We start from the raw sequence: 72089 nt of genomic DNA on the forward strand, positions 1-72089 counted from the left end.
TAATAATAAGAAATATATTATATTATATTATATATATATATATAAATATATATATATATATATAACTGAAAACTCACACCCCAGAAGTGACTCGAACCCATACTCCCAGATGCCACGCAACTGGTATGTACAAGACGCCTTAATCCACTTGACCATCACGACCGGACAAAATGAGGTGATAGCCGAGGCTATTTGAACCACCCCACCGCCGGCACTCGGATAGTAATCTTGGGCATAGCATTTTACCAAATCACCTCATTCTTTGGGGCACACGTGAGGAACACAAATGCGAACAAGCCTGAATGGTCCCCAGGACAATATGCAACTGAAAACTCACACCCCAGAAGTGACTCGAACCCATACTCCCAGATGCCACGCAACTGGTATGTACAAGACGCCTTAATCCACTTGACCATCACGACCGGACAAAATGAGGTGATAGCCGAGGCTATTTGAACCACCCCACCGCCGGCACCCGGATAGTAATCTTGGGCATAGCATTTTACCAAATCACCTCATTCTTTGGGGCACACGTGAGGAACACAAATGCGAACAAGCCTGAATGGTCCCCAGGACAATATGCAACTGAAAACTCACACCCCAGAAGTGACTCGAACCCATACTCCCAGATGCCACGCAACTGGTATGTACAAGACGTGATGGTCAAGTGGATTAAGGCGTCTTGTACATACCAGTTGCGTGGCATCTGGGAGTATGGGTTCGAGTCACTTCTGGGGTGTGAGTTTTCAGTTGCATATTGTCCTGGGGACCATTCAGGCTTGTTCGCATTTGTGTTCCTCACGTGTGCCCCAAAGAATGAGGTGATATGGTAAAATGCTATGCCCAAGATTACTATCCGAGTGCCGGCGGTGGGGTGGTTCAAATAGCCTCGGCTATCACCTCATTTTGTCCGGTCGTGATGGTCAAGTGGATTAAGGCGTCTTGTACATACCAGTTGCGTGGCATCTGGGAGTATGGGTTCGAGTCACTTCTGGGGTGTGAGTTTTCAGTTGCATATTGTCCTGGGGACCATTCAGGCTTGTTCGCATTTGTGTTCCTCACGTGTGCCCCAAAGAATGAGGTGATTTGGTAAAATGCTATGCCCAAGATTACTATCCGAGTGCCGGCGGTGGGGTGGTTCATATAGCCTCGGCTATCACCTCATTTTGTCCGGTCGTGATGGTCAAGTGGATTAAGGCGTCTTGTACATACCAGTTGCGTGGCATCTGGGAGTATGGGTTCGAGTCACTTCTGGGGTGTGAGTTTTCAGTTGCATATTGTCCTGGGGACCATTCAGGCTTGTTCGCATTTGTGTTCCTCACGTGTGCCCCAAAGAATGAGGTGATTTGGTAAAATGCTATGCCCAAGATTACTATCCGAGTGCCGGCGGTGGGGTGGTTCAAATAGCCTCGGCTATCACCTCATTTTGTCCGGTCGTGATGGTCAAGTGGATTAAGGCGTCTTGTACATACCAGTTGCGTGGCATCTGGGAGTATGGGTTCGAGTCACTTCTGGGGTGTGAGTTTTCAGTTGCATATTGTCCTGGGGACCATTCAGGCTTGTTCGCATATATATATATATATATATATATATATATATATATATATATATATATATATATATATATATATACATATATATATATATATATATATATATATATATATATATATATATATATATATATATATATATATATATATATTTCAGTCCACCCAATGATTTTCATCTCCACTTTTACATCATTTCTATCTCAGCCCAAACATATTTTAATTAAATTTTAATTTCGCCCCGAAGGGCGAATTTATAGAGAAGCGTGACATATTCCGCGAGATAAAATCCCGCTTAACAACTTACACAACATTTTAGAAAATTGAGAAACCCATCCATAGTCCTCCCGTCACTACTCCTACAGCCTCTCACCTTCAGTGCGCGCGCACACACACACACACACACACACATATTGTGTGTGCATGCGGCCCCAGCATGGAGCCCGTACCTTGTCAAGCACAAGACGAAGCTGGAAAAAGTCCAAAGGTATGCTACTAGACTAGTCCCAGAACTAAGAGGCATGAGTTATGAGGAAAGGCTGCGGGAAATGCACCTCACGACACTGGAAGACAGAAGAGTAAGGGGGGACATGATCACAACCTACAAAATCCTCAGGGGAATCGACCGGGTAAACAAGGACGAACTTTTCAACACTGGTGGGACGCGAACAAGGGGACACAGGTGGAAGCTGAGTACCCAAATGAGCCACAGAGACGTTAGAAAGAACTTTTTCAGTGTCAGAGTAGTTAGCAAATGGAATGCATTAGGAAGTGATGTGGTGGAGGCTGACTCCATTCACAGTTTCAAATGTAGATATGATAGAGCCCAATAGGCTCAGGAATCTGTACACCAGTTGATTGACGGTTGAGAGGCGGGACCAAAGAGCCAGAGCTCAACCCCCGCAAGCACAATTAGGTGAGTACAATTAGGTGAGTACACACACACACACACACACACACACACACACACACACACACACACACACACACACACACACACACACACACACACACACTCACCTGTTTCTTCAACTACCCTCCTCTCTGAACTCCTTAAGTGGCCTCCTCCATACTTTATCTGTACGCGTCTTTTCGCATTTTTGGCTCCTTCTCTCAGTCCCCTTCAGTGCCCTCTTCTCGTCTTCACAATCCACCTGCAGACTCCGCACCCAAAACAGTACTATACTTTCACTTTTCCAGCCACTGCTGCCCTGCTTTGAAATTATTCTACTCCTCCACATATTCAGTACCTGCCACATCATTTCTCCAGCACCCATACTTACTCAGCACCCATTCCACTTCCTCAGCACCCATCCCACTTCCCAAATACCCATCCTACTTCACCATCATTCACTTCATTTCCTGAGCATCCCAAACTCCCTCCCTCTAGTTTCCAACAGTCGTTCTCGCACTTGCTTATAGTCAATATCTTGCTTATGAATAAGTGCATATGTGACATACTAATTTATTGTGAATATTTGAGTTTACCTTGAAAAGCTAAATAGAAAACCCCAACCTAACCTAACTTTCTTAGTATGTTAAGATATTACAATTAGTGCTGAACCTATACCTATATTGGTATTACAGTTTTATAAAAATAATAAAAAACTAAAATATTTAAATAAATTGTAAAGTAACTCAGGATTTTGTCAAGTAAGTTAGTGTCTTGAAAAAAAGTATGACTTGGAATATGTCACATATGTACTTATTTATTAGTGAAATAGTGACTATAATCAATAAGTCATATAGGTACTGTCTTGTGCGAGAACAGGTTGCCTCGTACCCACCTCCGTCAACACTTCACCAACCCCCTTGCCAATTTCTGCAACCCACCCCTTTCCCAATCGACCTGTCTCACTCGCCCTGATCTCTTCTCTATCCCTATTACTGTCCGACGTATTTCTTCCTATTTCTTATCTCACATTTAAATTCTCCTCCTGCGCTTTAACTTTTACTCTAGACGTGTTCAGTCTGCACCGCCAGCTCGCACTCTCGTATCTGCTGTCTCGCCCACTTCCCTATCTACTCGCTCGCCTACTCCTCCACCCACTGTGGCTCCCTCTTCCACACTCGTCGACGCCCCTGCTTCTCCCGACCTGCCTATCATCCGGGTAGCCCACCCACCTTTTTACCCTCCATTTACCCATCTGCCCCTGCAACTATTTTCACCCACCTGTCCACTGTCTACTCACTGCTCTCTGTCGTCTACGTCGTCCAACTCTCCTTCTCTCGTCAATTAACATTATTAGCCCACTCAGCGCACCTCCTTCGTTCCCATTCAGTTGTACCATCTCCGCTGCCCGCCTACTCCCTCCCTCGTACCATCTCCGCTGCCCGCCCACTCTCTCCCTGGTACCATCTCCGCTGCCCGCCCACTCCCTCCCTCTTACCATCTTCGCTGCCCGCCCACTCCCTCCCTCGTACCATCTTCGCTGCCCGCCCACCGTCCTCTGCGTGCAGCCTGAGAATTATGGGATGAAAATGTGCCCGGTGTCTGTGAGGCAGGGCCGGGAGGGCCGGGTGGCAGAGATGCGCTCAACTCAGGCGGAACACCTCTACCCCCCTACTGGTAACTGGGGGGGGGGGAAGAGGCGATGGGAGGGGGGAGGTTATAGTAGTGTGTACTGGCGCCGTGTGATCGTGGGAGGGGGGTGAAGGGGGGTATGGAGATGGTGAGTAGGGAAAATACCTGGAGAGGAGAGTAAGAGTAGTTTATGGCTTGATTAAGTTTGGGCGCATGATGTCTAGATGTGATTTGAGTTAGGAGGGAAGGAGGTTGGATGATATATATGAAATATGCTTTAGGGGATGTTAAGGGTGTAGGTAGGGGATGGGTTAGTCAATGAGGGGTTTATGGGGTGTGGAAGTTAGGGGGGGGGGAAGGGGGGAGAGAGGTTTGTAGTTGTTTCAGATTTAGCTACTCAGAACGAACTGTCCATGTAGTATGGGCTATGGTGAACCCGTAGTGGGAGAGAGTTAATATTATTATATTTTTGCCCCACGAGGCGAGTTTATTGGGCATCGCCACTCATCCTATGAGTGGACATATTGCCATAGTAGCATGTACAACACCGCCCCAATAGGAAGAACACCCGCTGGGTTGTTCATCCTGTCACTATTATTGTTATTGTTCAGGTGATTTACTACTACAGATGTGATCACTCACTTACAATGTTATTCAGCATATGTGCATTTTCTTCTGTCTTACGTGGGTAGGATCAGAGATCTGTTCCACTGCGGATAGTAAAGTGGGTTATTAAGCCATCAACTTCCATGATTAAAATGCTTTTAAAATGCATTTAAACAATAATTCTGAACAGAATATATACATTTTCGTGTGTCCTACATGGACAGGACACGAGAGGTACTTCTGTATATAGCGAGGTACTGATCATTCAAACACACAAGGCAATTAATGGGATATTTAAAGCTTAAGTTATAATTACATTACATTTATTACATAATTGTTGCACAAAGATTTTCAATTATCTAATTTATATAATCCCGAACTTACATTAACATTATCTAATTCACTACTTTTTTCAAAATGAAGATTTAATAATATATCTTTCAGTAACTGATTTGCCCTCCACAATTTTGCATGAATTAGTCCAGTTAATTTCAACAACTTCAGTAAAATTTCAAAATTACTAAAACAATTAGTTTTAGTAAAGCAATTATATCAGTGTAGCTCTCTAATTAAAAATATCGCTGGTAGTTGCATTGGGCGTGTGTATAAAATTCCATGTAAATATTGCAATAAGTTCCATGTTGGCCAAACAGGCAAACATCTTGACCAGAGAATAAAAGACCACAAATATAGTATAAGGACAGGTTAAGAGTCCAATACATTGTTCGATCACCTAAGAGATTGAAATAATTCAATTGACTGGAGTAATTCATGCAAAATTGTATTAATGAGAAAACCTAATCGTGACAATAAGATATTGGACACAGTAACAAGATATATACACACACACACACTCTGAGTCGTCTCACATTTCATATCCAGGCAGGAGGAATAAAACACCACCACTCGCTACACCATAATACCATCCTGAATAGTCAAGATATCACAATACTTACTTTAATTTGTTCCCTTACATAACAAGTCTCGCGGTTAATTAATCTGGGTACCTCTACATAATACGATCTACAACATTATCCTTCATACAACACCTGTTCCTACTTGACATATTAAACCCACCATAAAGAGAACACAATGCTCCTCCTCGGGGTGTAATTACTAAATGTCTACAGACGGTTGTTAAGGGAAAGTATGGTTGTAACACACACATGGTCCGAGTGGAGGGAGGAGTGATTACTGGTTTCAGTCACTGATGAAGGGATCTAGTTCCGAGAAATGGGGATACGTCTACCGAAAGGAATAATCCTTTTTTAATCCTACAAAAAGTAAGACAACAGAGAATGGGACATTACAGGAACTCTTGAAAGGGGCGTGGAATATTAAACTTGCCTTGGAAGGCTTAACTGAATACTTGGTATGGCAAGCACATACAATTGCAAGCCCATCACCTTGGCTCTTGGTACTTGAGTTGTACCTCAATCTCCAGTGCCTTCTCTCTCTCTCTCTCTCTCAGTACCTTAGTGTCTAAACATAAACACAATTCAAGAACAGGCCAGGAGCGTTTGTAGCCAGTAAGAATAATCACAGCTAACATTCTTTCTGTTTTAAGTTCATTTCGATCATCAGGTTCATGGCCACAGGGTAATGCACTCTGAGCTTCACCTCACCTCTTCCTACTCTTGATAGAACTGGATTATCGTGAGAACGTGTTCCGTTCCTGACCTTCTGACCACAGGCGACAGTAGGACTCTGTATCACATGACTTGGTCTCCCTTCTCTTCAAATATCCCCTCTCTGCCGTGTTACTGATAGTCTCAACTTCGTCATTGTCTTCCCTTGCGGTTGTCAGTCTTCTAAGTATACCTTCTTTCCTTGTCTATTTTGTCTCAGATCCTCTGAATACATTTTGGTCCTTGTGACTCGATTACATACACCTATTTACAATGAGCAAATAACCTCACGGAACTAAATAATGGGAAATTAACAGGAAGAGATAGGAATGATAAATGAAAGGTAGATGAGAAAGAAAGTCAAGGAAAATGAACAGATGAGCATGAACAGATAGAGATTGGAGAAGGGGGGGGGGAAGAAACTCGAAGAAGCGGTAGGAGGAAAGCGAAATAATTCTGTGTCAATGCGCAATAAAAATAGAAGTGGAAAGCGAAGGAAAGGCAAAATAAAAATACGAGGATGAGGAGGAGAAGGAAGAATATAAGAAGGAGAAGGAGATGGCCTTTGGGGGAAAATAGGAGAAAGAAAAGGAACGAGAAAAGGGGATGTGAAAGGAAGCAGAGGAAGAGAAATAGTAGGAAGAGGAGTAATACGTGGCAGAGGATGAAGAGAAAGACGAATTAGATCCAGAAGAAGAGAGATTAAAATTGTAGGAGTAGGAGAGAAGGGAATAAAAGTACAATGAGCGAAGAGAATAGAAGGAGAAGGCAAGGAGGGAAGAGCTGGGAGTCAGGATTACCTCATGAGGATTTAAGAGACTAGATATGTCGGTCGGTTGGTGAAAAAAATAGGAAGGAAGGTTTGGGGGATTTAAGAAGGTAGAGATAAGTGCGGCCGGTAGGGATTTATTGGTCGGGAGGGAACGGTGGTCGGGATTTATGCGAAGACAAGAGATAGCAGTGTGAAGGAGAAGGCAAGAGCTAATGGGGAAGATGCGCATGGGAAGAAGTAGAAAGAAGGAAATGAAAAGACAAAAGAATGCTCATATATGAAGAGGGTTTAGAAGGAATGATAGAAGTTGCAGCAGTTGGTCAACCAGGAAATTATCCTCTACTCTTATCATCCGTTCCTTCAGTCTTTCCATTATATTTTGTTATTCCTTGTTCTCTGACTTAGTCACGACTGTACACATGCTCTCCAGAGAGTCAATGGAAAGAATTATATAAAAAAATATATAAATGTAATAATTTCCCTTGTAAATTAATGTAAATATAATCTCCAATACTGTAAATCATTTAAAGAAAAATAAGTATAACATTTAGGGGTTTAAAGTTCATATTCTATGGTAATGAAACACCTGTTTACTGAGAATTATACTACTGTATATGTAATGTAGTATTGCCTTGTAAACTTATGTATACATGATTTATATTGTATTTTATTAAATAAAGATAAAAAAAAATTCTACCGTTCCATCACTTGAAGCCACAAGAACCTTTCAGGTTACGGCTATACAAAAGCCGAATAAATTATACGGTAATAGAATTGAAATTCTCTATTATGAATTATTATCTATAGATGTAGGCTGCGAATCACTAAGTATGGCGTTGATAATAGTAACGTAGGTGGAAAAATTACGAGATAATTTGCTAATTGCGGTGTTGGCGTGGTCTATGAGGAGGGAGATGAACTTTATTAACCAGCCACGATTATTACGACCCCAGCACACTCTTAAGAGATGGAGAAGGAGGAGGAGGAAGAGGAGGAGAATCATAATTACAGATTCTTCTTCTTGGAAGGAGGATAATAGTGCCTTGCGAAGCCTGGCAGCGACACCTTGAAGCACACACACACACACAGGGATCACCGCAGGACCTGGTCCTTGGAGTATTTTCGGGGCTTAGCGTCCCCGCGGCCCGGTCGTCGACCAGACTTCCTAGCAGTGTTGAACCAGCAACAAGCCGGCCAGCATTAAATCCAGCGAGGAAGGGTATGGAAGCTGTTGGTTATGGTGGAAGGCTTTCTCTCCTCCCTCTCCCTTTATCTCCGGGGTCAGACTTAAGGCCGGAAATTAAAGTTATTTGTTATTAATAATTATAATGGTACTGTTATGATCGATGCTGTTAGTATTATCAGGGTGGGGGTGTGGGGTTGGGGGGAGGGGGGAGGTAACTGTAACCACTGATACAACAATCAATACCTCTGCTACAACAATCTCTACCTCTACTCCAACACTCTCTACTACGACTACATCTTTGACTTTAATTTAAGGTAGTAAACGCAGGATTTAGAGAGAGAGAGAGAGAGAGAGAGAGAGAGAGAGAGAGAGAGAGAGAGAGAGAGAGAGAGAGAGAGAGAGAGAGAGAGAGAGAGAGAGAGAGAGAGAGAGAGGGGGGGGGGGACAGGTGGAGTCAAGTGGTGCACCTCCTTGACAAGAGAGAGCACACTTCGTGTCAGCAAGGCGGACAGCCCACCTGCACTCATAACTCATAATCTATTTCCCACCACTTTCGGCTGGATAGTAGAGCGACGGTCTCGCTTCATGGAGGTTGGCGTTCAATCCCAAACCGACCAAGTGGCTGGGCACCATTCCTTTCCCCCTGTCCCATACCCAAATCGTTATCCTGATCCCCTCCAAGTGCTACACAGTCGTAATAATTCCATTCCATTCTATGTCCCATTTTTAACTTTTACCTTCACCTGTATCAATAAAGTAAGGGAAGGAAGAAGGGTAGCAAGTACGGTCGAAAGAATAGGAGGAAGAGAAGAAAGTTGGGAAAGAGAAGGAATAGGGAAAGTGATTGGAGGAAGGAAGGAAGGCAGGAAGAAAGGAAGGAAGGAAGGGAAGAGGGTATATGGCGAAGAGGAGAAGCGAAGGGTTTATCCAGAGAGCGCCAGAGACTAGGGTGAAGAGATGGCCTTCAGGGCACTGACGTGGCAGTTTGAAGGGGAGGAGGAGGAGAAGGAGAAGAAAGAAGAGGAGGAGAATGAGGAGGCGGTGTAAAAGAAGGGTGAAAAGAAGGAGCAAGAGGAGGAGGAGGAGGAGGAAGAGAAGGAGGAAGAGGAGGAGAAACAAAAGGATGAAGGAGGAAGAGGAGGAGAAACAAAAGGATGAAGGAGGAAGAGGAGGAGAAACAAAAGGATGAAGGTAGACTTATCGATATCAACTGTGCCAAGTATAGAGAATATATCCCATCGTGTAGAGTTCACACCTCCAGCCCCCACATGCGAGTCGTTCTGTGACCACCATAGACAGCCAAGGCACACTTGGCTCCCAATCACTGGTTTACAAATTCTTGCAACCAATCGAAGCATTTTTCAAGTCGTTACCAAGGATGCGGGTTGGGAAAAGGTTGTTCCTCTGCTGGATATGCTGACCGCGTCAAGTACGTAGCTTCATGTACACGACAAATCCAAATCCAGCTCTGTTTTTGTACTAGACATTATAAGTGTTCTTGATCGGGATTGGTTCCATGGAGTGTTGGCAAGACTACAAACACTGCACATAATTAGTGTCTCCTCTCAAGAACGGATTCCCATTTCAGAGACGGATTTCTCTCAGAGAGAGAGAGAGAGAGAGAGAGAGAGAGAGAGAGAGAGAGAGAGAGAGAGAGAGAGAGAGAGAGAGAGAGAGAGAGAGAGAGAGAGAGAGAGAGATAGGCCAGGTGTGGTCTAGGTGAGGGCAGGCCAGGTGTGGTCCAAGTGAGGGCAGGCCAGGTGTGTAGTCTAGGTGAGGGCAGGCCAGGTGTGGTCTAAGTGAGGGCAGGCCAGGTGTGTAGTCTAGGTGAGGGCAGGCCAGGTGTGGTCTAGGTGAGGGCAGGCCAGGTGTGTGGTCTAGGTGAGGGCAGGCCAGGTGTGTAGTCTAGGTTAGGGCAGGCCAGGTGTGTAGTCTAGGTGAGGGCAGGCCAGGTGTTGTCTAGGTGAGGGCAGGCCAGGTGTGGTCTAGGTGAGGGCAGGCCAGGTGTGGTCTAGGTGAGGGCAGGCCAGGTGTGGTCTAGGTGAGGGCAGGCCAGGTGTGGTCTAGGTGAGGGCAGGGGTAGAGGTGAAGAGGCAGAGGCGCGGCAGGAATCATTAATATATGCTAATGGTCCACTGCGACGCTCAGTGGGCAAGAGGCATGCTAGTGGTGGTGGGCAGAAGGCATGGTGGTGGTGGCAGTAGGTAGAGGTAGGTAGTGGTGGTTGGCAAGAGGCATGCTAGTGGTAGTGGTAGAGGCCGGAGGCATGCTGATGGTGGTGGTAGGTAGTGGTGGTGGGCAAGAGGCATGCTAGTGGTGGTGGGGGAGATGGTGGTTGTTATAGTATTGATGGGTTGAAGAGGGTGGTGGTGGTGGTGGTGGTGATGATTAGTGTTGTTAAGGAGACGGTGGTTGGTAGTGTTGATGGGTTGTGGTGATGGAAGGTGTAGATGAATTGGGAAGCAGTGGGAAGGGACGTGGTATTGGAAGGGAAAGATGATGGTGGCAGTTGATGATGGTGGTAAAGGCAGCTAATAGGAATGATAACGATGTAGAGATGTGAGTAGTTGATGTGGTTTTAAGTGAAGGACGTACCCCCCCCACCCCCCCCCCCACCTTACTAACCATAAACCATAATTATCGTAAAGAAGTTTAATAATTACCTGAAATAGGCTGCCACTAATGAGGGGAGTCAGAGAGGGAGATATGATACTTTACCCCTTCCATTTGCTCTTCATAGGATAAGACACTAATCGTTTCTTTTACAGTGATGTTCTCTAAATCATCTTCATCCTCACTTCCTAACCTTCATTAGGAACGTGGTCTTGATCAAGAGAGCACTATGATTTGAGGTTTAAGTTTTGCACTTCGTCTCTCCCTCCCTCTCTTTCTCTGTTTCTCCCTCTTCCTACATTTGCAAAGATAAGATTAAATCCAGCATCTTAAGACACGATAATATACTGTTGTTCTATAGTCTAGACTGCTCGATCACCGATGCGAAACGCGTCGTTGAGGTCAACCAGACCTCCATAACTAACCTCGTGGACACACGTACTACCAAGCAGACAGTTAGGCAAAAGTATTTACCAAAAACATAAAATTTATTCGTATGTATTTCAATACACTGTCAGAGTTTTGACTGGGCTAGAGAGGTGTAAAGCTGTGAACAATTTATTATTAGACATAGAATTAATAATTATAAATACTTAGATTAGAGTCTGAAAATAATTAGAGTCAAAATTCTAAATTACTTTTCACTATATAGGAGCACAAATATCACAGAAACACAAGTATAAAGGAACAGCAACTCTTGTAATTCTTGTAACTCTCCAGTCATCAACTGGAGAGTGCCCAGACCCCCCAGTCATCAGCAGGAAAGTGCCCAGATCAACAGTCATTAACAGGAGAGCACCCAGACCACCAGTACCAAACAGCAGAGTACCAAGGACCCCTCATACGTTGTAAAGTACCCAGCCAGGCAGACAACCACCAACATGGATGTATCCAGTCATCACCAGGAGAGTACCCAGTCATCCAGCAAGGATTCATCTTACCTTCCACCCACACAGGTTCTTCGAATTCATTTCTACTGCAGCTTGCCTCTGGGGAGGGCGTAGAGGCTTGACGGAGCTCGGGGGGGATTGGAGGGGTGAGGAGAAGGGCTGACTATAAAAGGACTGGGATGTAGTACTTCTCTGTATAGAGAAGCCTGTATAGTCAGCCTGGCTACCCACACATCCTAATTGGGTAAAAGGTAATTACTTAGCCGAGGCTTATCTGGAAGAGCCAATAGCAACAAACGCTTCAGAGGGAGTTTTGATATATGAGGAAGCGGTGTTACGTTATATCCGGATTGTATAAAGGTAGAGGAGGCCGGGTTATATAGTGGACATAGCGAGGCGGAATAGGAAGTAGAGAATTGAATTCACAACTTGAGCGTCTGGTGAATCTTAAACCAGATATAAAGCATTGGAAAGTCTATGACAGTGTCTAGTCGCAAGGAGTGTAAGGTAATGAAGATGAGGAAGGGAGACCAGGAGTTATCGACACCATAAGGGGTAGGCAACTTCAAGAATCAAAGAGCGAAACATATTTGGGCGTGGACATAATTTTAACACGATTTCCAGATGCACATTCTTAAAAGAGTAACAGTGGCAGCACACGGAACGATTAGGACGCTAAATTGAGTTTTTCAAGGCAATCTATACAGACTTTGCTAGACCAATACTGGATTATGCAATACCGGTTTGGAACCCGTACTATGAGGTTTCCACACACACACACACACACACACACACACACACACACACACACACACACACACACACACACACACACACACACACACACACACACACACACACACACACACATCTCCCTTCCTCTCCCTGCCAGAACAGGTTCGAGCCAGCAAGGACCAACCGCAGGTCAAGGGGAAGATGTTGTGGCAGGGATGGACCGAACAACATCATCCTAGGTAGGACGTCGTCTCCCTACTACGATGAGTCAAAGGAGGGAGATGAGAGGAGTTGTAGGTGGAGATGGATGACGAGAAATTGTGATGAATAAGACTTGGGATATTATGATGGTGCTTGATGGAGGAAGATGAGGGATTATGAGAAGCTGGGTGGATATGATGATAAGCATAGAGTTGAGAGCATAGAGGTGTAAGTTGAAAAATTTAATTGATGACGGGGAATATTGATATTTCATGCTGTAATGCAGATGGGGACGTGGGAGCTGAAATTATGTAGGAAATAGGGATAAAAACTATTTTTGTTGATTTTTTTAATTAATGAAGAGGGTATAAATAATGATGGGAAAATTATGATGAAAATCATGGATAGGAAAGAAGATACCTCTTTAAGAAATTTATATGTGAATGTTATATTATAATGATATCAACAAGAGCTCACGAGTGAATAAGGAAGTCCCCATCTCGCAAGGATGGCAAATTTTGGGTGCAATATGAGGATATCCTCAAGAACACGAGGGAATAAATTGGGCATTCGGTGATTTTTTTTAGGGATATTCCTGCGCGGGCCCTAAGCCTCTGGCTGGCCTACTAAGTGTTGCTTGTTTCTATTTTACTTGGGCGGAGTATGAGTATTTATTACTCGTATGGTCGCTTCAGTAAGATTTTGCCATGTGTGTTTAATGTGTTTAACAACTTCTTTTGCTCTATGGAATCTAAGTTGAAATCTTAATGGGTTTGTAACTGTGCACTGTGTTAGAGAATGTTCCAGTGGATTCGGTGATGTAGTGTGGGAGATCCTGCCACAGTTGCTGCTCACAGAGTTTGCACCTGGGGTGCTCAGGATTGGGAGATCCGTCACCTGTAGCCACCTGCCACAGGTAACGGTAACCCAACCTGATCCTGGCAACCACTGTGTCGCACAGTCTTGTGGTAGTTTTGTGCTGACCATAAACATATATATTTTTTTTTATTAACATATTAGGTACATCTGCATTAGTGCAGCTACCCTAGACTATATGAAGTGGAGTACAGTGTGTCAAAAAAAGCTAACTAGGTGATGCTAAAAATTCCCCATCACACAGGATGGTTAGTCATACAGAGGCATGTGATAAGCGGTCTGCACTGGCAGACTCCGGATGCATTTTGAGAATATCAACACCACAAGATTGAATAAGGTAGCAGTGGTAATACAAGTCCCCATCTCGCAGGATGGTTAGTCATACAGAGCCATGTGTTTAATAGCCTGCACTGGCAAATTTTGGGTATACTGTGAGGATATCTTCAAGAATACGAGAGTGAATAAAGTAATTGCAAAGCTCCAGGTACCTCATGCCAACTGGTCTGAAAGGTCTAATAACTGGCATTCAGTGATGTAGTGCGGGAGATCATGCCGTAGTTCCTGCTCACAGAGTTTGCAACTGGAGTGCTCAGGATTGGGAGACCCGTCACCTGCAGCCACCTGCCACAGGTAACGGTAACCCAACCTGATCCTTGCAACCACTGTGTCGCACAGTCTAGTGGACGTTTTGTGCTGTCCATAGATGTAGGTTTCAGATCTGAACAAATCATTGCTTTTTGTAATAGTACTTTCAGGTCGTTGGGAGTCAGTAAGTTCTTTCCTATCAGATCTGAATGTTTGGACCAATACAGTTTTGACAGCAGAGATGGGGATACCTAGATCTAATTCAACTTCAAACTTGTTACACGCTAATTTGGCTGCAATGTTTGTCTCATTATGATGGCATAAACATAGTTTTTTTTTTTTTTTATTAAGTTATGAGGTACATCTGCATTAGTGCAGCTACCCTAGACATAGGTTTCGGAGTAAATGTACTCAAGCCTGCGGAATTGACACAGAACATTTGACAATATAACATTCTGTTAACATTTTCTATTGGTGACGCTGAGTACGCCCAGAATAAAAAGCGTATATTGTGTACGCAATAACAAATATTATTTTATATATAATTAAACAAGCGACAGCTTGTTTAATGTCGAATTTATTCTCAAACAACTTCGGAATTATGTTTTCTGCTATAATCAAGTATCAACCCCCCCCCCAATAGTGTAGAACGTATACAAGGAAAATTATTAACTTTTTTCACCACAATCAATATAAATAGCCTATGTGTGAAGAGAGAGAAGTCAATGCCCGCCTGTAACGCCAGCTCCTGAATGTAACATAACGCATACAACGCATACTTTAATATTTTAAACCTTAGCTGGAACTTTGACGGCAAGTACGCACGTATATATGCTCCAAGTGAGTTTGACAATCCTAGACGCTCGCGTTATGCGTACTAAAGGTTTGTGGTATGCGTACGTTGCTACTTGGGGCTCACGTTATGTGTACGTAGCTACTAGGAGCTCACGTTATATGTACGTAGCTACTAGGAGCTCACGTTATGTGTACGTAGCTACTAGGAGCTCACGTTATGTGTACGTAGCTACTAGGAGCTCACGTTATGTGTACGTAGCTACTAGGAGCTCACGTTATGTGTACGTAGCTACTAGGAGCTCACGTTATGTGTACGTAGCTACTAGGAGCTCACGTTATGTGTACGTAGCTACTAGGGGCACGCATTATGCATACCTAACTACCAGGGGCTAGCAGACAAACAAAACACTTATAAAAATAAAGTTCTGAAACAAATCAGAACTTTACATCAACTAATGGTCGAATTTACAACCCCCTCATCTACCACACAACCTCTCATCTACCACACATAAACCCCTCATCTACCACACACAAACCCCCTCATCTACCACACACACAAACCCCTCATCTCCCACACAGAAACCCCTCATCTACCACACAGAAACCCCTCATCTACCACACACAAACCCCTCATCTCCCACACAGAAATCCCTCATCTACCACACAGAAACCCCCTCATCTACCACACACAAACCCCTCATCTACCACACACAAACCCATCATTTACTACACACAAACCCCTCATATACCACACAGAAACCCTCATCTACCACACAAAACCCATCATCTACCACACACAAACCATCATCTACCACACACAAACCCCTCATCTACCACACACACAAACCCCCATCTACCACACACACATCCCTCATCTACCACACACAAACCATCATCTACCACACACACAAACCCCTCACCTCCCACACAGAAACCCCCTCATCTACCACACACAAAACCCTCATCTACCACACACAAACCTCTCATCTACCACACAGAAACCCTCATCTACCACACAGAAACCCTCATCTACCACACACACAAACACCTCATCTACCACACACACAACCCCCTAATCTACCACACACAAACCATCATCTACCACACACAAACACCTCATCTACCACACAGAAACCCCTCATCTACCACACACAAACCCCTCATCTACCACACACAAACCCCTCATCTCCCACACAGAAATCCCTCATCTACCACACAGAAATCCCTCATCTACCACACAGAAACCCCTCATCTACCACACACAAAACCCTCATCTACCACACATAAACCTCTCATCTACCACACAGAAACCCCTCATCTACCACACACAAACCCTCATCTACCACACACAAACACCTCATCTACCACACACAACCCCCTAATCTACCACACAGAAACCCTCATCTACCACACACAAACCCTCATCTACCACACACAAACACCTCATCTACCACACACACAAACTTTTATCTACCACACACACAAACACCTCATCTACCACACACAAGCCCTCATCTACCACACACAAACCCTCATCTACCACACAAAAACCCTCATCTACCACACACACAAACACCTCATCTACCACACACACAAACCCCCTAATCTACCACACACAAACCCTCATCTACCACACACAGAAACCCCCTCATCTACTACACACAACCCTTCATCTACCACACACAAACCCCTCATCTTCCACACACAAACCCCTCATCTACCACACAGAAACCCCTCATTTACCACACACAAACCCTCATCTACCACACACACAAACACCTCATCTACCACACACAAACCCCTCATCTACCACACACAAACCCCTCATCTACCACACACAAACCCATCATCTACCACACACACAAACCCCCTCATCTACCACACGCAAAACCATCATATACCACACACAAGCCCATTATCTACCACACACACACAAACCCCCTCATCTACCACACACAAACCTCTCATCTACCACACACAAAACCATCATCTACCACACAGAAACCCCTCATCTACCACACACAAACCCCTCATCTTCTACACACAAGCCCATCATCTACCACACACAAGCCCATCATCTACCACACGCACAAATCCCCTCATCTACCACACACAAAACCATCATCTACCACACAGAAATCCCTCATCTACCACACACAAACCCCTCATCTACCGCACACAAAAACATCATCTACCACACAGAAATCCCTAATCTACCACAGACAAACCCCTCATCTACCACACACAAGCCCATCATCTACCACACACAAGCCCATCATCTACCACACACACAAACCCTCATCTACCACACACAAACCCCTCATCTACCACACACAAACCCTTCATCTACCTCTCCACCTCCACACCCCCCTCCATCACCACCCCCTCAGTCCCACCTCAACTCCTTCCAAGTGTATTATCAGTTCGTTACGGATACGGGGCCGTGAGGAAAGGGTTAAGAAGCGGCCAGAACTGAAGGGTTGACGTGTATGGATGGTGTGGAGTGGGTGGGGGATGGTGGTGGTAGGGCAGGTGGTGGTAGGACAGGTGGTGGTAGGACAGGTGGTGGCAGGGCAGGTGGTTGTAGGAGAGGAGGTGGAAGGACAGGTGGTGGCAGGGCAGGTGGTTGTAGGAGAGGAGGTGGTAGGACAGGTGGTGGTTGGGGAGGTGGTGGCAGGACAGGTGGTGGTTACCTTGAGGTTGCCTTGAGGTGCTTCCGGGGTTTAGCGTCCCCGCGGCCCGGTCGTCGACCAGGCCTCCTGGTTGCCGGACTGATCAACCAGGCTGTTGGACGCGGCTGCTCGCAGCCTGACGTATGAGAACCTGACGTATGTGGTAGGGCAGGTGGTGGCAGGACAGGTGGTGGCAGGGCAGGAGGTGGCAGGACAGGTGGTGGCAGGACAGGTGGTGGTAGGGCAGGTGTCAGCCCATTCTCGCGAGCGTTCTCGCGGTCCCAACGTCAAGAAACTGTTGTATTAAAGAGCCCTATTCTAACCAACCAGAGGACCCACGAACAGAAAATAGAACATTAGGTAATTTCGCGAGCCGCTACCATTTTCTAGTACGACAGTTTAGGCCTTAGTAAGTTAATTATACGTCAATTATAAGGTAAATTATAGGTAAATTATAATTTTATAGGTAGGTAAAACATAGGTAAATTATACGTCAAAATGCGACGTGCTATAAAATGAACAAGTTGGCCTGGAAAGTGTGTTAATTGCTTATGGTGGTGATGGTGGTGGTGGAGTAATAGTTCTGGTTCTGGTAGTTCTGGAAAAGGTGGTACTGGTCATACTGGTATATATATGGTATTGTGATCATTACAACAGTGCGAGTATTGACGATGGTATGATGGTGGAGGTGGAGAGTCCTGAGAATATATGAACTCAATATAAAAAACAATGAAATATTTGGCACGGTTTGAATGTAAGAGACTCTGGCCCTGTAATTATGCCATGTCTTCTCTTACCAATGACTTCTTGTTATAAAACAGAAGTGAACAGCACAGGGATTCAGCTCAGTCTTTCAGAGACCAAGGGAATAACTAGTCTGGTCCCATAGCTTCTATGGGCTCAGATCTAGACAGTATACTGCCTTACACACTGCTAAATAGTCTCTCCGGCTTGGTCCCGACTTTCCATAATTGCTTATTTTACACACATTTTCTGTTAATATGCTGCTCATTTGATTCCATTGTAAATACTTATTGGAATTATATATTGAGTGTGTACAAAGCTAGTTGTGCTTGCAGAGGGTTGGGCTTCGGCTCTTTGGTCCCGCCTCTTAACAGTCAATTAACTGCTGTATAGATTCCTTTTCCTAGTGGGCTCTACAATATCTACATTTGGAACTGAGTGTGGAGTTTGTATCCACCACATCACTTCCCAGTGCAATTGGGGCTCTGGGGCTCATTAGAGTACTAAGTTTCTACATGTGTCCCCTTGTGCGAGCACCGCTGGTCCTAAATAATCTGTCCTTATCGACCCTACCAATTCCCCTAAGATTTTGTTATGTGGTGTTTTTCTCCTCTAACATTTTTGTCTTCAAGCGACTGGTCTGGTGGCATACCTTTGAACCATCTCCAACTTAGTCTTGTGTTTGTGTGTGTGTGTGGGGGGGGGGGGGGAGGTGGGGGGGGGAGTTGATGATAACAACAAACGTGGCAAGAGGAGAGGAGAGGAGAAGCATCCCAGTACACAGTGGGAGGTGAAAGCAGTCATTACACGAGGTTTACGGTAATGTGCTGGCTCCTTCTACAACCACTGCACCCCTCTCCTGCTCTCTCCTTCTCTCCTTCTCTCCTCTCTCTCTCTCTCTCTCTCTCTCTCTCTCTCTCTCTCTCTCTCTCTCTCTCTCTCTCTCTCTCTCTCTCTCTCTCTCTCTCTCTCTCTCTTTCTTTCTTCCTTCTCTCTGCAACATTTGAACCCTTCTCCCTGCCTTCCGTCTTCACCCCTCGATCCTAGCATGCACCATCTGGCTTCTCTATCTCCCCTCTGCGCCACCTGGCTCTTCTCTCTGGCTCTATTACTGCCTTCCTCTTCACTTTCTCGTCCCTCTTACTGCCATTACCAAGCCTTCTCAACTCCCTGACCCTTCTCAGGACACTTTCCTCACTCCTGTCCAAACCCTAGATCACTTTCCCACTCCTACCCCATCACTGGACCCCTTCCTCACTCCTCACCCCAGGCCTGGACCCCCTCCCTTCCCCCTCACTCCTCTGCCCAAGCCAGGACCCCTCCCTTCTCCTCACTCTTACCGACCTCACACTTCCATTTGCTCCTGTCTGGAGAACTTTTCCTTCCGTCTGTATGTCTGCCTCAGGGAGCTATACCATTAGCTGGTGAGGTGACTTTTTATACACAGCGCCAGTATCCGCTGACACCAACAATTTAAAGATCGCTCCAAAAGAACTCTTCCTTCTCTCGTTTTATTTATCCAGTTCCTGTCTCTGTCAGCCTCTTTGTCTGTATATATATTTGGTCTCGCTGGATGTCTCTTTCTATATTTGTCTGTTGCTTTTGTATTTCTCTTGTCTCAGAGATTGTCTGTCTGGGTCACTGAAAACATGATACATGTATATTATGAAAACTATGTGAAAGTAGGTTTTAAAGATAGAATAAAGAACCTTTAAGCCCTAATTACTCGTTGTGTTCATTTGATCACCGTCATTATCTGTGTTATTCTTAGCATTTTTGGGTATATTTCAAGTGCCATTTATGTGATAAAGAGTTACAAAGAGGTCTGAAAAGCCGAATGAGACTGAAAAAAAAATGGAACTACACAAATTTAAAAGAATGTTAACCTAAAAATGCTAAGAAATGAAGGACAGAAAATATATTGGAACATGAAGACGAAGAAGATATTAATGAATGGAGGCAGAAGAAAATAATCACTCAAGACTAGAAGTACAAGACTGAATTATTAACCGGAGTCAATTTATGGTAATTTAGATTGTGTGTGAACGAAGGTTGTTAGGATTTTGGCCTTAAAGCAATTACTAGTGACGGTTATATTACTCAGCGCCAGATTTTCCCACGAACGCGATCATCCAATCGTTTTACAACCAGGTTCCCAACCGCTGCTTGGTTCTCATCGACGATTTTTGCAAACGGTGACAAGCTCTCCGACCCTTCTCAGGGTTCGAACTCAGAACATTCTTTCATGTGAGGAGAACAGGTGAACGCTCTAACTACTGCACATTAACACTAAATCATTGATAGACCTCTTTAAAGCGACCGCATTATGGGAGAACTTTCCTCATAGCTGCTGAAAGAAAAGTACTGGCAAATAGTTTAGTTAAAAACTTAAAAATACAACTAGCAAATTGTTGGTAGAGAGAAAACTGTGCTTGCGTGACGAAATTAATCTCGTTGGCTCTATGTTAGGTAAATGGAAATTATGTATAAATAAATATGTTGGAATATCTTTATATCATTACATTAGCAATTATTTCCTCAGAAAAATTTGCTTGCTCTGAGGAGGAATCAGTTTTCCTTGGCCAGATGCAGATTATTGCATAACACGCACAAGTCAGTGAATCTGTACGCTTGTGCAACATGGTTGCAGCTGGCAATCCCAATCATTATGGACAAAGAGGAGATCCCCGCGGGAGAGAATCAGTAATAGCGAGAATCCGTCTTGGATACAAATATCCATAGAGATTCGGAATGGAAAAAACAGTTGAGCAGCGGAGTTGCAGAATGTGTGGTGAGAGTGATGGACACCGCCTTGACCACTATCTACGTGAATACGAACACCTGAGAGATGTTTGCCAAATACTGATACTGTTCTTAAAAGATTCCCCCATTTTGCACCCGCAAGATAACGTAAGATTTGAAGGGTTTACAGATGTTAATCTTCCTGTCTGAGGAGCTGTTCACTTGAGACAGTTAAGCAAGTCCCTGCTGTGTCTAAGTACAAGTGACAGGATGAACAACCCAGCGGGTTTTCTTCCTGTTGGGGAGTGTTGTACATGTTGCTAAGGCGGTATGTCCTCTCATAGGATAAGTGGCGCTGCTCAATAAACTCGCCCCTCGGGGAAAAATTAAAAAGATGTAAGTCTCTGGTAACAATTTAAGATGATTTTCGAATTCATAACAATTTTGTTATAACTAAAATCCTGATGAAACTCTTGGGAGAACAGAAAAAGCAGCATCAGCACTCAGTGAAGGTCACTTTGGAGTCAGGTCACTGTGGAGATCCGTCCGTCCTCTCGAATTGTCACAACTTCTCAAAAATGATGTACAAAACTGCCCGAATCTAACTAAACCTAACCTACAAAACGTAACAACAGCCCGTCAATAAACAGCGAACCTTTTCTTAGTCCGTCAATTTTGCGAACCGCAATGATTTATGGTGCATCATATTTTGACATTGGGGGGATTTTTATATTAAAATACATCGTATAATGATGTCAAAAATGGATTATTCGAGAGGACAGGTTGAATTTTATATCCCAGGAAGAATCTACGAAAAATTAGCATGCGATAACCCCCATTTCCAGTAGAACGATGCTGACCAAACTAGCAACACCTCTCTGAACGAGAGAGAGGGAACTATAAAAGCCCCATGTAAGTGAAACACAATCTCCGAAAGCAGCATACCTAAAGTAGTAACAAAAGTCAAGTACTCGTAAATTTCAAGTGACTGATTTATGAGTAACTTGATAAATCTTCAGCTTGGTTCACTCACACATTGTATCTTGCGTTCTAATATTCTCTCTCTCTCTCTCTCTCTCGCTCTCTCTCTCTCTCTCTCTCTCTCTCTCTCCCTCTCTCTCTCTCTCTCTCTCTCTCTCTCTCTCTCTCTCTCTCTCTCTCTCTCTCTCTCTCTCTCTCTCTCTCTCTCTCTCTCTCTCTCTCTCTCTCTCTCTCTCTCTCTCTCTCTCTCTCTCTCTCTCTCTCTCTCTCTCTCTCTCTCTCTCTCTTTTCAGCAAGTAGGGTAGCAATGGCATTTTTTTTTTATTCTGGTTGAAAGCGTTTCAGTGCTTAATGAATGCAGATTTTATACATTGTCTTATAATGTTTTCTTTGATGCTGAGCTTAGCATTCTTAAAGTTTATTCATTCTTAAAGCTAGTTTGTTCATGTGTCTGATGCAAGCTTTGCTGGTGTTATCACATTAAGGACACAATTAAGCTTGTAAATCCTTGCACTCAAGCTCCTGCATGATATACTAAAGCACACTTTGCCACCAGTACTCCAATGGTACAATGTAAACCTTGCCATGGCGTTCTCGATGGTAACTCTGCTTTTCTTTTAAGGTGTACAGTGTGGATGCTGTAGGGTGCTGAGCCACTCTATGGCCTTCATTATAGGTGTATGTGATGATATTTGTTGTGTGTCAGGTTTGCTCTCTCTGCATCCCATAAAAATCTCGAGAATGAATTCATACGTCATGCTTTTTTTCCTCTGTTTACGGTGAGAGTATTTTTTTTCCAGTAGTATGTTGTAAACTAGAACGTCACCGTTTAAAAGTAAATTGCGTTTACTGTCCTAACAAGTCAATGAGAAACATGTTGGGATGGGAGGGACTAGTCGGAAATCTCATTGATATGTCAAATATCTGACGAGAGAATGAAGAGCTGAAGCAGAAATGATTGCATTGTATACACGCAAATCTGACGAAAGAGTACAATGCCGTGAGGTAACTAGACAAAATACGGCATTACTATTCATCCACGAATGCAATTCATCTACCAGTGGCAACCAAACTGCCCCAACCAACCCAATGAGCACCGCCAATTCCAACAACCGTCACTACCAAATCAACCAGACACCTCTAGAGACTGGCCAAACCTACCAGTACATACACACGTTGGATAAGGTAACTATCTTCCATCCCTTCCTCTATCTGCGTTGTTCCTAGCTCCGCTATAATCTACTTTCCTGGACGTGCGTGCGATTACTCTAAGTAAAGGGTGGGCGCGAAGACCGGGAGAGCTATTACCGGGTGAAGACAACTGGAAAGCTGGTCCATTAGAATGCATACACGCCGAGGTGCACATATCATTATCAGCCGGTACAGGGTGGTGCTTGTGCTGGGAATGGGGCCGCTAGTGCGGAAGTATCATGTCAATTTGCTGAATATCAATCTTCCAACGATTTCCACCTCCCCCCCCCCCTTATCCATCACCCTCGACTCCTCTCATCATCACCATCAATCCTCCCCCCTTCCCCTTCCCTAACTCATCTCACCCCATGAACAATGATGATCAATAAATGGAGGATAAGTGAGGATAACGTGGCTTAAACACTTATATGAACCCACTTATATGAAACGTCGTCACATATATTTCATTTGACATGCGCGAGTCTAGTTATATAATGAGAATGCTTATACGATCCTTAGGCTATATGACATGCAGGAAACTCTGCTTTATCAGCGCTCTTCTTTTTCTAGCTGGATTACGTCCCTGAAATTTGTGGTTAAAAAAGAGAAGTGAATGTTAATTGAAATTCAGGACGCAAATGAGAGAGACAGACACTGGGGGTGAAAATATTCTGACGCGAGGCGTAACTCATTCGGAACATTACTGCTCATTACTTGCTCATCACATGGGAATTTGGAAGCATAATCCTTGGATAATTAACAATTCAGATTCAGGTAAGGGAGCGAGTGAGGGGCTTGGGAATTCCGTTGTACAGATAAAGCTCTGATAAAGCTGTTTATAACACTTTCCTCCAAATGCTGATTATTGCATAAAAAAATTCAATTCAAACTGTGGGAGAGACGTATGCGCACGCATGCACGCATGCACATAAACACAAGCATGAAAATGTTGCATAAATTGTCATGAAGGTTCGCAGTTTAATACCGATGTCAGTAGCTACTCTCTGGCGTCAGAAGTTAGTAGATACTTTCCAGTTAAAGAAGTTCGTAGCTACTCTCCTGCTACCGAAGTCAGTAGCTACTTTCGTGCTACTGAAGTAGCATGAAATTCTCTCTTTCAAATTCAGATGCTTCAGGAGCTACGTTTACTAGCGATTTAAAAAACTATTACAGTTGTGAAATTCGCGATCATAAACAATCTTCGAAACACGTTATACAAATCGCTACAATAATGCTGAACCAAACAGGTGCACAGCAGTTTAAATCAACCTCACATTTTTGACATAAGTTGAGTGACATTTAGTTTACAATTTGAAAGGTGACATTGAAAAACAAATTGCTTAATTTACTATTAGAGCAGTATGACTCATTTTTAATTTTTTTTAAGTCATGATGTCAAGTACTCGTAATGTTCGGGTAATTGATGAGGAATTAAAATATAGATTTTTTGGCACACTTTACATCACAAAATCAGGATGATAAGACAATTTAAAGAACAAATATAAACTAACCATTCCATGAAAGTATTTAAATAATTTTCACACCCCCTTAACATTCTCTATAATTCTCCATTATGTGGTATTCTAACCATTTATTTTTCCAACAGGCTTCAACTGGGATTAATTAGAAACCTCTGCTTGGCTTTCATGATTACCCTTTTAAGAAAACCCTTTCAATAAGACCCTCTCATTAAGAATACCCATTCAAGAAGACCTATTCAAGTAGATACCTTCAAACTACTGACAGGGGTGGCCGACCCTTCACGTGGAGCTAGAATCGCCTTTAAAAAAAAAAGGGCTCCGAAATATCCTAGAGCCGTATAGACTAATTGAGGGTAAGTGGACGAGGAGGGTCGTTAGTAAGTAAAATTGGCAAAGTTTGTTCGCTTCTGTGGCTGGTTGGTGGCGTTACTTCACCTGTTTGGTTATCGGGTGAGTTCATCTTATCGGTCGGGTTGAGTGGGTTCACCTTATCGCTCCGGTTGGGGGGGGGGGGGGGGGTGTTTCTCCTCGGTGGACCTATGAGCCCTCGTAAGATGGGGTTCATAGGTTAGTTAGCACCGTGGATTCTCATTTGTTTTATTTATATGTGTTATCCCGTACTCTGGGACAGGTAGTTTGCTAGCTGGGATAGGTCTATCTCGGGCTTAGGCCAACTACCGTTAAGCGAATGGTTGGTAAGGTGTGCTCTCCTAGAGGATTGGTTGGGTGGGATAAAGTGGTTTGCTGATTGGTTGTGTGGGCTGAACAGATTAGTTGGTATGTTGAGATGAACTGTATTAAGAGAGTTGAACTAATTAACTGCGTTTGCTTAAATGGTTGGTTACTGGTTAGTTGGATTATCTAATTACTCTGTTTTTCGAGTGTGTCTGTCTGTAATGTGGATTGTACTGTTCCCTATGATATATTTCTCGTCAGGAGCCAAGAATAGCCAATGTATAAGACTATAAGACTCATGTTGTATAAAACTACTCCCACTGTCTCATCCACGTGTTGTATAAGCCTACGTTGTTGTTGTTTTAGATCTAGCTACTCAGAACGAAGTGTCCATGTAGCACGGGTTATGGTGAGCCCGTAATATAAGCCTACTTCCACTGGTTTACCAAGCTTACCTTCCGTTTTACACCCAAGTATTTTAGAGGACTGTTCCTTTTATCACACTCATGTGTTTCACAAGCCTTCTCCCATTGTCTTACCCAAGTGTTGACTAAACCTGCCCACACTGCCTCACCTAAGTGTTTCATCTTACACAAGGGATTTAGGAATGTGGTTAAAATGTTTTGCATGACAAATTACAATTCAAAACAGTATGTATATTTTTTGAGTGTTGAATATGGGCAGGGCTGGAGGGATACTCTATCATATAGAGAGTTAATGAGCACTCAACGACAGGTGAATTAAGTCCTTTTACAAGTTCAAGTTATACTTCACATATATTACACAATTGTGTGTGTCTGTGTCAACACACACACACACACACACACACACACACACACACACACACACACACACACACACACACACTTACCCTTTGGAGGGGCCTCGTAGCCTGGTGGATAGCGCGCAGGTCTCGTAATTCTGTGGCGCGGGTTCGATTCCCGCACGAGGCAGAAACAAATGGGCAAAGTTTCTTTCACCCTAAGTGCCCCTGTTACCTAGCAGTAAATAGGTACCTGGGAGTTAGTCAGCTGTCACGGGCTGCTTCCTGGTGTGTGTGTGTGTGTGTGTGTGTGTGTGGTGTGGGGGAAAAAAAAAGTAGTTAGTAAACAGTTGATTGACAGTTGAGAGGCGGGCCGAAAGAGCAAAGCTCAACCCCCGTATAAACACAACTAGTAAACACACAACTAGTAAACACACACACACACACACACACACACACACACACACACACATACACACACACACACACACACACACACACACACACACACACACACACACACACACACACACACACACACACACACACACACACACACATACACGCGCACACACACACACACACACACACATCAAGGCTCCTGTGGACTTGTTTTATGAGAGACAAAGTCTGTCTCTCCTAAAATAGATAGTCTTGCATAGTCTATCTACATAGACTATCTACATAGTCATGCTTTGAAAGCAGCTGCATTTAGATGTCTTAATTTATTTCAACTCCATGTCCTTAGATGTGTTCTTCTTCCCAAGGCCATTTAACATCCAGGAGTCGAGGGCGGTTCCTTTCTTATTTGAGGATTTATATTTTGCCTGAGGTGATGCGAAGATTGATTGCAGCGTTTAACCTTCCTCTGGTGTGGCGCCTGGCGAAGCTCTCCTTGCAAAGTCAGAAGTTAAGGTATGCGAGGAAGAGGCCGGGATGGATAGGGGCGTAGTGGGCATAAAAGGTGGATAGAGTGAGTGTACAGATTGATGGAGAGGATTAGGGTGAATGGGGATTAAGGGGGGTGTGGAGGAGAAGGTCAGGGGTGAGCAGGAATCATTGGGAGACCGTTTGGAGTTGTGAAGATGGTCAGGCTCATTGGCTCAGTGTGGGGTGAAGTAGATCATGGTCTTGAGTGTGGAGTGAAGTAGATCATGGCCTTGAGTGTGGGGAGTGAAGTAGATCATGGTCTTGAGAGTGGGGTTAGGTAGGTCATGGTCTATAGTGTGAGAGTGAAGATAGTCAGGGTGGGATAGAATCAGTCAGTGTGGGGTGGACTGGGGCAGAGTCGTGTGAAGTCAGGCTGGGTCGTCGTTCTCTGCGATGGGTCAGAGTGGGTGAAGGGTATCAGAGGGAAGGGGTTGAGAAGACTCTGGGTGAGGCATTTAGGGTGGAGAGGAAAGGATGAATGTTGGCAGGGAAGTTGGTGGAATAGGAGGAAAACATTTCCATACCTCTGGGGGGAAGGGGAGGGGATTTCAATGCACCGCTCCACACGACCCAGCACCAACCGAGTACATATCTATGTGTGCATCTTGTTTGAAACGACCTTATTGTAGAGGCATGTATGTGCGTATGAATATTTAACTGTGTACGTTTCCTTATATGTGCACTTATATGCTTGTTTATATGTACTGGTCGGGCTTAAGGTTCAGATATTGTCTTACGGCACTCTACTATCGTTATTTCTTTGGGTTCTGGTATGTTTACTTCGTAAACTGTATACAAACTTTACCTTCGATATTGTTCTCACAAATTCATTTTCATGACTTCGAACTCGTCATTCTGAAGATATTTGTTAATTGCTGAATGTTAAACGTAAATAACTAGTTTGCATCTATGTTCCCTCTGTGATCCCCTGTGTAAGTTCAGTTGTCTTGTAGTCTGTTCTTAGAACAGACTGTATTGGGGACATGACAACGACATGCAGGATTCTAAGAGGAAATTATGATTTTGAAATGATACATTGCGCAAAGCTAGAAACAATAGAACAAGGTGGGGGGAAACTAGATAGGTGGAAACTAGAAACATAATATGTTACAGAAATAGGCGAAATAACTTCTTCGGTGTTAAATTTTTAAATACACAAACATGAAGTTGAAAAGAGCAAAATTAAATATTTTAAGGGCAAAGAGAAACGTGGGAACTCAGTTATTGCATTTAACTATGTATAGAAATCCGAGCATGGAGCTGGAACACACACACACACACACACACACACACACACACACACACACACACACACACACACACACACACACACACACACACACACACACACACACACTTGGAATGGCTCAGGATAAAGATTTATCCTGAGCCGTTCAAAGGGAGGGGGGGGGGGGAATGGTGCCAAACCACTAAGATGGTCGGGGATTGAACGCCGACCTGCACGAAGCGAGACCGTTGCTCTACCATCCAGCCCAAGTGGTTGAAGGGGTGAAAGAGATACAGACAGACAAACACACAGACAAAAAAATATATGAGGTAGATATAATAGGAAATTAGGTTGGGAGTCTGTACATTAGACAACCAACGGTTAGAAAGGCGGGGTCCAAGAACTAACAGCTCGATCCTGCAGGCACAAATAGTAAATACACACACACACACGTGTGTGTGTGTGTGTGTGTGTGTGTGTGTGTGTGTGTGTGTGTGTGTGTGTGTGTGTGTGTGTGTGTGTGTGTGTGTGTGTGTGTGTGTGTGTGTGTGTGATTGTGTGTGTGTGTGTGTGAGAAATTTTTAAGTAAAATGCTAAACACTCTATACTTATGCTACATAACACTACCAATTTTCTTATACAACAAATACAAAAATAATGATTTAAAACACCAGATAAGTGTACCTATATAAAAGACAACAATAAAAACTTTGCCCAATAAAAATTAAAGAATTACAACCTTAAAAGACAAACGTTAAATGAGAGAGCGAGCGAACAGAAACGTGTAGTCAACAAAGAAGAACGTAGATATGGCAAGAGTAAGAGAAGATCCTGTTTGGTACAGAAACTGACTCCATCTACCTTCATTTTTAGTCAGAATTTTTGCAATTGGAGCTTCTGTCTCCTGTTTGTTGTGTTGTATTATCATACAACACTTCATATTTCAGTTATCTTTTATTGTTTCAAGGAAATATAATTTTTTTTTTGGGTGAGTAACGATGAATGATAAGATAGTGATGTTAGCTTAAAAATAAATAGATTTGGCATCATCAGAGGAAGTGGAAGCCCTAGTCATGCTAAGAAAACCGGACACGGACCCGAGCAGGTGAGGAGTGGAAGGGGGGGGGGGGAAGAGGGAAGTCAGGCCAGTGTTGTCAATAAAGCTCTGCTTTACCAACTCAGTGCATGCAGAAAAATAAAGATATCCTCAACCTAATCTCATTAGGGCAGCGTGTCTTGTTTCACAATGTTTATATCGTATTGGACTGTTATCATATGCTGCGAACAGACTTAATCAGGTCAGGACCAATTCAATGGTGCTGATGGGGTGATAGAGACCAATATGTTGTGTACAACGAGAGACAATCAGATTACTTCGTTTTGCTTGCGTTATCTCCTAGCTCCTTCACAGCCAGTTCTCCTTCTGCCGAAATAAATTTTCCACCTTGATACTCTGTGCATACAAAGGCCGATAAGAACTACGTGCCCGGAATAATATATATATATATATATATATATATATATATATATATATATATATATATATATATATATATATATATATATATATATATATATATATATATATATATATATATATATATATATATATATATATATATATATATATGATATGTAATACTATGTTGTACCTAATAGCCAGAACGCACTACCTTGCCTACTATGCAAAGCCAGGTTTGCCTAATAAGCCGAGTTTTCCTAAAGTTATATATATTTTAAAAAGTTATCTTATGAAATGATAAAGCTTTCCATTATATTATATATGATTCATTTTGTTTTATTTCGAGTTAAAACTAACAGAAATATGACCAAACCAACCTAACCTAACTTAACCTTTCATAACCTAACATAACTAAGTCAGTAATTCAAGTTCTTAATATATTATGAAGGTATTAATTCAAATAAACCAACTGGAAAACTTATTTAAATAACGAAAATCAATCAGCCTATTAAGCAAATCGGGTCTTGCATACTAAGCCAAGCAGCGAGTTCTGGCTATTAGGTACGACATATTGTTGTATACACATATATATTATATTAATATACACACACATATATATTAAGATTAAAAATACATTAAAATTGTAATTTGACTTTAATTATACTTAAACTCAAACTACATTTGCTACACCATTTCAGACACAGAACAAAGAGGCACATTACATTTGGTTTAAAAATTCAGAAATCTTAAATTCCCAAGCAAGTGGAGAACGAGTGATTATTTGAGGCCAAGCACTCAGTGAGCTGGCGGCAGACCAGACACTCAGTATAAACACAGACACTAGCAACAGGGAGCTACACCGGTGTTGGGTGGGGGTGGGGGTGGTGGTGATAAAATATATTAGCTACCCCCCAAACAAGCCTTCGCTTCCACATCCTCTCACCACCCCAAGAATACATGACTTGTACATCCGTGAGTATATTAAGCATTAAAAATGCATGGTTTCCTCTCGAAGAGGAGTTACTACAGAATTTATGGAACATGTTTGTGTTTTTAAGGAACTTCATTTGGACGGAATGTGATTATTTGTGTGCGTGTTAGCGAGGCTTGGTGGGTGGTGTCTCTACATCCGGTCTCAGGTAACTTGGTGGGAATCGTTCGTGGGGTCCACCCACCTGGGGTTCACCCGCCTGGGGTCCACCCGCCTGGAGTCCACCCGCCTGGGGTTCACGCGCCTGGGGTCCACCCCCGTGGGGTCTGTGTATGTCTTTGTTTTCATACTGGTAGATAATACATATTTTAAATTTAACTTGGGCCCCTTCAAGCGCACTATAAAATGATTCCACTCAAAACTGATGCTATATAAAGTATGATAACTTCAGTTACACTATTTGTTTTGTTTTGCCAAAAACTTTAATAGTTATAAACATACAAAAATATCACTACTTAGATAAAAATAAAGAAGAAATCCTAAGAAGCATTAACAAATCTTTAACAATGTAAAACGCAGGACCCTGATCGTGAGAACCTGAGAGACAATAAACCACATGCCTTCGCTTTCAGTAGCACGTAATACTGGTAGATTTATTTGCAAGAAGGAAAAACGCCATTTCATATCAAGAGGAATGTTTGAACATGAAAAAAACGAGGAGCTCTAAACATTAAAAATAAGGGCCTTTAAACATTATAATGAGGTTCTAAACATAAAATAAGGGCTCAAAACATATAATAAGAGCTCTAAACATATATAATGGGGGGCTCTGGATATTATGTGATAGTCAACTGTGGATGAAGTCGCGTGGCTTGAATGGAGGATAATGATGGAGTATCCGTCACCAGGTTCAATGGATCGTGAGAGTTGAACTCCTGGCGGGCAGACCTGCTGCTTCAGCACCTGGTGCTGCAGGTAACATTTGCCAGCCCCTGGCATCACTCTCCCCACACCACATGGGTAGTTGTAGGAGTGTGAGTAGAGATGGGCGTTTGTAGCTATGAGATTGAATAGTTGTGGGCGTGAGTAGTTAACCCCCACCCCACCTCTTCCACGGATATATATTGTTCATGGGTTTAACTGCGTTCCGGTGTATTTGGGTGTTGGCCTCGGTAGGCAGGGGTTGTTGAGTACGTGGTAGTTAGGTGTGCGTGTATTCACCTAGTTGTATTCACTTGGTTGTGCTTGAGGGGATTGAGCTCTGCTCTTTCGGCCCGCCTCTCAACTGTCAATCAACTGGTACTAACTACTATTATTTTTTCCCTCACACCACACACACACACACACACACACACACACACACACACACACACACACACACACACACACACACACACACACACACACACACACACACACACACACCAGGAAGCAGCCCGTGCCAGCTGACTAACTCCCAGGTAGCTATTTACTGCTAGGTAACAGGGGCATAAGGGTGAAAGAAACTCTTCCCATCGTTTCTCGTCGGCGCCCGGGATCGAACCCGGGACCACAGGATCACGTGTACATTGTGCTGTCCGCTCGGCCGCCAGCTCTCTCTCTCTATGTGTGTGTGTGTGTGTGTGTGTGTGTGTGTGTGTGTGTGTGTGTGTGTGTGTGTGTGTGTGTGTGTGTGTGTGTGTGTGTGTGTGTGTGTGTGTGTGTGTGTGTGTGTGTGTGTGAAGTTCGTTCTTGCATTTATACGTGCAGGCGTAAGTGTTTATATGTGTTAATGCTTTCTTCTATGTTTGCACGTGTGGGCGTTTGGTCATGCATGCAAACACCTAAAGTAGCCACTAATACAACAGCAGCATTAGTCTTCGACAGAACACAAACATGTGGGTCACTAGTAAACAAACCACTATTGATGTGAGGCCCCGACAGAACCATTCATTATTATGTCACGTTCAGAGAGAGACCAGTTTGGAAGAGTTCAGTGTGGTTGTAAGCCCAGCTAGAACATGTCAGAACTGGAAAGGAGAGAGAGAGAGAAAGAGAGAGAGAGAGAGAGAGAGAGAGAGAGAGAGAGAGAGAGAGAGAGAGAGAGAGAGAGAGAGAGAGAGAGAGAGAGAGAGAGAGAGAGAGAGACAGGCAGACAGACAGACAGGCAGACAGACAGACAGACAACAAATATCAGACTAGACAGAGTTACAGGTAGACACAAATAGTTAAATATATAGTCAAAGAGAAAAAGCCACAAAGTAAAGAGAGAGCTGACAAAAGCACTACCACAAAGAGGTGTATATATTAATTAGCGCTGGCCTGTGTTCCTGCTTAATTGTTGGTTGCTACCGGCCAGATTAATTATGGTCGTTGGCAGGTGTTTAGTGCCATCATAAAGCAGTCACCTGCCTCATCCTCCTCTCGCAGTTATCGGGATTTACTTCACAGTTTTAAGCAACAAGAACTGATCCTATATACACAGTTTATTTCACAGTTTTAAGCAACGTTTTATCCACTTTTTTTTTATCTGCTTTAATTTTCCTAGGTGATGAAATATTGCTCTCGATTGCTAGCTCATGCATTTTTGTTTTCTTTTAAAACTTGATGGAATTTATTAGCAATGAAGATTAAAAAAATGCATTCTCATGATTTTAAATTGAGTCTAGTGATTATTTCCTTCTACTCACTGTTTTATATTATTATCTCTCTCTCTCTCTCTCTCTCTCTCTCTCTCTCTCTCTCTCTCTCTCTCTCTCTCTCTCTCTCTCTCTCTCTCTCTCTCTCTCTCTCTCTCTCTCTCTCTCTCTCTCCCTCTCCCTCTCTCTCTCTCTCTCTCTCTCTCTCTCTCTCTCTCTCTCTCTCTCTCTCTCTCTCTCTCTCTCTCTCTCTCTCTCTCTCTCTCTCTCTCTCTCTCTCTCTCTCTCTCTCTCTCTCTCTCTCTCTCTCTCTCTCTCTCTCTCTCTCTCTCTGTAATAGTCGTGACTCAGCTAGAAAAATGAACTTCAGTTAAAGAGCACGGTAAAATAATTCAATCATGAAACATATAGGTAAATTCTGTGATTTTTTTAAGGTCAAAAGATGAGTTGAATGATGTTACATGGTAATAGATTTGATGCGACCGTGAGTGAAAGGTTGCAATGCTTACGTAGATTATATTATAGATTGTTCTGTCGAAAATTTGAAGTACATAGTTCCTAGATATACAGACGTATTATGCTGTAGGGCCACAGTAAAAGGATGTTTGCCCACTCCTATTGCAGAAAATAATATGAGGTTTTCAATCTCGTCCATTTATAAAATTTAAAGTAATTATGATAGACAGAGGGAGATGTGAACATATAAGATGACCAAACCACACACCTGAAGATGTGGATACGACAACTTTTCGGTCCGTCCTGGACAATTCTCAAGTCGAGTATCACAATCGACTTATCATCGAGTATCACAACCGAAACGTCGTCGTCTCCTCATCTTCGTGTGTGTGGTTTGATCATCACATCTTCAGCAACGTTATTGTGACTCATTGTCCACACATGAATATATGTGACCCAGTACCAATATGCTTTTCAATCTCACACAACAAGTAGTCGCATCCTGTTGTTATTCAACATACTGGAGTGTAGAATGATCTTATCTAATTATCCTCTTCAATGTAGTTTGGCATCTTTAGTGTTAACTGCTGCACGACTGTTTCAAGTCGCCAGGTAATGAGACACAGTGTTAAGCACTTAATTGAACCACTCTAATAAAATAAATCAACTTCCAGGAGTCAAAAGCACATGGTGAGGTTTGATAGAGTATTTAATTCTGAGTCTAATGGTGTTCTGTGCCCTTCGACAAATAATTGTGTTCTCAAATTAATGTTTAGTTGTCTGTGCTCACTGCTAAACTTGGTTATTTATAAACAAGTACGGGTCAGGTCGTGACCTCATTCATCACTGCTAAAGACAAGCAGTAAATGAAAAAAGCAGAAAATTGTAGCTCTATAAAATCCCATATATCAATTATTACTTTTATTCATCCGTTCAATAATACAATTTCAAAAGCAATGCAACTTTATCAGCACAGAGAACAAGCATAAATGATTGATTTTGTTTAATTGAGAGATGTCAAAAAGCAATGTTAATGCAAAATCCTCTGTGGTATATTGGTATATATATATATATATATTTGGTTACGATTTATGCTCTGATTTAGCGTCATGTCTCTGGATTATATAATTTTTATGTAATCACTGGAAATGTTTACTAATATCATGGTAAATAAATATAACACTCGCCACTTGACACAGCTAACGTTAAAAATAACTGTAATTGGCGACACCCACAGAAACATTAATCATGAATTCATCAACGAATATTCATAGTCTTGGTTTCAAATTACACTATATATCCCTATCATCAGCTACATATCCCTATCATCAGCTACATATCCCTATCATCAGCTACATATCCCTATCATCAGCTACACATCCCTATCATCAGCTACATATCCCTATCATCAGCTACACATCCCTATCATCAGCTACATATCCCTATCATCAGCTACACATCCCTATCATCAGCTACATATCCCTATCATCAGCTACATATCCCTATCATCAGATGAACATTAATAAAGTGACTAGTGACTTGTGCATTTCAACAACACCTCCATTAAAGTGGAAATAATACTGCGAAACTTTTGCTGGCAGTATTAGTTATACTTGCTAAAAGCTTTCTTTCTTAATATAATGTTAGTAAAGACACACCAAAGCATGAAATATAAATCTTATTATTAAGCAAAACCGTGTCAAAACGGTTTTATCATCATTAGACGATGATAAACACGAGTGAAGTTCAGCTAGTAATGTTCTTCACAGATATCTGGAAGGTTACAGATATCTGTAACCTTCCAGATATTTGTTTATCTGGAAGATAAACAAACCTGGAAGGTTTGTTTATCGTGTTTTGACTTCAGTAAAGATAATGGGTTGTCTCTGTACCTCATTCTTCTTAAGACGACACTTTTTAGTTGTGTTCTTCAATTTCACACATGACCCAGCCATGAAAATATCCATTCACTCCCGATTATTCACTTGTCACCGGCCATGATGTAACTTCTGGTTCACGTATGAGTGAATTTTGCTTCTCATTCATATGTGGCGTATGAGGCAGACTTTCTCAGTTACATCCTATTAATTAAGTCAAAGTCACAGTTCCATGTGGGCCAATTGTCTTCAAGGACATCATTGCTCTCTTATGAACAGCTCGAGAAACTGGCTAACGTTTCTCTTTCAAGCTCTGGTCACTATACCATCAACAATTAGAAATGTTTAGATTTATCACTGAAAGCGCCATATAGCATGGCTGTTCCTCTCGAAGGTTGGATGTAAAGTGAGTTAATAAGAGCCAATAAGATGCACTTGTTTTCACATTAGTTTATCGAGCTCTTCGATGATTGGGTGACTTTATAGTTCACCTTAATATAATTTCTTGCTAATGGTGTAGACAACACGTTATGTGATGCAACACCATGAGTGTCGTCAGATTACTGATGAGTGACATGTTCTCTTGCTCTATAAATATATATATTTTTTATGAATAGAAAAAGTAACACTCAATTAAAATACCAACCACATCATAGACTAAGAAACGTTTGCCCAAGCAGTTATTTATTGCTATACGACAAGTCAGGAGGCGGGGGCATGAAGAGCTAGAGACCTTATAATCAGTAGTCACTGACTGGTAATTACTCAGAGGTAAACATTCGTCGTACTGCAAATTGCTCTCATTCTAACAGACAATTGTCTTGAAGATAATTGTCTGTTAGAATGAGACAGAATTCGAACATAACAAATTTCACTATATATCGATCTAATATCTATACGTTATACTTTCATACATTAGCACTAACATCATTTGCTTTTAACTTATTCATGCAGACATGGATGGACTACATGTCACTAACACAGAGCCATAAAGGAGCTCACAAGCTGTTCTCACATAATATCATATCAACATATCAATGGATACGTTTAAATAAGAAATATTGGGAGCAGTAAAAAAGCCCTTACTGTAATTCGTTAATTATACCTTAGTTGTGTTGTGGCTTTGAATTATAATTAGTCGAAGTACAGGACTAAAATGGAAAAATAGTTTGAAGAATGAAGTAATTATAGGCTCTTTGTTGGATGTTGTGACCACTTGTCAACATATTAGATCTACTTTATTTATTATCCTGGCAAAGCCCTAACATGATTCACCTGGGCCTTGATTATTTATTTATTGCTTAAAGTCCCCTTATTTATTTGGGCCTTTAATAATTCTCGCCTAAAGTTTCTTATTCACTTAGAGCTTGATTATTTTCTGCCTAAAATCCTCTTATTCACTTGGACCTTGATTATTTTTCATGAACTCCCCTTATTCCCCTGGGCCTTTATTTCTTGCCCGTAGTTCCCCTATTTATCTGGGCCTTGATTATTTCTTGTGTGAAGTCTCCCTATTCTTTTGAGACTTGATTATTTTCTACTTAAAGTTTTCATGATGCTGCAAGTTTGACTTCCTGGGATGTTAAAATCAATCAACATAAGTCGCTCCAAGATCCTTGAAACTTACGGGTATTGGCTTGCAAGACACAATGATCAAACGAAACCTTTGTAAATCGAAACTAAAAAAAAAAAAATCCATTTAAAACACGAAATCTTTGAAATGGAGAAATTCGAGCAAAACAGAAAGTCTCTGTTAGATGATGAAACTTCATCTGATACTGAGTTACATAAAAAAAATAATATATAAACAATATATCATATAAAAAATATTAAGTTCTGTGCTAATTACAGGAGAAAACAGCTACAGCAAAAAGTGCCATCACATATAAGTTTGCTACCCAGAAGAACACCATCTGCCGGAGTAAGGCCGTGAGTGTACACCTTCAGGGGCAGCACCGAGGAGATGAACCATGTAAGATTATTATAATCGACATGGCAACGAAAAAAGTCGAACATAATATCAGAAGAAATGAAGCATAATTATCCCGAGGAAATACATAAAGATGCCGGAAATTAATTAGATCAAATCTACGCTGATGGTTCTTCTAATCCTACTAATGGCAGAGCTGGACTAGCATTCACTGTAATTAGTAATAATACCTATCAGCGTAAGAAGAACTAACAACCATTGTAATGATATTAAAGTTCCAAGAGCATAAAAGAAGCAGTGATTTCTGCTGATTCGAAAGCCATATTGCAAAGCCTTAGGAAGAAACAGACAGAAAACCGAAGGACAGTGGCTGAAATCAAGAGAGCTGTGAAAATGCTAACAAATGAAGGAAATGTGATCACGTTTCTGTGGATCCCTTCCCACGTTGGAATCTATGTAAATGAGCTAGCAGATGTGTCGGTTGCGTAGGGTGCTCTAGGATACCATATTGAATACTTCATACCCAAGACTCTTTTACAAGTTATCATCAGACAAGAGCATGGCATCAAGGTAACTAAAGAAAGGAAGAGAGAAGAACAAATAAGTGAGTTTGTAGGAGCTGCTGGCACTCCCAATCATTATGGGCGATAGGTAGGTGGCTGAGAGAGAGAGAGAGAGAGAGAGAGAGAGAGAGAGAGAGAGAGAGAGAGAGAGAGAGAGAGAGAGAGAGAGAGAGAGAGAGAGAGAGAGAGAGAGAGAGAGAGAGAGAGAGAGAGAGAGAGAGAGAGAGAGAGAGAGAGAGAGAGAGAGAGAGAGAGAGAGAGAGAGAGAGAGAGAGAGAGAGAGAGAGAGAGAGAGAGAGAGAGAGAGAGAGAGAGAGAGAGAGAGAGAGAGAGAGAGAGAGAGAGAGAGAGAGAGAGAGAGAGAGAGAGAGAGAGAGAGAGAGAGAGAGAGAGAGAGAGAGAGAGAGAGAGAGAGAGAGAGAGAGAGAGAGAGAGAGAGCGTAATATCAAGAATTCGTCTTGAATACAAATACCAGTGGAGATTCGGGATGGAAACAACAGCTGAGTAGCGGAGCTGCAGAATCTGTGGTGAGAGTGAGTTGCCTGACCACTGCCTGAGAGATTGGGCTACCCGAAGAGATATTAGAAATATGAGTTGAAAAATAACTCAAACATTGTTGTAATTAGAAAAACACAACTTGTCAAATAAAGATACTGTTTTTAAAAGATTCCTGCACTTTGCTCCCCCGTAAGATAACGTAAATTTAAGGGTTGGTAAATATTAATATTTTCCTTTGATAAACTAACTGTTCAGACGAGACAGTTAAATGCACAAAGAAATCATATTAATGAGATGTATCAATGAGAAAATCTTGGGAGTAACCATAGCACAGGTTCGAATCCTCCTCATGGCTCCTACTAATCTTTTCAGTTAAGTAAATCCTAACTGCGTCCGGGTACAAGCGACAGTATGAATAACCCAGCGGGTTTTCTTCATATTGGGGGGTGTTGAACTTGCTCCTATGGCGGTGTAATCGCTCACCGGATGAGTGACTCCACTTTGACGGTATGTTCATTCACAGGTTGAGTGACACTGCCCAATAAATGTGTCCTTAGGGGCAAAATAATTTTTGTTTAACATGCTGTGGTTGAGTGGTCAACATGCTGTAGTTGAGTGGTCAATAATTCACAACGCTACATGTTTTCTAGAAGATCTCTAACCATGTCCATGGAGTTAGTTAGTCATATATTATACACCTATTCATCCCGTGGGCTGTGTTGGAAGAGGTTACATAAGTACTTTTGAGTTCAGGAACTGTACCCCATAGTTCATTTGGCTAAACAAGTAGCAATCTTTCGAGGATAGTTACACAATTTTTTGTGTAAATTGAATTGGTATATATATATATAATCACTTTAATGCATATACCAATTTCAATTACTTTTTTTTATTATGCATCCCATACCCATCCCGTGAACGGTGTATATACCTAAAGGAGTTAGATTAATAATTCTGGCACGAATCTCTTGGATATCTCATATTTGTCTTCACGCTGAAAGGAAGTTAAAAAAAATTAATTAAACAAATTTAATTTTAAAGATTTATTGGTCTTGCTGCATGTCGCTAAACACAAGTCTGTATACAGTATAATTAACATCTGTTTTGTAATTCGCTGCGTCACCTTGGAGTCCATATATGATTTAAAGCACAAAACGAAGCTAGAGAAATTCCTCATTCATCTCACCAGTCGTAACCTAGATATGAGAATCATGAATTCTGAGTAAAGAACTAAATCTTATTAGAATAGAAGAGAGGAGAAAGATCGAAGACATGTTCACGACATTAAAATTTAACAGGAAAATTTAGTGTTGTTATGGTAAAGCTGTATAAAACGAGTGGAGTCCGAAAACGAGGGAATACAGTTGGAAACTAAATTTCCGAATGAGCCATAGGAGTATTAGAAAGACATGCTCTCATGGCAGACCAGTAGAGAATTAGAATGCCTTTGATTACTGAGCAATTGAGGCGCACTGATTCATATGTCTGCGACAGAGCTGGAAAGAGTCACTGTACTCCGTGGGAGTCAGAATTGAGAAGCAGCTATATAGAGCTTCTCTCCCCATTGACTCATCTAGGTGAGTACGCCCACACTCACACGCGTGAACATGAAAGAGTTTTCTCCTCGCCCAGAAGCACATATCCACTATAATAACGGGTCCGAGTGACAGCTTGACCTGAGTCTCCGTAAGAACACTTATCTACCTGAAGGAGTGAATTCTCTTTTGTGTCTTCCTGTCTCTGTATGCTGGTTAGTATAGCCTTTGTGTAACCTTTAATTCCGACTTGTTTTTTGTTGAAGTATTATTTTAATGTGGATTATTTTTATGATTTCTCTCTCTCTCTCTCTCTCTCTCTCTCTCTCTCTCTCTCTCTCTCTCTCTCTCTCTCTCTCGTCCACCATTCTCACGTGAAACAGTGTCAACTGCCCTCTTGCTGAACTTCATAATTATATTCCTTTTTATCAACCACTTATTTTCCTCCCATCGCGCCTTTCCTGTGGTAATCTCCTTAATGATCACCCATTAGAGCCTCTTCGGGGGGTTTAATGCGACTAAGATTATTTGTAAAGAGATCAGATTGATTTTTTGGAGTCCTTGAGTAAATAAATCGGATTTAGATTAAATAATATTTTATTTGCTTAAAAAAAGGATTTCAGTGTTCTGAATGATGATTTTAGGCTTCTGAATTAAGATTTTAAGGTTTTGAATAATGATTTTATTGTCCTAAATTAAGATATAATGGTTCTAAATTATGATGTAAAAGATTTGGAACAGTTTTAAAAGTGTCTGAGAGGTAAGTTCTGAGTTTATGGAAAGTAATATTTAGAATAAATGTTTTACTGTTATTTTTTGTGTGTTCTAACCAGATAATATTTTGATACTTGTGTATCAAAATTAATACTTGTGTTTTACATCATCTGTTCAATTATTTCGTCTTAATTTAAATCTTGGTATTGGTACCAGGAGCTGGTACCAGCAGCTCCTGTTTCAGCTCCAGGTAACCCCCTTGAGTCTATCATAATCACATACGGTTAGTTCACATTATCAGAAAGATTATGGATCTATCAAGTGGATTGTAAACCTCATAGTTTTTAAATATATCACGCCCTATTAATTATTTAGAATTTATATTAATACGTTACATGGCTGGGAATGAGAACATCGAGGAATGAGTCCACAAGAGTCCTTGCTGGCGCCGCGGTGAAACATTCGCCTCGCGCCTCGCCAGCCATTTCGTCTGGGTTCGAGTCCTAACCAGAGAGGATTGACTAGTTGCTCAATCCTTAACTAGTCACTTCCGTGGACCCATCAGTGATTGGGTACCTGGTTGTTAAACTGATTTTCGCATCGTGTTCTAGGGTAAAAACAAGTGGGGGTAAGGTTTTCCATGAGCTATGGGAAGGGAAAGTTCTCTGCCAGCTAATAGGAGTCAGAAGTCGCCTGTTCCTGTACACAACTGTGTAAAAAAGAGAAAGTTCACGTGAAGAAGGGTCAAATCCCCCAAACACACACCGAAACTACGACGTTGTTACAACGTTCGAACAAGTTTTAACACCACCTAACCAGTTATAACAACCAATATAGCAAGTTGTAACAACGTTCTAATACGTCATAAACACGTTAAGCCAAGATGTAACAACTTTATTACAAGTTGTAACAAGCGGAAAATAGAGACAGTTTCGGTTTGTGTTTCCAGGAAACGCCCAAGAATAGGGAGGATGTGAGGAGAGTTCACAGAGGTAGATTCAACCTGGAGAGGGACGAAGAACAGTTGGGATCAAAGGGCATTTCGAGTCAGGGATTACAGGGCATGTGGGTCACGGGTCACAGGGGTTACAGGGTCATGAGACACAGGACAAGATGGGTTTGTGACCATAGGGCATCTTGGTTAAGGGACACAGAGCTTCTAGAGCCAGGGTTTACAGGGCAACGGGGTCTGGGGTCACTGGACATGGGGTTCAGGTGACACATGACATCTGGGGTCATAAGTCACAGTGCATGAGGGTCCTGGAGTCACAGGTGCAGGTGAAGGGTTCAAAGAGGAGCAAAGATATGAAGATAAAAAGTGAAAAGAATGAAAAACAACAGCAACACGCAAATACAAGTGGGAAACAAATAAGAATAAGAATATATACAAAAGGAACAGAAGCCAAAACAGCAACAACAGGAAGCTGTTAAAGGTCCAGGTCCTTTACCATCTTTCCACAGCCCTCACACACGAAAACACACACACCTCAGTTTCCCACACATTTGGGAGACTGAATACCCAAATGAGCCACAGGGACGTCAGAAAGAACTTTTTTAGTGTCAGAGTAGTTAACAAATGGAATGCATTAGGCAGTGATGTGGTAGAGGCTGACTCCATACACAGTTTCAAATGTAGATATCATAGAGCCCAGTAGGCTCAGGAATCTGTACAACAGTTGATTGACAGTTGAGAAGCGGGACCAAAGAGCCAGAGCTCAGCCCCCGCAAGCACAACTAGGTGAATACAACTAGGTGAGTACACCCAATCAGACCCCAAAATAAAGCACAGGATGAAAGGAAAGTAACTTCCAACTTATAAAAGAGAAAGACTTGCGAATGGACATAACTCGAGACCCTTCGTAACTAGGGCTGTATAAACCACACTACCAAACATTCAGTTATTCTTAAGAAACTTGGGTAAAGATCCTTTCCGAACGCTTTATACATCTAATAAGAAACCCGCTACCCCACCTCAAGAAACTCAAAGCAGAACTTTAAAAGATCTGCTTTGACAGGCCCCTGAGTTAAGTAAAGGACAAGTCCCTGAATTAAGGGGACTGAGTTATGAAGAAAGACAACGCTGAAGGAAAGAAGGAATAGGGACATTATAACGACATAAAAGATACAAGGAAGGGATTGATACAGTAGATATAAAAGCCTTGTTCAAAGTAAAGAACAGTAAAACGAGAGGACGAAAGTGGAAAAGATGAGTCACAGAAATATCAGGAAGGATTTTTCAGTCGTAAATAAGTGGATAAGACCAAATGAGATAGTTGTCAAAACAAATTTAATACATAGCTTTATGTATATATATGTTAATATGATAAGAAAAACGAGCGGAAATGGGGGTCACAGCACTGAACTAATGATGGTCGAAACACACACACACACACACACACACACACACACACACACACACACACACACACACACACACACACACACACACACACACACACACACACACACACACACACACACGTTACATAGCGACTGATGGTATGCTCAATAACTTCCTCCACAGCAAGTTAACGACAGGAAAGAATGGTTGTAATCCACTACGTCATCACCATAAATGTAGCAGATGTCATTCAGGTTAGGGTTGCGGCCCGTCCCTCATATTTAGTCCCTTGTGGTCTAGCTCGGGAAGTGATCTGGAATTTGACGAAGAAACAAACACAACTTGGACGAAACATTGGCAAATAAATACACCAGATTTTCTGAGTATAATTCATTTTTATTTTAAGGAGGATTTTTATTTTATTTTAAGATTTTTAGGATTTTTATTTTATTTTAAGGAGATTTTAAGGAGGTTTCTCCCTTTAGACAGGGAGCTAATCAGGACCACGAGATCGTGATTAGCTCCCCTTTACCACGAAGTAATTATCGTTAGAAAGCTCTTAGGCAATATGACTAAATAGCACTTTTTATATTATTATTATTTTCTTCCACAGACGTGGCCACACATTTACAATGCTAACCAGCATATACACATTTTCTTCTGTCCTCCATGGAAAGGTTTAGAGACCTGTTCAACATATAGTTAAGAGATTTATTGAACAGTATATTGCACTTGGAAGGGATATGAAAACAGGCAAAGAGCGGGAATATAAAATCATATGAACACAAGAACACTGGAAGCTACGGATTGTTTGTTGACCCATACAAGGCAGCTGCTTTTTTTTCAAATCCACCTAAACTCGTTCATAAATATGTCTAGCTTACGCTTGAAACAATTCAGAGGTCCTAAGTCTATTAATAATGTTAACCGGTAATTTGATGCTCCGTGCATCAACAACCCTGCATCCAAACCAGTATTTACCCAGGTCCTTCTTGAAGGTAAACCTATCCTATTTATAGTTTCGAGTTGTATTATGAGTTGATATATTTCAAACTTTATTTATATCCTCTTTTTGTATCCTTTTATCCATCTATATATTTCAATCACTTAATCCTTTACTCCTCGTCTCTCTTCATGGTGATGGAACGCTGTCCTACCACTTGCTTACCGGGAACCGAACAGTAAACTTGGATATGAGAAATACAGCGAATTTCGCAGTCTAGACTGGAAATGAGATTTCTCTGGATTTTGACGCGCGGACTTGGGCGGATATGGAGTGGATGTGAATATCGGGGCTCTTCCACAAGACTGCTCTCGCCTCTCCTGGACGCGACGGCTGGAGCGACAGGCAGGAGATAATTCTATCCCCCTCTCTCTCTCTCCCTCTCTCTCTCTTTCTCTCTCTCTCGTTCAACTTGGACAGAGGACGCAGATTTGCGTTATATGCGTGGATGGCGGGATGTCGTGGACATATGAATGAGTATATTAGTGAGATACTTCCACACACACACACACACACACAAACACACACACACACACACACACACACACACACACACACACACACACACACACACACACACACACACACACCAATCAAACAGTTGAAATGCGGGACCAAAGAGCGGAGCTCAACCCTAACACAACTAGGTGAGTATAATAATTGTAAACACACACATACACATACATACTCTTAATTACAATATATTTCTCATATATGAATAATTTATTTGAAGTTGGACATAGTTGTGGAGCTGGCGTCTTCTGCTCTTAGAATTAGACAATGTTTTAGTGGTTCAATCTGTCAGTAATATTATTCCGTCCTTCAAAAAACTAAAACAAAAAGTTAATAGTTGCATCTCAAGAATATTTCTCAATCCTACAATTTTGTCTTGGGTAATAACATCACCTGATCGCTCTAGAGAAGACGAAAATATAATTGTTCAATTACGCTCATGGGGGTTTGTCACATTTGCATGGACCGGCTATTACTTACCGAGACATATATACGCTGAAAATTATATTCCCACTTTAGATATACCGCATACTCATTCAACAATCAACAGGGAAGTCTGGTCCTCGGTCAAACATCGATTGTAAAACTATGGAAATCGCTTAAAAGGCAATCCACAAATTAACAAAAATAAACTCCTCCCATAGATAATGTTAGTCTAGGGTTGTAAGTGTTACATTATTGTAACCCTTGATTGTTACACTTAATTGTTACCCTTGATTGTTAAGCTCCTGCGCGTACTTGCGTGCGTGCGTGCGTTCTTGTGGCTGGCAAGTAAGACCCATCAGCAGGTGGTCATAATTGCTCCATCTGTCAGCGTCGAGAAGGGCTATTCATTGCACACATTTTTGGGGCTATAGAGGCATAACTTGTTATTTAAGCACTTTACCCTCTAATTGCGTTCTTGACGTTGAGGCATTGACGCGAGCAGATACGGATCATGTCTGTTCATAATATTAGCGTGTATGGCGTTCAGTTGCCTGGTGGTGGTCCCGTGGTCACTACAAGACCTTAGGGATAGCGTAAGAAGTTTACTGAATGACCCTGTGTTATTTGAGAGGCATCTTGGCGATCTTACAGCTTCCGTAAAAGACTACTGAACTTATTAGTATCACGTTGCTAGTTCTTGACACACACACACACTGTGCTCCCCCTGAACTATATATTTAACAGATCTCTAACCCTGTCCATGGATGACAGAAGAAAATGTATAAAAAGTATGTATGCAGATTAGCATTGTAAATGTGTGGCCACGTCTGTGGTTGAAAATAATAATAATAATAATAATAAATAAAAACTTTACTTTCCTTCATATAGTCTAAGGTAGCAGCATAAATTCAGATGTACCTAAATGTGTTAATATTAAAAATAAAACGATCATAGTCATTCACGGGACATCTACGAGACCTTAGACTTCCACAAGAAAGAATATTGAAACTTTAGACCTATGTGAAGGGTCACTTGGGGAAATTTCCAACCATGTTAAGAGACAACTTGCTGGAATTAGATCTGCATCAAACCACTTGGACACCTTTAAAAGAAAGGTGTCCAATATATACCTGTTATAAGAAAGCACTAGATTCGTAGGGACGAATGAGTGAGCATAGGACTTCACCGGAGTTCACTAGGAGACTGTAGCACGCCAGGACAGAATCTATCCCTTGGCCGACCAACCACCAGTACTCTATTTGCATAAACAAAAACTGACTGGAGGACCTCAGGCTAAACAAAAGCTCACTGGAAGACCTCAGTATAAACAAAAGCTCACTAGAAGACCTCAGGATAAACAAAAGCTCACTAAAACACCTCGGGATAAACAATAGCTCACTAAAACACCACAGGATAAATAAAAGCTCACTTGAAGACCTCAGGATAAACAAAAGCTCACTAAAACACCTCAGGATAAACAAAAGCTCACTAAAACACCTCAGGATAAACAAAAGCTCACTGGAAGACATCAGTAAAAACAAAAGCACCCTGGAAGACCTCAGTATAAACAAAAGCTCACTAAAACACCTCAGGATAAACAAAAGCTTCCTGGAAGACCTCAGGAATAGATAAGATTCCAGCGAGGGGGGTTCTAAACCTATACAGGACATCACCAAGAGACCTTATAGACCTTGACAGGAGAGCTTCTCGTGTCCTTGGGGGAGGGGGTGAGAGATGGAGGGAGTGGGTGAGAGATGGAGGGAGGGGGGTGAGAGATGGAGGGAGGAGGGTGAGAGAGAGGGGGGAGCGGGTGAGAGATGGAGGGAGGGGGGTGAGAGAGAGGGGGGAGGGGTGAGAGAGAGGGGGGAGGGGCTTACGTCACCTCCTTCGTACGTGCCTCATTTGTGTTCTTGACGCACGAACTCTAAATATATGTCCCTCGTGTGTCAACACAGTGTTTAACGTGGTTCCTCCCTCGCCAGATGTTCCTCGCTCGGCTCTTTATTGTTATCAATATTTTCATGAGGGAGGGTCAAGGCTCATCTGAGGGGGGGGACAAAGAATTAGCAAACGTTACCCACGGCCAAGAAGAGGAGACAAAAGAGGAGACAGAAGAGGAGACAGAAGAGGAGACAGAAGAGGAACACTGAGAATGAAAGAGATAAAAGCAGACGTTGCCATGATAATAACGCAAAAGTAATGGCTAATATTTTTTCAAAGTATAAATCAAAAGTCTGGCACAATCGCATATATCCATTCTTCTACAATAATAAGAATATAAAAAAATTAAGTGTAAATGCAGAAGGCTTAGTCCAACCACTTAGGCTGGACGGTAGAGCGACGGTCTCGCTTCATGTAGATCGGCGTTCAATCTCCGAGTGTCTTAAGTAGTTGGGCACCATTCCTTCCCCCAGTCCCATTCCAAATCCTTATCCTAACCCCTTTCAAGTGCTATATAGTCGTAATAGCTTGCCTTTTTCCCCTGAAATATTTTTTCTTTTGCAGAAGGCTTATTGCTCATGCCAGCCTTCTCCTATATTCCCAGACAAACTCATTCATATATCCAATATTCTAACCCTTTTCTAGATTTGACGAAACTATGAAGTTAAGGATAAAATAACTTGCAGCGTGCATGCAATGACCTTTCATTATTACAAATACAAGCTCAGATTAATTCAGAATTTTGCAACAATGAAAGAACATAACGAAAGGTTCTCTGCTCTTTTAATTAAGGTTTTACCATCCTCCCCAAATATTAATCCAGTTTTACTAGCTAGGGTGTCTGCGACAGCTAAGGTCACTGACCATAGCTAGGGTGACTGCTGTGCTAGGATCACCTTTATTTTTTATCTTGTCTAAGTTAGTTTTCTGATTTCTCTTGCCATTTATTACTCGTCTTATTCACCTTCTCTTCCTTTTGCTTAATTTTCCATACTTCTTCCATTAAACTAAGTATTCTGTTTTCTGAGAACTTTGTGTTTGCATTTCTAAAAAGAAAACAAAAAAGCTTTTAACTTTTCTCTGGCATGAGATAATTTTCTAAACACGAGGTATGATCAAATCGTACGCAGAGCTCGTTTTGTAATTATTATAGCTGAATAGGCTATATGCTTAGGACATGCTTGATTAGATCAGGTATTAGGTTAAGTTACATTAGGTTATGTTCGGCAAGGTTTTCTTGGGTGTGGTTTTAATAACCCCCAAAATCGTGCTTCTTCTTATTCCCAAATGCCTTAAATAAATAAGAACGTCCAGGTGTCGCAGTTCGTCTGTTTACAGGATTGCATGTTAGAGTTCCCGCCCACAGGCGGGAGTGTAGATATGATAGAGCCCAACGGGCCCAAAAACCTGTACACCAGTTGATTGACAGTTGAGAGGCGGGACCAAAGAGCCGAAGCTCAAGCCTCCCAAAAGTAACTAGGTGAGTACAGGACGGGGGCCCTGAAGCCTCTGGTAGGGACTCACTATACGAGCATGTGATAAGAGATGCGTTGTAGAGAGGCACAGAGGACTATCAAAAAGGTGAAAAATCGTAATAGTCCCCAACGAGGCGAGTGACTACCTAGAATATATATAAGGAAGACGGGCTCACCATAGCCCGTGATACTTGGAACTTCTTGTTCCAGGTAGCGAATCTTTAACAACATACCAAGAATAATGTTGCTCAACACTAGAGTGGACTGATAGTGCATGGAAATAAAATAATGTGTGAACAGGTTCATTGAGGAGAAGTAAGCAGAGGAATAGCAGCATCATCCTCAGTGGTGTAACCAGCGAAGAGCTGAGAGAGTCGCTGGGAGAGGTGTGCCTACATATGCAGTGAAGCACTGAGGGGGGAAGCTTACGGGCTATTCAAGCCCGTGCCACCTCTTGGGTGGTTTAATCTTCATCAATCAATCAATCAAGAGGGGAAGTGACAGTAGAGTGGTGAGAGTAGTAGTAGAAGGCGTCCTGCAGTCTTGGGAGAGTATGGCATCACAAGCATCCACACCTGCGTCTGATTACTGGCCGGAGGCAGAGATTGTTCAAGTAAGCAGAGAGTGAAAGTGAGCACAGACAATACACACTAATAATACTCATGATAATAGGATCACTCCAGGTCAAGGGGAACGGCTACCTGAATCGCTTATTAGATACGAAGATGACCACTAGAGGACTAAACTCCTTAATTAGATAATTGCTCTTGGAAATGTTACAAACAATGCAATGAAGTTTGAATATTGCGTAAAGGGTTAAACGTTCCACAGACACCACAAAGGAGTACACGTTCGTTCCAGACTAAACGTATCTAATTGTGTTGGCAGCTCCTTGGCTCCGTCTCTCAAAATTTATTCAACTGGTGTAGAAGTTCCCGAGCCTATTGGGCAACATCATATCAACATTTAAAGCTGTGTATGGAGTTGGTGTGTAAGGAAGCCTAATGAAGTGAACACATGTAATTCCTAATGTAACATCTGTCTCTCGGTCGATTTTGAAACAACATGGTGTAACTGTGTCATTTAAACAACAAATGGCTAGCATAACAGTGACGCATTAATACTTAATATATGGGAAGCTGAGTGACATGAGAACGGGATTACATGGTTGTGTTCACTGGTGCATAGTTGTAGGAGATATGGAGATTACTGGTGCATGAAGGCTGAGGTCTTCGCTGTATGAAAAGATTGCTGTTTCTTCACCTGATATTGAAAATCGACGGGGAAGATAAGGGCAGATGGTCGGGAGACCAGGCTGGAAGATGCTCTGAATTAATATGAGTGTTGATGACTGCTCAATTGCTCGTTCTTTCACGTTCTTCCTCAGAAATATTGTGTTGAACGCCTTACTAAGAGTAAGATAGTAGAACGTGTTAGAATTGTGAAGTAATTCCATGTAATAGTGCCAAAGGAAGTCCTTAGAAGTAGTAAGTAGGAATATAATACGATATTCACAGTCTTGGTGCATGGAAGAGGTTGATTGTAGACTCTGAACGGTGCCTGCATCATTCATTGGCTGTCTAGCTCCTGTGTGTGTGTGTGTGTGTGTGTGTGTGTGTATTCACCTAGTTGTATTCACCTAGTTGTGCTTGCGGGGATGGAGCTCTGCTCTTTCGGCCCGCTTCTCAACTGTCAATCAATCAACTGTTACTACTAATTAACTATTTTCACACACACACACACACACACACACACACACACACACACACACACACACACACACACACACACACACACACACACACACACACACACACACACACACACACACACACACACACACACACACACACACACTTGCAGGGGTTGAGCCAAAGCTCAACCCCTGCAAGCACAATTAGGTGAGTACACACACACACACACATACATTAGTTCCAAGCAGCAAGGCACACGAAGTGGGAATGATGGGTGGTTTGCTTTTTTTTGACTGGCAAATAGCATAAGAAACTGCTGTTCAAAATTGAAAATAGAAGTGCATTGGTCACTGAAGCAGAATACCAAACAGACAAGAAACAGTCAGTGAAAGCGAAGAAATTTTGTTTCCCAATGAAACAAGCTGTATCCCGAATGACCTCTAGGGGGGCTTAATTTATTCGTAAACTGGCGATTTATCCTGTTAACAAGTTCGTTATGAAGTTGTGCTATAAAATATGCTTTTTTTATGAGTCTATGATAATTATATCGCAGTATGCCGTGCCTGTAATTGTTTTTATATAGTTTGCATTGACATACTATATTTATTGTGTATATAACTATACTTATAGTTGTTTCTATAACCTCGTGTGCTATGTGTGTATTTTAGGCTTAATGTTTTGACGTTGAATATGACGTTTCGACGTACAATGAAGATTTTGACGTTGAATAGGAAGTTTCGACGTACCATGAAGATTTTCAAGTTCATCTCTCATTTTTCGTGGTATTCGTGCATTGTAAATAAACGTAAATCTACATAATTATTATTTTTCTTCTCTTATTGAGTGTTGCATTTGGACCATTCAAATAATTTCTGTATTTAATTCCCCCTAGATAATTTCTTTGATACCGGGTAATAATGATAATAATTACAATACCACTATGGTATTATAATCTCGCAAGGAGCATGTTGGATAATCTTGTTGAAAGCAAGCCCAATGGGGTTTGAATCCTAATTTACTAGTGGCGGTTAGAAAATTGTATAACTCAAAATTATTCCCAATTAAATACAGCTGAATTAGTAGAAACCTCTCAGGGAAGCCGACCCGATGAAAAAGGAGAAAAGATGTAACAATAACCTAGAAGAAAGAGACTGGAGAAATATAGTGACCACAGACATGTTAGGATAAACATGTTAGGATATAGTGACCATAGACATGCTAAAATAAACATGTTAAAATAAACATGTTAGGATGTAGTGACTATAGACATTTTTTTTTGAGATATATACAAGAGTTGTTACATTCTTGTACAGCCACTAGTACGCGTAGCGTTTCAGGCAGGTCCCTGGAACACGATCCCCCATGAAGAATCGTTATTACAACCAAGTACCCATTTTACTGTTGAGTTAAACAGAGGCTACAGTTAAGGATTTGCGCCCAATAAATCCTGCCCGGCCAGGATACGAACCCATAACAAAGCGCTCGCGGAACGCCAGGCGAGTGTCTTACCACTACACCACGGAGATGTTAGGATAAATATGTTAGGATATAGTGACCATAGACATGTTAGGATAAACTCCTTTGGCGTAAGAACTCAGGAGGAAAATTTAATGAAGCTGATGATGGGCTAGCAGAGGCTAATTGTATATCACCGAGAAAACAAGAGGAATGTCCTGTACATGCCCACAGCTGCTGATCTTGCTTTTAATAATCCATACCTGTTCCTTACGAAATACTGAGGACTATTCAGGGACACGAAAATTAAGATGCACGGACCAACCAGCATGTATCTCCACCCTCGTCTGTCTGCACCAGCCTCCGCGATACCATCGCCCCATCGTGGGGTGATTACTTAGTGCTGCTACACATAAATGACCCATCATCTACCTACGAGTGTCCATTTATTGCAGGTAAGCTGAGATTTGAAGGTCTTGTTAAGTGAGAAACATGTATTCTGCCGTTACGTTTGTGGTGGAATGATATAATTATGATGTTTCATATATTTCTTGGCGTTAGATAAGTTAAATTTATGAAAAAGAGATGGGAATGATAATATTATGTTGCCTTTAGGTACAAGTCGCCGAGGTTTGTTACAGAGATAAGAGAGTATGTGCTAATACTTGCCTTGCAAGAAGAGTATGTAGGGAAGAGCTTAAGCACCTGGACTGTCTTTGTGTAAATGGGGGGAGTTAAAGTATATTTAGGAGTAAATTAGTTTTTTTCTTCAAATTATTGACTCTTAAAAACATAGCGAAAATCAAAACAAGCCACCAAAGCTGCAGAACAGTTTCGCTGGTGTTAATACAGATGGCGCTCCACGCAAGACATTTAGTGCCACATAGAACAAATGGCACTTACGTTGCTGTCTGAACAAAGTTTGCTTAACCCCGGTCGGTCGAGCGGACAGCACGCTGGACTTATGATCCTGTGGTCCTGGGTTCGATCCCAGGCGCCGACGAGAAAGAATGGGCAGAGTTTCTTTCACCCTATGCCCTTGTTACCTAGCAGTAAAATAGGTACCTGGGTGTCAGTCAGCTGTCACGGGGTGCCTTCTGGGGGTGGAGGCCTGGTCGAGGACCGGACCGCGGGGACACTAAAAAGCCCCGAAATCATCTCAAGATAACTTCAAGAAGATAACCCCTCAGATTTGCGTTGCACCACAGTGCTGTATACCTACGTATAACATAGCAAATTCTTGACACTCTACTCTTTTTCATATAGTCTAGGACCAGTACCTAACATTTAGGCACAGATGTACCTAAATGATTCAATAAAAAAATACCTAAGCTTGCTAATAATAGCAAAAAGCTGTTTAGAATTAGCGAAGGTTAGAGAGCTAACGAGACACTGAGTAGTGATATTAGCGACAGACTAACGAGAGATATAAATGAGGACATTAGAGAGCTATTATAAAAATATATCTAAAAGGAGGAAAAGACATGAATCATCACAATTTGATAGAAGCTTTAACGAGATACAATTAAAAATTTATTTAACGCGTGACATTAATATGATATATTTTGGTGGTTTATCAAAGTCAGAAACAAGAGACATTATCAAGGCTCTTTCAGGAAGGCAACGAGATATTTTAGAGAGGCATTAGCAGGGATGCCTAACGAGAAGCATTAATGAGAGGCATTAACGAGGAGGATTATCAAGCTGCTGGCTCTCACTGTTACACACACACACACACACACACACACACTCACACACACACACACACACACACACACACACACACACACACACAAAAGATGAAATTATTCGCTTGCAAAACTCCACCACGAGCTGATAGTGTTTCCATCGCAGCATATATTTCCAAAGACATTACCATTGCCTCTCACGCCCCCCCCCACGCTCTCTCTCTTGGCCCAAAAAGTTTACAAATGAATTGTTAATTTTTCCTTCGTCAAAATAAACATGAATAATAGTGGACCCAAATTATTTTTTCGGTCATTAATTCCTTTGTATTTCCCTTTGAGCACTTCCGGGCTGGGAGGAAGGCTTGTGTTCCCCCGCGCAGCTCCGCCTGCTGAAGTCATTTGTAATTCATTACTTTAACTCACACGGGATGTTGCTTATGGAGCAGAAAACTGTTCCTCAAAGCTTTGTGTCGACGTGGCGCATCGCTGTCTGCTGGTACGGCTGCTACACTGTGGTCCAGGGTGTATAGCACGCCTGCCACACTGTGTTCCAGGGTGTATAGCACCAGTTACACTGTGGTCCAGGGTGTATAGCACGCCTGCCACACTGTGGTCCAGGGTGTATAGCACGCCAGTCACACTGTGTTCCAGGGTGTATAGCACGCCTGCCACACTGTGGTCCAGGGTGTATAGCACGCCTGCCACACTGTGGTCTATGGTGTATAGCACGCCTGCCACACTGTGGTCCAGGTTGTATAGCACGCCAGCTACACTGTGGTCCAGGGTGTATAGCACGCCTGCCACACTGTGGTCTATGGTGTATAGCACGCCTGCCACACTGTGGTCTAGGGTGTATAGCACGCCTGCCACACTGTGGTCCAGGGTGTATAGCACGCCAGCTACACTGTGGTCCAGGGTGTATAGCACGCCAGCTACACTGTGGTCCAGGGGTGTGGCTAAACAAACTCTGAAGCATGAATTTTTCAGCTGAGGTAAATTAAATTTAAATTTTGCTCCGAGGGGCGAGTTTATTGGGCAGCGTCACTCATCCTGTGAGTGGACACACCACCATGGCAGTAACTACATCCCTCAATAGGAAGAAAACCCGTTGGGTTGTTGGGTTGTTCATCCTGTCACCTGTATATAGGTGTTCAGCTCCTTTTGAAGGGCTGTGAGTTCTTCAAAATCTTTTCGAGCGACCACCATTTGAAACGACCGCTTTAATATATGCGGAGCTTTCTCTCACTGTGTCTGCTATCGCCTCTATTGGAGTACTTTCTCTAGTATCGTTTCTACTGTGATACTCTGTGCGCTGGAACCAATCGTTTTGGTGTTTGCCTTTCCATTGGAGACTTTCGGCGCCGTGGAGAGAGGGGGAACCTGCTGCTTGGGTAACAGCTTCCTCATATCAACCTACCCTGGCTTTGCGCCCTGGAGAGGCCATTCCAGACCGACAACCAGAGCGCAACTTCATGGTCTCCTGAGCTTGATGGATGCCTACTACTACTTTCTCTAGTATCGTGTCTACTGTGATACTATCTCTAGTATCATGTCTATTCTGATATCATCTACCTCGCTGAATCTACTGAGGTTCTTTCTCTCTCGGTGTATCTGCTCTGGAACTTTCATCGTGTTTACTGTAGAAGTTTCTCTTAGAGTATCTTCCGCTGTACTTTCTCTCACCGTAGCTACTGTAGATCTCGCTCTATCTCCATGGCTACTCTGGAATATTCCATGCTCGTGAATATGTTACTGTCAATGCTTTCTTATTACCTGAAATTGTTCCTTCTTTCCCCACCCTGGAAATCACTTACTAAAAACTTAATATCGCCCAAATCACCAATAAAATAAAAAAAAAGGCATGAAATATAATATTTACTTATATCATGAAGATTAGTGTACATTAGAATTTGTAATTCAATTTATTTCAACGTTTGGTTGAATAATTAACAGACTGCTTTTTGCTTATGATATTTTATGCAAGATACATTATCTGAGGCATCTGCTTTTACATAAATACAGAATGAAAAAAAGTACAAAATGAAACATGATTATGACAGGTACACGGTGTGTTTTATCACAAACGAGTTTAATCGCCAATTTAGCACACTACCGCAACATTTTATTGTCAGAGGAGATCGTAATTTAGCCGTCGCCTGGAGTCGAACCGGTAATCTGCGGATCAGCCTCGGGCCGTCTCCCCAACACCGCAAGATGATTTCACCCTCGTTCGTTATTAGCAGGTCATCCAGGCTTATGTCGCTCGAGCTGATGGCTTAGCTACACCCCCATCTCCCACTCACAGATCTGGTAACGCAGCTTCACCCTTACTCATCTCCCACTCACAGATCTGGTAACGCAGCTTCACCCTTACTCATCTCCCACTCACAGATCTGGTAACGCAGCTTCACCCTTACTCATCTCCCACTCACAGATCTGGTAACGCAGCTTCACCCTTACTCATCTCCCACTCACAGATCTGGTAACGCAGCTACACCCTCCCCCTCCCTCATCTCCCACTCACAGAAGTGGTAACACAGCTTCACCCTTCCTCATCTCCCACTCACAGATCTGCTAACACAGCTTCACCTCTTGACAATACAAGTGATGCCCTCTGGTGAGAAGGGGTTGGAAGGCAGTTCGCATAGACATAATGGGGGGTGAGGCGAGTGAAAACCAAAATCCAGATATTCTGGATTTCTGGAAAACCATTACCAATCAGGTGATGCCTGGCGTGGGTAGGTAATGAGGTGGTTGGGTCATTGTCTCGAAAGTTGCTTACGAACGAGAGAACAATAAGACTGGGAAATACAAAGTATTGTTATCACAGGCAGTTGGATAATGTTAGTGGTTGTGAGTGTTGCTTGTAGATGTGGTGGCGTGTGTCTGTCTGTATGTGTAGCTTGTAGTTGTGGTGGCATGTGTGTCTGTCTGTATGTGTAGCTTGTAGTTGTGGTGGCATGTGTGTCTCTGTGAACATTGCTTGTAGTAGAGGTGGCCTGTGTGTGCGTGTGAAGTCCTTAATGAGCACTTTATATGCCTAACAACCTGGTCTAATCATTGCATATTCATCAATAGAGCCTTAAACAGTCGTTCACATGCATGTATTCACTCCAAGTGACAGTACATATTAAGAAAATTATTATAAAACTGTTAATAAGAATTCACTCAGCATCTGACCTCTCTGACGTCAACACTGATATGTTGAAACATCTCTAGTGGGGAGAATTTGTCAACAATTATGAAGCTTGTGTGAATATTATATATATATATATATATATATATATATATATATATATATATATATATATATATATATATATATATATATATATATATATATATATATATATATATATATATATACACGACACACTTGCATAAACTTGCAAGTTATATGTAACTAAAGAACTCAGCCTCGTGAAGGATTCGAACCTAGATTGCCTGGTGCTTCAAACACGCTAGAGTATTCAGTACGTAATCATATATCCAGTTCTCCTCCGCAAGTGACTGATTTCATGAAAAACGATCGGTGTTTTCTACCCATTGCGAGTGCTTTCGGGTCGTTGGTCAAATAGCCTTGGCTATCAACGACTTTCTCTCTCTCTAATTCTTGTGTGTATTCACCTAGTTGCCTAGTTGACATTGTGTGTGTTCTCACTTAGTTGTGTTTGCGGGGGTTGAGCGTTGGTTGTTTGGTCCGTGTGTGTGTGTGTGTGTGTGTGTGTGTGTGTGTGTGTGTGTGTGTGTGTGTGTGTGTGTGTGTGTGTGTGTGTGTGTGTGTGTGTGTGTTTTCTTATTTTATTCTTCACTTCTGAAGAAAGTTGAAAAATTTGCTCTTTAAAATAAATTTTACAATGCTATGTCCTGACGCCCTGACCTTTGGCCTTTGTCAACATTATCAAAGACCGAGTACGATCAGTGGTTACAATTTTAGAGCAGCTTCACCTCACAACCGGAGCACCTCACCTGTGGGCCACTCGTCCCACTGAAGCTTTCCAGGCTCCTATGTTTCAATGTAGGCATCATTGAAATGATGCCTATGTTGTATTTTTCGTTGTGTTCTCGAAGATGACAGTGTAAGATGGTGTTGGCTCATGACAGTTGTCTGGTTTCGTTTGATGTGTAATGTCTCGCCTTGAAACTCAGTTTTGAAAGTGTTCATAGTTGGTACATGGCTGAGGCTTACTGTTGTGTGTTTAATATAACTCCACCTTACAGCTCTCTCTCTCTCTCTCTCTCTCTCTCTCTCTCTCTCTCTCTCTCTCTCTCTCTCTCTCTCTCTCTCTCTCTCTCTCTCTCTCTCTCTCTCTCTCTCTCTCTCTCTCTCTCTCTCTCTCTCTCTCTCTCCCTCTCTCTCTCTCTCCCTCTCTTTCTCTCTGTCTCTCTCTCTCTCTCTCTCTCTCTCTCTCTCTCTCTCTCTCTCTCTCTCTCTCTCTCTCTCTCTCTCTCTCTCTCTCTCTCTCTCTCTCTCTCTCTCTCTCCCTCCCTCTCCCTCTCCCTCTCTCTCTCTCTCTCCCTCTCTCTCTCTCCAAAATAAACATTTATTTGTTTATTCCATTATATTCATATGAGTAGCCTACTGTCTATTATAAATAGACACAGATGGTGGCTGGTGTTGCAGAGTTATCGGGTAAAGTGGTCCTTCGCGTCATATTTAGAGCACCAAGATATAAAAACACGCTCAAGCGATGCTGTTCTGTCTAGGAGATGACTAATCGAGACAAGTGCGTGGGCCGTTGATGTGGGCGCGATGTTGCGATGATGAAACATGGCTTAGGGTGGTGGTAGTGGGTGGCTTAGGATGGCCTGAGGGGGTATGGCTTAGGGTGGCCCTATAGTGGGTGACCTAGGGCTACCTGGAAGCAGTTAGCGTAGCTCAGCCTAGTAGCGCAGTTTATGTTTGCCGTTAGACAGGGTGAGTATCCACAGGTCAATCAAAGAGAGAGAGAGAGAGAGAGAGAGAGAGAGAGAGAGAGAGAGAGAGAGAGAGAGAGAGAGAGAGAGAGAGAGAGAGAGAGAGAGAGAGAGAGAGAGAGAGAGAGAGAGAGAGAGAGAGAGATGTAGAGAGAGAGAGAGAGAGAGAGAGAGAGAGAGAGAGAGAGAGAGAGAGAGAGAGAGAGAGAGAGAGAGAGAGAGAGAGAGAGAGAGAGAGAGAGAGAGAGAGAGAGAGAGAGAGAGAGAGAGAGAGAGAGAGAGAGAGAGAGAGAGAGAAAGAGGGGGGGGGGGGGAAGGAAGAGGCTTGTTATTCCTCTTTTAGTCCGCAAATTAACTTTATTCGGCGTTCCGGATTAGACCAGCAGCCTGCCCCGAGTACTCCAATTAGATTCCGAGCGCTAATCACTCCAGGGAACTAGGTAATCTGGGGATTAGGTGAGCGCCCAATTATGTTTAGCGTTGCAACTAATCAGAATCATTGTTTGTGAACCATTCCCATTGTTAATATTATTGCATTTACTTTTTCTCACAAAACCAATTTAATCACCAGAAATTTACGAACATAGTTAAGGCAAGATTGGTACTGAATAAGTCTTAAGTTGTGAGACTTTACTGTTACAGAATATATTTTGACACATGTCATTCAGTTTCACCTGCTGCATAACCTCATGGCCTTAGCTAGACTTGACATAATTAACAGAGAAATGATCTACTGTTAACATAACGGAGTCACTCATCCAGATAACAATAAGAGCTCTTTTTTTTGTCCAAGTACTCTCGTATTATTGACCACTTTTTACTAGATTATAAAAAAAAATTGTGAATTAAATGTAATTTGAGGTTGAATAATGGGTACAATTAGATGTGAGGTCTTCTGAATGAGTAATGTGTATAATGGGTGTCAGATCTACAGTATGAGTCTGAATATGAGGTTGTGTCAGGTGTGTAGTTACTGATCAATATAATAGAGTGTCAGGTCTACAGGATAAAGAATATTTTGGGTCTAAAGAATAAAGGATGAAAATAATGGGGTGGAAGGTCTACAGAATAAAATATAATTAGTCAGCAGGAAAATCAGATATACAAATTGCTGGAGAGTTATTAAATTTTTTCCCTCGGAATTACTGTCAAAAACACATGGCTTGCTGACAAGCAATCTAAATCCTGTCGAAGTCAGATCCCTGTTGCCTGAGCTGTGCGTTCAGTGAGTTTGATTCATATTTTATGTTATCTGTGATTAGTAATTCGTTTTCTAATCGATATGATTTCGGCAGTATGTTTTAGAGTTAAAATATTGTGTTTTATGTTACATTTGTTTTATGTACTGAACCAGTTGCTGTAAAGTTCCTTTTGGAATAAGTATACACACACACACACTCACACACACACACACACACACACACACACACACACACACACACACACACACACACACACACACACACACACACACACACACACACACACATATATATATATATATATATATATATATATATATATATATATATATATATATATATATATATATATATATATATATGACGCACCAGTGAGACGATCAATAATCTCTCGCAGTAGTCATATATATATATATATATATATATATATATATATATATATATATATATATATATATATATATATATATATATATGACTACTGCGAGAGATTATTGGTCGTCTCACTGGTGCGGTGATCACGGTACTGTGTACGTTTGGGAGTGATCCTGGACGTCATGGGTTCGAATCCTGGTCGGGTCATTTAGAGTTCTTAGTAATCTACATCTAGCGCCTTCCTGCAGCCTTGTCACCCCAACGTAATCCATCCAATACTTTCATCACAAGCAGACTAACCTTATACTTTCTCCCCAACCAAACCCGCCCTGTACCTTCTTCCTAACTTATACTTTCTCCCTAATCTAATCCAGTCCATACTTTTTCCCCTTATCTTCCTTTCTATCCCAACCTTCACTCTTTCAGCAAGAGGGGCCTGAGGATAGGGGGCACAGAGGGCAGGGACCACGCCTGCCCTGTGTGCATGTTGCCCTTAACGACCCGAGGGCCATTGGTGGCTCGAAGTATTACTCTAGAGTCCAGTCTAATGGCCCTGGCTGTCACGGTGCCCCAGAGCTACTCTCCGACGGGGCGGGGAGGCGAGGGTAGGATAGGGGAGGGATGGGGATGGTTGGGGAGAAGGAGGAGGAGGAGGGTTTAAGGGTGGGTGAAGGGAGGTGGTTAAAAGAGAAGGGGTAGGGGGGGTGAGATTGCTGAAGCGTGGTGGTTGAGAAATGGGTGGTGTTGGAGGGTGAGAGAGAGAGAGAGAGAGAGAGAGAGAGAGAGAGAGAGAGAGAGAGAGAGAGAGAGAGAGAGAGAGAGAGAGAGAGAGAGAGAGAGAGAGAGAGAGAGAGAGAGAGAGAGAGAGAGAGAGAGAGAGAGAGAGAGAGAGAGAGAGAGAGAGAGAGAGAGAGAGAGAGAGAGAGAGAGAGAGAGAGAGAGAGAGAGAGAGAGAGAGAGAAGAGAGAGAGAGAGAGAGAGAGAGAGAGAGAGAGAGAGAGAGAGAGAGAGAGAGAGAGAGAGAGAGAGAGAGAGAGAGAGAGAGAGAGAGAGAGAGAGAGAGAGAGAGAGAGAGAGAGAGAGAGAGAGAGAGAGAGAGAGGTGTAGTAAGGTCACGTGTACAACTGGAGGCCTCAGTTTCAGACCTGTCTCTCACCACAAAAGCTTACCAACAGATTTTCGCTTCCCGTCTAAGCTTCTCTGACATCTTCCATTAGCCTCGGTCACGCTTTATTAATTATATATCGCCTGCAAAAAACCCTTTATTGGATATACTTCCAGTTACTAAGATTATTTAATTAAAGCACAATTATAGCTTGCCGAAAATCATGGGAACGAATCATAGCCTTACAAAATTTATTACATGAAATATATTCACATTTTTTTATATATGAAAGGAGAACTGTTAGAGTTCGATGCAGTATTATATGCGAAAATATATTTATTAGTAACACAACTGTCAGTATTCAACATTTATACACTAAAGTAAGTGGTACTGAGTACGATAATTTATAAAAAAATATTTATAATAATATAATTAAAAATAATACTATTAATACTAGTAATAATAATGCCAATTTTTGTTATTTTTGCACACAATATTAAGGCTAGTTAATTTCGTTGTTTCAAACAAAATTTCAGCATTTGTTCAGTAGTTATCATTTACGATACACAAATGACGTCATGGGGTATAATTCTCGGTGTTGCCAGATGCACAAGAATAACACATGAGTGTACATTTTTATCCATATATGAACAAATGAACTGAATGTGATCTCTCAACATCTCACACGCTGTTCACAGACACAAGTTGTTTGGTGCTTCAGACAAGCATGCACACTCAGTATAACCAGCATGCATACAGGTTCTAGTCTGGTTGACCCTAGATGCCCCTAGTTCTAGGGGGGAGAGGTTCTATGGCAGGGTTTTAGGGGGTTGCATGGAGAAGCATCATGGATTTCGAGGATATGTTCCTCCTACTCTGAGAGAGATGTCTTTGTAAACAAATAAAGCTTTCTCATGCTATATTATGTGTTTAGCGTATTGTCCACCAGCCGCCACACAAGTATGCAATAAAGCATTGAATTAAGAATCTCAAATTTTTGTAATGTACACATTTTGAAGTTAAATTCTGTATATTATCGTTCACAGTGTTCATTGAAGAATTTTGCACGTTAAGAGTGAATGATGATTAAAGAAAAGTGTGCTGGGAAAGTGTGCTGGGAAAGTTGGCTGGGAAAATGGGCTAGGAAAATTTTCTGAATTAATATTTGCTTTAATACCAATGGGGTTAATGACATCAGCGTCGTAAGTTGGTCTTTATCTCCAAGACAGATTGGGCCATTCCCCATAAGTGAGTGAATCTCGCAGCATCACGGGATGCTGGGTATGTTTTATCTCGTCTCATATCAAACCCATTAAATCTGAGGCCACCTCATCACCCATGCCCCCAGCCCCATCCCCTACCATCGTCTAAATCCTCTCCCTCCATCACCCACCTTTCCTGCCCTCATTCTTCCACTTCAACGTCCATTACTCCCCATACACTACTCTCATTCCCTTTCCCCATCATCTGTTCGCCTCTTCGCTCGTTATGTGCTGTCGAATCATCCCATTACCTTTCCCATCACGTGACTACTCACTCATAATCCATCACTTTCGTCCTCTCATGAAATCTTCCTGCCTAATGAGTGCCTCACTCACTTCTATTGCACATTAAATCTCTCTTAGCATGCAGTCTAATGTAATTGATTGTAACCATGATATATATGTGTTTCAGCAAACACTTTAGACCTATCTGTCCTGCGTGACAGTGAATACCAGCATTATCCTCACTCTAATAAGACCGAATTGAATTCCTCAGATGAGGCAAAATTGTAATTAATTTTTGTCAATAAAGATGTTAATGCTAAAATTTGCCACACAATGGCTCCTTTAGCTAATTTTGCCATTCTCTCCACCTCATTTACTATTCTTTCACTCTCCCTAATTCTATATTCTCTCGGGCATATTTTATGCTCGCTCACTCACTCACTCACTCACTCACTCACTCACTCACTCACTCACTCACTCACTCACTCACTCACACACACTCTCACTCTCTCTCTCTCTCTCTCTCTCTCTCTCTCTCTCTCTCTCTCTCTCTCTCTCTCTCTCTCTCTCTCTCTCTCTCTCTCTCTCTCTCTCTCTCTCTCTCTCTCTCAATCAATCAAGGATTAAAATTACACGAAATTATTACTAGAATCTAAAGAACTGTCACATATCCATACATGAATCACCAATCACATGGTCTGGATGGTAGAGCGACGGTCTCACTTCCTGCAGGTCGGCGTTCAATCCCAGACCGTCCAAGTAGTTGGACACCATTCTTTCCCCCCCCGGTCCCATCCCAAATCCTTATCCTGACCCCTTGCAAGTGCTATATAGACATAATGGCTTGGCGCCTTCTCCTCATAGTTCCTTTCCTTTCCGTAGTAGGTTAGGTTGTCTTCCTAATTACAGCAACAGTGTACTGTAATTAGACTGAATGACAAGGCTCTTAATTGCAACCACTCGGATCCTGTCCCACCTGAGGCTCTGATCCTGCCCCACCTGAGGCTCTGATTCTGCCCCACCTGAGGCTCTGATCCTGCTCCACCTGAGGCTCTGATCCTGCCCTACCTGAGGCTCTGATCCTGCCCCACCTGAGGCTCTGATCCTGCCCTACCTGAGGCCCTGATCCTGCCCAACCTGAGGCCCTGATCCTGCCCAACCTGAGGCTCTGATTCTGCCCTACCTGAGGCTCTGATCCTGCCCCATCTGAGGCCCTGATCCTGCCCTACCTGAGGCTCTGATCCTGCCCCATCTGAGGCAATGATCCTGCCCCACCTGAGACCCTGATCCTGCCCTACCTGAGGCTCTGATCCTGCCCCACCTGAGGCTCTGATCCTGCCCAACCTGAGGCCCTGATCCTGCCCAACCTGAGGCTCTGATTCTGCCCTACCTGAGGCTCTGATCCTGCCCCATCTGAGGCCCTGATCCTGCCCTACCTGAGGCTCTGATCCTGCCCCATCTGAGGCTCTGATCCTGCCCCACCAGAGACCCTGATCCTACCCTACCTGAGGCTCTGATCCTGCCCCACCTGAGGCTCTGATCCTGCCCCACCTGAGGCTCTGATCCTGCCCCACCTGAGGCTAGGATCTCATAAATCCAGCTGCTGGTTAAACAAACATTAAAAAAATACTTAAACAATTACTCACAATTTTTTATCTTTGAACTATTCTCAAGAAGTGCACACTGCTCACCGCCAATTATCAAAGAGTGCCTCTTTACAGCCTGCCCCACTCACTTCAAATAATAATAATTACCACAAGGATCAAAACACCTTAAACAATTTTAATATACATCAAAATTCAATTAATTTATATTGGAGTAAATTGTCATTAGTACATTGTACGAGGTAATGGACGAGTATGTCTTCAGGGGAAGGTGGCAGCTTGGACGAGCACCGCCTGAGGGGAGGTTGTAGTTCTAATCTTCCATGAGGGCTGGAGGCTGTATCATCTCAGGTTTATTAAAATATAAAGGTCAAGTCATATTTGTTTCTTGTGAAAGCTCTTTTTCTTGGTGGGTAACTCTCACGTCTCTGACGGCCTGGCTTCCTGCAGTTCGGCGTTCAATCCCCGACCATCCTAGTGGTTGGGTACTCATTGCTTTCCCATATTCCATCCCAAATCCTTATCCTGACCCCCTTCCAAGGGCTATATGGTCGTAATGGCTTAGTTCGTTCTTCCGATAATTACCTTATCGCGGGTAACTCTATCTATCACGATCATCATTAGGATTTTTTTCTTATCACCTATCACATCTCCCTCGTTTCCCTTCATCAACATGACATATTCCTCATCTCGCAGCTGTTGTACGGAATCTTCCTCACTTTCTCGCACTTTCAAGGCATCGATCTCATCTCATATCACTATTATGACAGCTTCCTCATCTCCCATTACCACGTATCTCCCTCAGAGGTCTCTGGCACCCATTCCTTTATAATTCGACATTTTACTCCTCACTCCATTCCAGTAGGCCCATCACATACGTGTCCCCTGCCCATACCCTCCTCCACCTTCCTCGTCGCCTCTTATTATGAACCTCCAATACCCACCTGCATTCTCCATCTCATTAACGCCTTCCCACGCCTTTCCCACATGCGTATCTCCTGCTGCTTTCTGCAGTCTTCCCTACCATTCCACTATCACGACCCATTCCACCGGCACTGCACCCTTTTAACCCATTTCCCTATTCCACTGTCGTCACCCTATTGCTCACCTATTTACCCATTCCACAGTCTCCATCTTCTTACCCCACCCATTTGCTCTATTCCACAGTCGCACAGTCCTCTTGCCCAACTATTCCACTTCGCCATCCTCTCTCTCCGTTCCATTCTCGGTATGCCTTTCCTGCTGACCCATCAACACCCCCCTCCTCTACTCACCCCCTTTTCATCTACTATCGCTGCTGCAAAATCTACCATCTGATAATTAAGTGAACAGCTCCACTCTTTTCTATATATATATATATATATATATATATATATATATATATATATATATATATATATATATATATATATATATATATATATATATAATATATATATATATATATATATATATATATATATATATATATATATATATATATATATATATATATATATATATATACTAATCAGCGGGGTGCAATGTGACCAACACACATGATGGCCTTGAAGTCACGATGAGCCTCCTTAATAAAGAGAAAAAATAAAGCTTAAAATGAATAAAAGTAAAACAAAATAAAATATTTTTAAGTTATCGTGACTTGGGGTTTTGAGTGGATGCCAGTGTACGATAATTTTTGGAAAGGTTATAGTATTTTTTTTTTATTTTGTATTTTTTTTATGTAAAGGGGGCTCCCTTTGAAGTTAACTTTTGCATTGATTTGATATGTACTAATTTTGTGTGATATCATATCTTGGCATAATAAACCTTTTTCTCCCCCAAAATATAGTTCATATTAAATAAACTCGCCCCTCGGGGACAAAATGTTAAAATTGAAATTAAATGGTCATTTTTATGTTAAGTGTAAAGAGGACTTGAACCCGGGACATGAAAATGCCAGGCCGATACATAGACAGCCTCGCATACAGAAGGGGCGGTGATCGATCCATATGGCAGAGGTTCCCAACCAGGAAGAATTTCAAGGGAGTTCCATGAGGGAGGGAATTATCAGGGGGGAAAGGGCCAAGCCATTACGACTATATAACATTTGGAAGGGGTCAGGATAAGGATCTGGGATGGGACGGGGGAAAGGAATGGTGCCCAACCACTTGGACGATCGGGGATTGAACGCTGACCTGCATGAAGCGAGACCGTCGTTCTACCGTCCAGCCCAAGTGGAGTTCAATGGGAATTCAATTTATTTTTTACATTTCCGTTTATTCATGACTTAGGAGAAATTAATGCATTCCGATGTAAAATTCAACCTATACAATACTTAAAGTTGGATGTTTAAATACTGGATGTTCATCATTGTATATCATTCCGGTGTTAATTGATAGATAAATGAGTATGCATTTATCGCAGCAATTAGTTCTGTGAATTTTACTAGATCGACCTGCTTTGTAGGGGTCCACAGGTGAGAACGTGGTTGTAGGAGTCCACAGGTGAGAACGTGGTTGTAGGAGTCCACAGGTGAGAACGTGGTTGTAGGGGTCCACAGGCGAGAACGTGGTTGTAAGGGTCCACAGGTGAGAACGTGGTTGTAGGGGTCCATAGGTGAGAACGTGGTTGTAGGGCTCCACAGGTGAGAACGTTGTTATAGGGGTTCACAGGTGAGAACGTGGTTTTAGGGGTCCACAGGTGAGAACGTGGTTGTAGGGGTCCACAGGTGAGAACGTGGTTGTAGGGGTCCACAGGTGAGAACGTGGTTGTAGGGGTCCACAGGTGAGAACGTGGTTGTAGGGGTCCACAGGTGAGAACGTGGTTGTAGGGGTCCACAGGTGAGAACGTGGTTGTAGGGGTCCACAGGTGAGAACGTGGTTGTAGGGGTCCACAGGTGAGAACGTGGTTGTAGGGGTCCACAGGTGAGAACGTGGTTGTAGGGGTCCACAGGTGAGAACGTGGTTGTAGGGGTCCACAGGTGAGAACGTGGTTGTAGGGGTCCACAGGTGGGAACGTGGTTGTTGGGGTCCACAGGTGGGAACGTGGTTGTAGGGGTCCACAGGTGAGAACGTGGTTGTAGGGGTCCACAGGTGGGAACGTGGTTGTAGGGGTCCACAGGTGAGAACGCCCTGTGTTCCAAAAGCATGTCTAAAGAACATTAGAATATGCAAATGAAGGTAAATTCAGAAGGCCTATTAACCTATACGAAGCAGCTCCTATTTACATCTACTACATCTCATTCATATATATGTCTAACCTACGCTTGAAACAATCAAGGGATCCTACTTCTTTTATGTTACGAGGTAACTGTTTCCACAAATGAATATCCCTTTTACTGAACTATTATTTTCCCAAGTCTTTCCCAAATTCTAAACTTATCCTAAGGGTTTAACTCAGCCTCTCACTCAAGCACATTAATTGCCAAGGCTATTTTCTGTCGACTCTGGTCTATCAACCAGAGTCAATCGCAATTCAGCCTGGTCTACCAAACAGCGTCGCCTACAGTGACGAAGCAGCGGAGCTTAACAAGCACTTTGTGTCGATGAGACGTTGGAAACTTAGTCAACGAGGCCGGAGAGTTAAATTATCGTTCTCAAAGATTTAAGATTAAATGCTCTTGGAAACAACTTCAGATCTAATGGTTGCCGCCTTCCAGATTAATCACCATACTGTAGCGAGCCAAAGAGGGAACGCCACCGAATTCTGGGTTCTCTATACAGCCCATCTCCTAAGGTTTCAAAACGTCAATGAAAACTATTCAAAGAGTCCTCTCCTAACCTTCCAGAGGACCCAAAACAGAAAACAGGACAGTACGTCACTTTCGCGAGCCGCTTCCATTTTCTTGTAATTCGATTTTTGGCCTTAGTAACGCATACGAGCGAAAAACGACGTTCTTTGTAAGAGGACAGCTTGCTCTATTAGCTGACTCGCAGGACAATAGTGAGGCCGTGAAAGAAAACGTTCACACACATATTGAAGGAGAGACTTTAAGATTTCTGCGAGTGCATCATTATTTTATTCTCTGGGACAATCTGTCACTCTAGAGGGTAAAATGTGCAGATAAATAAAGCAGTTTCTCATTGGTAATAAAGAGAAAGAACCAGGAAAATGAACATACACAATATGGCTCTTACATAACCCCCATCCTCTCCTCACAGACCATAAATATAGGCGTCATAAGGAAGGAAATTCTTCGAGACTCATTACGATGCCAAACCCTCAACATTAAACTAATTTATTTCGTAAAATAACGCATCAGGAGCATTTATATATATAAATATACACATGTGTTTTGCAAGGCATACAATCACAGTGCAGAATACACACCCAATCAGAGATTATCTTGAGATTATCTTGAGATGATTTCGGGGCTTTTTAGTGTCCCCGCGGCCCGGTCCTCGACCAGGCCTCCACCCCCAGGAAGCAGCCCGTGACAGCTGACTAACACCCAGGTACCTATTTTACTGCTAGGTAACAGGGGCATAGGGTGAAAGAAACTCTGCCCATTGTTTCTCGCCGGCGCCTGGAATCGAACCCAGGACCACAGGATCACAAGTCCAGCGTGCTGTCCGCTCGGCCGACCGGCTCCCTAGAGGGTGTATTCTGATGACTGGGTGTTCAGAAATAACAATATATGTAAAGGAATCGTCCTGTGGGGAATCGATTCTCGGCTGGCAATTATGGCTTTTGTGAGAAGAGACAATAAAGGCGTTCGCTCAGAGGCCACAATGACCTCAAGATGCGCAATGACTTGCGTCGTTTTGAGGGATTAAAAAGCTACAGCGATACGCAGCTACGACTGTGTGTAGCCACGGCGATACGCAGCTACGACTGTGTGTAGCCACGGCGATACGCAGCTACGACTATGTGTAGCCACGGCGATACGCAGCTACGACTGTGTGTAGCCACGGCGATACGCAGCTACGATTGTGTGTAGCCACGGCGATACGCAGCTACGACTGTGTATAGCCACGGCGATACGCAGCTTCGATTGTGTGTAGTCACGGCGATACGCAGCTACGATTATTTGCACCTCCAGAGTTTATTAAGTAACCATACACACTCTCATAAGAAGGACAAAGATGCATAATAAATGAATTAAACTTAGATAACTCAAGTCCTGCTTCAGATCCAGATTCCGGTATCGATCTCTGAGTTGTAAACACGTCTCTAGTCATACAAGAGAATCATTTCAGCTGTTAGAAGTGCTGGGAATCTAATTGTTACCTTTCAAATGGATAAACAAATGACTCTGTAACGTCTATATTTGACTACCAAGCAGGCCAGGCTGACCTTTTGACCTTGGCCATGAAGGAGGATGTGGTGTCGTAACCATAAAATTCCTTGAGAAGCACTGACAAGACTCTTGATCTTGGTTCAAAGACCCTTCAGGTGTTTTCCAGGAGTTGCATTAGAGTCAGGTCGAGGAAGTTAACATTAAGACCTAAATCATGAGAATCACTGTGTCAGCTTCCTCATAATTACAGTTAGAAATGAGGGCTTTTGAACCTAAACTTTTTTTCAGAAATTCTCCTTTTGTGGTGAATATATATATATATATATATATATATATATATATATATATATATATATATATATATATATATATATATATATGTATATATATATATATATATATATATATATATATATATATATATATATATATATATATATAATATATATATATATATATATATATATGTATATCTGTTTGACATGGGCCAGTTAGATCCTTAGACGAATAGATTGAGGAAACCAGCTGCATGTTCACTGAGTATCTATGAATATTCTCACACATACTTGAAAGTTATGTCTTACACAACACTTTCGTGTGCACATATATCCCTCTTCTCCCCCCCCTCCCCCCTCCTGCGGGGAACCCTTAAAGCTGTCAGACGTGTCAAGTACTGCAAACAATGTTCGCCCTGTAGGCATGTTGCATTTCACACGCCACGTCACGTATGGTTCGAAAACCTTATCTACATAGTCATTAAATGTGCATGAGCCAGCTGGGTGCAAGCAGTGACCAGTGACTGCAGAATTAAGCACTTTGGAGTCGTTGAGTGTCTGTGGCACCGGCTGATGCTCCACACATTGCTGTACCTCACGATCTGTAAACGGAGCGAGCGATGTTTTCTTCAAGAAGTGCTGGACCAACCAGGCTGTGGTGGATATTGTCTCCAAGCAACAGCCTGTTGGACCAAGCTCTCAGAAGTCACTGGGGAGTACAAAAACTGTCTCCAAGCAACAGCCTGTTGGACCAAGCTCTCAGAAGTCACTGGGGGAGTACAAGAACTCCTAGTACCTCATCAAAAAGGTATCAAGCAGGAGCTTTGCCAAAGTCTGGGCGAAGAACGTGAGAAATACTTCATGTGAAAACCAAAGAATTCACTCAAGTTGCATTGAAAGAGCTGGCTAGTATGGGCTGCATTCTTCTGAAGCTTTCTAATCTTTTGACTTCAAGTTCAAGCTTTATATAATAGTGCTTGTTTTGTTTTTAGACATTTACGACCACTAAAACTCGTCAAAGCTGTCTCAAAAACTGAATTAGCATCCTTGTCCTCTCTCCCTCTCTCTCTCTCTCTCTCTCTCTCTCTCTCTCTCTCTCTCTCTCTCTCTCTCTCTCTCTCTCTCTCTCTCTCTCTCTCTCTCTCTCTCTCTCTCTCTCTCTCTCTCTCTCTCTCTCTCTCTCTCTCTCTCTCTCTCTCTCTCTCTCTCTCTCTCTCTCTCTCTCTCTCTCTCTCTCTCTCTCTCTCTCTCTCTCTCTCTCTCTCTCTCTCTCTCTCTCAGTGATAAAAATTTCTCGCAAACCCAAGTTGTAATGTTGGCAGCTACAGGTAACTGTACATAATAACCTGAAATAGAGAATTATGAATCATCAGAATATTCTTAATACTAATAACGTTACAACTATCACAACAACAACAAATTCTACGGCTACTAAAACTACAACTATTACTAATACTACAATTACTAATACTACTACTACATCTACTACTACTATTACCACAACTACCATCATGGCTATTTGTATTACTATGTATTAGTAATATTGTTATTACTAATTACTAACGAATTCTAGGACTAATATTACTAATACAATTACTACTATCACTCCTACAATCACGACAATTGCTACTACTATTTTAATAAAAAAAAGAATATTAACGTCAGTAATAAAAAAAGATACAACGCTAACAATTAAGAGGTCATTATTAATAACAATCCTCCATGTAAAATACCGTAATTATCCAAATTATCTCTCACATAAGTTCCCAAATTACCTCCCATATAAAAACGAACTCTGTCCATTTTTTAGAGTTCCAAAGCATAGCAAGTTAGAGCTCGCTAATTATGCCTTCATTCCGATAACAGAATTAGAGATTTCGTGCACGACAAAAAGAAAAAGATAACAAGCTTTGTCACAAAGCCTTAATGACGCTGCTCCTAATGCCGTTACTTTTTTATTTTTTTATTTTTGTGTGTGTGTGTATGTTTTTAGCTTGAATCTTTTCTTAATTTTGGGGTTTTCTTTGGAACTGGGATGTGTCAATAATGTGGTAGTGCTGGTACTCAACTAGTTGTGCTTGCCTAGTTGTACTTGCGGCGGGTGAGCTTTGGCTCTTTGGTCCCGCCTCTCAACTGTCAACTGGTGTACAGATTCTGGAGCTTATTGGGTTCTAACAAATCTACTTTGAAACTGTGTATGGAATCTCTTTCCACCACATTACTGCCTAATGCATTCCATTTGTTAACTACTCTGACACTGACAAAATTATTTATAATGTCTTTGAGGCTCATTTGGGTACTAGGTTTCCACCTATGTCCCCTTGTTCGTGTTCCACCCATGCTAAATAGTTTGTCTTTGTCCCACCTGTAAATTCCGCTGAATTTTTTTTAGGTGGTGATCATGTCTCCCCTTA

Source organism: Procambarus clarkii, chromosome 57 (genome assembly GCF_040958095.1).
Source record: "Procambarus clarkii isolate CNS0578487 chromosome 57, FALCON_Pclarkii_2.0, whole genome shotgun sequence".
In the NCBI taxonomy this organism is placed as follows: Eukaryota; Metazoa; Arthropoda; class Malacostraca; order Decapoda; family Cambaridae; genus Procambarus; species Procambarus clarkii.